The sequence below is a fragment of the Ruditapes philippinarum genome, unplaced genomic scaffold (assembly GCF_026571515.1).
Source record: "Ruditapes philippinarum isolate M1 unplaced genomic scaffold, ASM2657151v2 ctg390_1_1_1_1, whole genome shotgun sequence".
In the NCBI taxonomy this organism is placed as follows: Eukaryota; Metazoa; Mollusca; class Bivalvia; order Venerida; family Veneridae; genus Ruditapes; species Ruditapes philippinarum.
This window is the reverse complement of record NW_026855788.1, coordinates 11,451-83,539: the sequence shown is the minus strand read 5'-3', so window position 1 is coordinate 83,539 and position 72,089 is coordinate 11,451. Positions and strand designations below refer to the sequence as shown.

General features: G+C 33.5%; 3 protein-coding genes across 3 annotated transcripts; 1 reads left to right on the top strand and 2 right to left on the bottom strand.

Annotated features, from left to right (window-relative positions):
- Nucleotides 1-12,391: 12,391 nt before the first annotated feature.
- Nucleotides 12,392-18,298, bottom strand: LOC132744391 (uncharacterized). The gene is made up of 6 exons (XM_060733107.1): nt 17,993-18,298; nt 17,033-17,190; nt 15,541-15,672; nt 14,480-14,587; nt 13,794-13,937; nt 12,392-12,744 (listed from the first exon to the last, which is right to left on the bottom strand). Exons 1-6 carry the CDS (start codon nt 18,268-18,270, stop codon nt 12,392-12,394), a joined length of 1,173 nt encoding a protein of 390 aa, XP_060589090.1. The 5' UTR covers nt 18,271-18,298.
- Nucleotides 18,299-19,522: 1,224 nt separating this feature from the next.
- LOC132744383 (HAUS augmin-like complex subunit 6) lies at nt 19,523-37,420 on the bottom strand. Its single transcript, XM_060733100.1, has 16 exons — nt 37,294-37,420; nt 36,054-36,246; nt 35,469-35,564; nt 34,784-34,865; nt 34,173-34,302; nt 33,279-33,450; nt 32,489-32,596; nt 31,157-31,244; nt 30,769-30,942; nt 30,157-30,259; nt 28,827-28,917; nt 27,976-28,087; nt 23,519-23,624; nt 23,117-23,222; nt 20,802-20,893; nt 19,523-19,971 (listed from the first exon to the last, which is right to left on the bottom strand). The coding sequence occupies exons 2-16, from the start codon at nt 36,197-36,199 to the stop codon at nt 19,523-19,525; spliced, it is 2,055 nt and encodes a 684-aa protein (XP_060589083.1). The 5' UTR covers nt 36,200-36,246; nt 37,294-37,420.
- LOC132744384 (uncharacterized) lies at nt 37,366-41,265 on the top strand. The gene is made up of 3 exons (XM_060733101.1): nt 37,366-37,469; nt 37,852-38,495; nt 40,060-41,265. The coding sequence occupies exons 2-3, from the start codon at nt 37,896-37,898 to the stop codon at nt 41,017-41,019; spliced, it is 1,560 nt and encodes a 519-aa protein (XP_060589084.1). The 5' UTR covers nt 37,366-37,469; nt 37,852-37,895; the 3' UTR covers nt 41,020-41,265.
- Nucleotides 41,266-72,089: the final 30,824 nt, after the last annotated feature.

Genomic DNA, 72,089 nt, shown 5'->3' with positions numbered 1-72,089 from the left:
CGCTACCCTTTCATAGGGAAACAAAGTAAATTTGATAAAGGGAATTTACTTTTTTCATTTGCAATTTTTGGAAAAAAAAAAATGCAAACCTTTTTAGTTTGCTTTGATACATAGGGAAAAGTAAACCCAATTTTTCAAAAATTTTAGGACGAACACAATTTTTTGGGAAATTCAGGGAAAGGGGAAAAAAAAAGTTGTAAAAAAATGATTTGATTTACGAATACAGAAAAAAACCAAACCACAGAAAAAAGGGCTATACGCCTTTTACATGCACCCAATTCAAAAAGGTTTTCCCTATCGCACAAGAGTTTTATTAAGCATTCTGATGAAAATGCTCAAGTTTCTTTTAGGGTCAAACACCACTTCATTTTTTGCGTGTGAAAAAAGAAAATTAGTATGATTAAAAGTTTTTCTTGGGAATGAGCTTATGTAAAAATTTATAATTTAAAAAAAGGGGATACGGTTTTCCATCTATTGAAAAGGCGAAGAAATTTACCAAATGCTAAAACGGTAAAAATATCAAAAGAAGCACAAATTCTTCTAGCCGAATGGGATCAAGATTTCTTCCGAAAATTACCAAGTTTAAAGAATAAAAGTGGAATAGTTATTAAAATTCATTACAAACCAACTGGATCCGTTTCTCGAGAAAAATTATTACAGCATAGACCAAGTGTGTCACGAAATAGAAGTAACACCGCAACAGACCATGAAGATGACAATTCTGACGACAATACTAACAGAAGCAGCACGAACGTTTTGTTTGAAACTGATGATGATGATGATATTGACGATGAATATGATGTTGGTGATAATAATGATGATGATTATGACGACGACGACGATGATGATGATGATAGAGATGATGATGATGATTACGCTGAATGCGATGATGCAGATGTTGATATGAATGATTTTGAAATTGACTCTTCGAATTCGGATAATGACACATACGACGATGATAGCGATTATTATTGACTATCAAAACATCATTGTGGCAAAGATTGATCGATCAAATAGTCTAGAGTAAACATTTCACATGCCCAAAACCCTCAGCCCAAAAAATAAAAAAGATTAGATAAATTATACTTTGGATTGGAAATATAAGTTTTTGGGGGAAGATAAAAAATCAAATTTAAAGGGAAAGTTCCGGGGCCCTTTTTAAAAACTCTAAAAACTACTTTAACTTTAAAGGGTTTGGGAAAGGGCTCGAATTTTTTTTTTGTTTGTTTTTTTGTTTCATTGGGACCCCCTTTTTTTGCAACAGTTTTTTTCGTTTTATATAGGCGGGTTTGACTCCCAACCCCTCGTTTCCCGGAGAGTTTTCACCAGTACTTTGATTTCCTTTCCCCGGTGCTAAAAGTACCCCAAAGGGAAATTCCCGGGATTTGAACCCCCCCAGAGAGGTAAATGGGTTTTTTAAGTTTATCGACTTAACATCGACCACGGAGGCGGGTTTAAATCTGGAACGTGTTTTAAATGTAATAAAAAGAAAACCCCCAAATTTGTGTTTTTTACAAAAATTTATTATTACTTTTTTTTGCATTTGATTTTATTGTTGGTATTAATTAGCAGAAACTTTAAAACATAATTTTTTTTGTTAAAAGTGTTTTTGACATAGTTTTGTTTTTTAGGAGTCTTGACAAGGGGGTTTTTTTTAAACAAAACTGATATGCATGGGGCATAAGATTATTCAACTTAAAGGGGTTTATTTCACAAAGGGGAATTCGTGTGTGATGGATTGCACGATGCCAAAAAGTTTTAATTCGAGGATTTTTCCCTTTAGCAAAAACTAAGACACATTTTAAAGAACAAATATTTTAATTTAAAGCTTTTTAAAATTTTTCCCAAAACTTTATTTAGGTTTTAAACAGCTTTAACATTTCTAAAAATAGTTTTTACGAGTTATTACGAAACTCATGTTTTTCCATTTCTAAACAATGAACATTTTATTCGTTTTTTAGGCATAATGTGTCTTTAAGCATAGACTACATAACAGTTATCATATGAGGAATTTGATCGGGAACTTGCTTTTGACTTGTGTGTATTTTGCTAGAGCCAGAGTAGCTAAAGAGACTTTAGCGAACATGTTTTATTGTACTGCTAGACCTGTTTACTGTTGCACAACGTCAAAATAAAAGCGACATCTATATTTATGGAGGCCAGAAATAGAGCCAGAGTGTCGTTGTAGCAACAGACGTGTGTCCACAATCTTATGCTAACGTATTCTGGAGTTCCTTCCCCTTCAATCACTTTCCTTGGGAACTTATTGAACTCGTTGAATAAAATGATATTAAACTCGCCATAGACTTTCATATTATAACTTTATTCAACTTGTTCAATAAATTCAGTATTAAACCTTCACTCATGCAATATCCTGTATGTATATATAATGCCGATTTTCTACCAGTCGGTTCATATTTGTACGTGTAAATTTTTGAAATAATTTTTCAGAAAGAAATGTTGATGTTTAATTATACTTATATAATTCTTCACAAGCATATTGTTTAGTAACAACAAAACTTTTTCAGAATAAAATTAAAATATATGTATGCCGATTAAATCATGCATTTAGAAACAATGAAATTGTCCTGAATTTTTCTACTATGTTTTGAATTAAAATAAACAAAAAAGCGAGTATTACATTTTGTTTTTCTCATACATGTATTTAACGTTAACGTTTCTAGGGAACTTACATTTTTAACTTTTTCCTTAAGTCATGGTGTCAACTTGTACACAGACCCTAGAGGTAGCCTTTTTTCACCCTACAAACAATGTTTTATGGAATGTACGGAATAAATCGGAGTGCGTATGGACATACAATATTGGATCAACATATTGGCTTTTTCTTTTGATCCCTATGTGGCATTTCCCTCATAAATCAGTGAAAATGCCTTTTAACTAAGATTATGGATGGAAAGACACATACCGGTATAATTATTGAATGTTGGCCTGGACGGACAAACAATTGAAAACATAAGTGCCAAGTAGAGGATCTAAACATTATACATATACCGAAAAGGGAGCTTTTGTCAGCTATCCCATGATGCATAAGGGACTAGTGGGGAGGAGCTTGTAGATGGGATCTTTTCATAAAAGATTTTAAACATTTATTTAATTTATGTAAAGATGTGATTGACAAATACACAATATAGATGATTAAGATTGAGATGTTCAAACATGAAGAAAATTTGAGTTGAACTTCATTGAATTTTAGCGTCCAGTCATGTAACGGGATTCATATGTAACACTCCATTCAGTCAAGTTCATAAGACACTTTCTTTTATACGTTCAATCAAGTACAGGGATTAAAACAACATTTCTTTTAGACGTTCAGTCAAGTGCTGGAATTCAAATGAGCCGCGTCACGACAAAACCAACATAATGGGTTGGCGACCAGCATGGATCCAGACCAGCCTGCGCATCCGCGCAGTCTGATCAGGATCCATGCTGTTCGCTATCAGTTTCTCTACTTGTTATAGGGTTTGTAAGCGAACAGCATGGATCCTGATCAGACTGCACGGATGCGCAGGCTGGTCTGGATCCATGCTGGTCGCAAACCCTTATGTTGGTTTTGTCGTGACGCGGCTCAAATGTTCATGAACGATAGCTGTAGATATCCATTGGGATTCCTGGGATTCCTCCGTGACGCGCATCAAGAATATTGGAGATTTAATACCTTCAGAATGTTACTAATTAATGACGACTGAAGCAAGATTTTATAAACTCTTTCATTGCATTTCGAAGATGAGCTTTGCGGGTAGCATAAATAATTGGGTTTAATGTTTGATTCAAGAATAGAAAAATATAAAACTTTCCTCTCAGTTGAAATGGTTCTGAAAGTTGCAGACCGATCAGACCGACACCAATTGGCCATATGCTGATGTTTAAAGCCGTAAGGAGTAACCCTATTGTTACAAAAATCTGTTTCCTTGTGCGAGTTTGGCGTTGATTAATATTTCCACCCGTACCAGAACTGTTTGGATTTGGCCTTACTTCTGACATTTCAGATTTCGTGGAGAAACTTTCTTTCTTAATTCCCTGCTTTGTTGACTGTTCCTTCACATTTTTAGTTGGCAACTTTTTAAAAGTTGGAATTTCCTGCGCAATTCCGCTGTCGATATTTTCTGAATAAGGCAAAGTAGAAGTTGTCTGTGCTTGAAACGAAACCGTGCTCTTTGCATAAGACAATGTTTCTTTTCGCTCGGAAGGGTGCATTGTCAGGTCACTGATTCTAGAACATGTACTTTTGATTTTTTTTGGATATGGTTGAACTGGCCTGTAACAGGACATGCCTTCAGTTTGCCCTGGTAATAGTAATCGACCGGAATGGAGATATTCCGTTTGACTACCTCCTGGCGGAGTCATTACTTCAAGCTTTTCAATCATTTCAAGTGAAGGTAACTTGTCTGCAGATAACCTTTCAGGCATACCTTTATGATGGTTGGTCGGTACGTTCGGTAAGTTATAGTCAGAACCAAAAGTTTCACGACGGTCTCTGTTATCCTTCGATGGGCCCGCGTCTCGTGAGCCAGTTATATTAGCATCACATCCGGTGACCGTGTTTTTACTGTTGGACGTATTGCATAATGGTTTCACCGTTAATAGATCATTGGTACGTTCTGTATAGGACCGCATTCCGGTAGTACCGCCTCCATGTTGCACTGGATGCACAATTCTAATTTCACGCCAAAATATAAAGAAAGTGGCGATGAAAAGCGTGTTAGTGATAAACCATGGCACCATTGTAATGACAGTGTGAAATATAAGAACTATATTTGGGCTTAATCCAAGAGAAACACTGTGAGACGAACAGGATTGCCCGTGTTCATGTTGATTATTAATCTGTATAGCATATGGCAGTAGTCCCAAAATTAAGGTGGAAATCCAAATAGCTCCACTTCGTTTGTACGGATTTGTACCTGGACCCTGTAAATACCTGATATTAATTGCTGCGCGGTATATGTCTATACTGAATGCTAAAATATGGTTCAGTGAAACGCATTGCAGTGTAACATCAAGATAGTTCTTTAAGTAGCACACCTGAATAGGCCATTGCATTGACTCTGGAATAATTGCAATGGCCATCAAAGTGTTCGCAACTGAAATCACGAGGTCGCTGATGACATTACATTTTTTTTTGCTCCTTTTACCCAAACAGCATTCCTGTTGCGATAAAAACATAACAGAAGACACGCATTCAACACATTTCCCGGAATTGTCACCACAAATATCAAATATCGTAAGCTCGGTATGTAGTGACTTTCGTCTAAATATAAATCAGATACATTCTCTGTTGTATTCATTGTGAATAATTCTTTATATTTTTTTTATGTTTTAGTAATTTCCCTCAATGTAACACGGCGCAATGGACGGAGCACGGACTTTTTATGTTCTTTTGTATCAAATGTCATCGAGGGTAATTACAAAAGTAATCAGTTGACGACCATAAACTACCATGTGAAATATACAATTATTGACTGGTTAGCCATTGAATATGATGTGATATTCACCGGCTGAATGTCTTATTGAGCGAGGCGACAGCTAGTGAGAAATTAAGTCTGTGGGCGTGAGAACTTCGGTCAATATGAATCGGAGGATATATGTATCAAATATAAAGTAACATCAACGTCTGGATATCAACTTGCGCTACTTAGAGGAAATCACGCTTACTTTCATTTATGACCCCTCCCGTCCTCTTGGAAAACAGTAAGATGCAAAACTCTGTCTGAATTATGCATTCATTTTGCATAGTGTTTACTAATAGTTGATACGGATTTATTTTAGGAAGATAAAGGCTTATTAAAGCACTCTCGAATCCGTTCCTGAAACCAACAAGTACTAAGCAACGAGTAAAAGTTTCTTGCTCAAGAAAACAACGGCTTGCCTACGAGTGTGTCCGCTTACTAGCCAGAAGTGTAAACAGCTCGAAATTGTGTGGCCACACCTGGTAAAAAATTTCTAGTTACATGCATGAAGGGCAATTGGTTTGCACATCAACAATAAATGTTCCTAAAAATATATTCAGTAGTCTTACAAGAGAGATACTCCACTGAATTCTTTATCAACCCTTATTAAAACTGGAAGTATGAGAAGTAAAGTACATGAATAATCACCTTTCGTCACGTTCAAAAATATCATTTTTCGTGACGTCTAAAAACACCGGGATATCACATTGTTGTATATCTTTATTTGTCAGTCCTGTGAAGGAACTCATTAACTGTATTGTACTAACTTAGTAAATAACCATCTGACACAGCGAAGTGTGTAGCGAAGAATAATCACAAACGCACAGGCACTCTGGTCTAATCTAATTTAAACGCGGTGACTGGACTGTTGATAGCACAGTACGTGGTACGTGACCAATCTAATTAAAAGATGTACTTGTCACCCTAAAGAAAAGTATTTCAATCACAGAAATCTATTGAATTCTTACCGAATATGTCTAATTTGAATAAAAGAATGAATAAACGATGTATTGGAAGCTGCAGTACCATATTACAGGCCAAGTTAAGTTGGTCTCATCTTACCCCCCCCCCCCCCAAAAAAAAAAAAAAAACAAAAAAACAAAAAAAAACAACAAATAAATAAATTTATTACAATGTTTAAAATTTTTAACATATCTACATTGTGTGAAGTTAAAACATGTTTATTTTATGTTTACAAAGAGACTGTGTAGCAATTATCAGTACATGTATATCTTTAAAATTAGCTCCTATTTCAAGTAGATGTGAAAATGAGTCAGATTGATACGTGACAAAATATTTTCCTAAAGAACCATTTTGCATCTAATTCATGTGTGCATTTCTCTGTGTTTGTTTGTAATGTAAAAAGAAAAAAAAACAGCTTACCATTGAGGAGCAGTTAAATAAACTCATTCAGAGTGTTGCCTCTTGTCTCTTCTGTTGATAGATTATGGATGTTAAACACGAACTACAATTGAAATAAATGATAAACTAAAATTGAATTAATTGATTCAATTGCCATTGTACGAGGGACATATTTTAATTAGTTGCAACGACAGAGCATTTCATAAATAAGTCATACCTGTGAAAAGTGATTAGAACAGCCCTTCAAAATATTCACCATGGACCTCTACACACTTTTCCAGCCTCAGAATCCATTCCAAAAACCATTTTTAAACTGTTCTTTGCGTATTCTGTTTGGTATACATTGGTAGAAAGCGCAAAACTACGGGTTTTGAACCGGCGACCGCGGAAGCAAGATTTGATGTGTGGATTTAACCAAAAGTCACAAGGAGAGAGGTCAGGACTATAAGCGGGATGTAGCGAAACTTCAATTTTCTGCTCCTCTAAATAAGCTCGAACCAAGGCTGACATTGCGCAGGTGTATTTTCACCAAGTTATTTGATCCTGCTCACCCCGGACCTTGTGTTCTTTGTAATGTAGTGACTAACTACAGCAATAAGAACATGGTCACGGTAAATGTTCCAGTGACACTACCCTTTTCAGACACGACACGGGTCACTATTTCATCACTGTCGAAAAAATGGAGCGTACATAACACTTTTAACGCTCCTGCTACGTCGAGCAACAACTGGGCGATCGCTATTTTCACCTTCCCACATTTTGTTACTGAGTTTATAGTGGGGCTCAAAAATTGAAATAAAGCCACGTTTCATCAACTGTGACAATTTCTCTCAGGCGTTTAGGGTCTCTATATTTGTACCTAGTCAATAAGGCAGAGGCTTTTCTAACCAGATCCCTTTTCTGGTCAGAAAAAAAGCAAATGCGGGATCTAAAGTGCACACACTTTCCTTAACTCAAGATGGAAAACACATATGACGCAGTAAGGCCCGATATGTCACTTACCTCCTCCACGGTATGTCTTGCATCTTATGGCTTTGATAATGCTGATGTCTTTTTCAGAGGTAGGAAATTGGCCGCATCCTTAACATTAGTTCTACCTTCCTTAAATATTGACGACCACCTGGCTATTGTACCATATGGAAGGGCATTTTCTCCATAAACTAACTCTAGATCCGTTTTTTTTTTCAAATAGCCCACAAATATTGCAATAAGCTCTTTGCTCCGCATCTCGGCCATGTTTACAACCAGTTTACAAAACCACATGTATTTAAATTACCTGCTAAAAGTTTATTGCACGTGCAAATTGTGCGAACATAGACTTGGTTAGAAATATCAATAATCTTTCCAACGGTATATTATACATGTACTTTTACGTATATTATACTGTATAATACATGTACTTTTACCTGCAAGTCATGGTTAAATTCAGGTGTTGCCACTTATTCAAATATGACCCTCGTATAATTAATTCTTAAAAATGTCATTTTTTACAAATGGTAAACCTTTGTTAAAATATTGGTAACTTTCTATGCCTTTCCATTAAAATGATTTTGATATCTGGTTAAAAAGTTTTACAGGATTTGAAAAGTATAAAAATATGATTCATGACCTACTCTGGAAATCTAGAAAATTGCCAAACCCCCTATTGAATATAATACCCCTTTTTCGAAACTTTAGGACCATTCTCTGGTAAAGAATGGATTCACGCTCACTTTATGAGAAATATAGTGAGGAAGGTGTGGGGAAAATATCTGTTAAAATGATAGGCTTAGAAATTTAAAATTTCACTATTATTAGGGCAAACTAATCATAAGGCAAATATATTCATAGAGCATGCCCAAGTAAAACTTACGGAGAGGTATCCTTCTATAGAGGTTAAATTTTTTATGAAGTCATTCTTTGGGTAAAATTAATACTGTTGCTGTAAAGAGGAAATTGTTCTACATGGGAACCTCTATGCAGAGGTTGAGCTAAGTTCAGAAGGGGAGATAACTTAGCAGGATTGTAAGCAATTTTTTTGGTTTAAACATAATTATTTAACTTAGATTGCGAAACAAGTTATGTCCACTTATATTAATCACTTTCAAGCCCCTTTTCTGGAATATGTCGTATGAAGAAACATGGTTGTGACCCGATTAGGGCTCGTACCCATGATCCCCGTGTTGAGAGGCAGACACCTTAATCACTTGGCCACCACTCCCCTCATAATTATGTGAGGAGGTATATATCCAGAGAGTACAGAAAAACTAGTATAAACTTTATCTGACCTTTTATAAGTATAATTCCATGCAAGAATGTGAGCGTTGAAAAAAAGAAAAAGAAACTATAGATACATCAATGTACAACTGTCACAGTTTTCTAGGTTTATTATTAAATTTTCATTATAGATAAGAGAAACAAAAATCATACATATTGGCAATTGCACCATATATCTTATTTCACTTTTACATATGTTTTAGTACCAAAGATACAAGAATGAAGTCAAAGAGAAAATAATTTAAGTCAATTAAATAGCAACCAAATATACCCATGCAACCAGTGCAGACCAAGATCAGCCGGCACATCTGTGAAGTCTAATCATGGTCTGCACTGTTCACTATTCAGTCAGTACATACTTTGAAATATTCACCAAAAATGATGAATGGTTTCGTCCAAATTGACATATGAACAATTCCTTTTAGGTATTTGATAGGATTAGGATTCATAATTCCTGAAAATGGAGAAAATTAAATTCTTGATAAAAAATATAAGTCTTAACCATGTTATAAAAGTGTTTGGTTAATATATTATCATTATCAGACCTGTCAAATTTAAATGAATGTAATATACATTGTTCAGTGGAAGTGTGTAGGCCACAAAATCCTGGTCTATATCATGAATGCAATACACTATGTTCAGTGTTTAGGCACAAAAAATACATGTACTTATTATAGGTAGGTAGGTAAGAATTTCTTTTTTTCCTCAGAAATTTTTCTTTTACATGATTTAATATATGCGTATATACTGTTAGGAAAACATTTTGAAAATGCGGAAAAGCAAGTCAGAGACTTCTAGGGTCAGCTGTTAAAAGAAGAAATATTTGAAGAGGGATGTTAAACTTAACTTACTTTTGGCCTTGCCATCGGTACATACAAAACTAAATGTTGAATTTACTGAAAAATAACTAAAAACATGACTAACTATTGTATACAATTCATACTGTCTAAAACAAGAGGGCCATGATGGCCCTAGATAGCTCACCTGATTTATCAAACTCATCCAAACAATTACCTAGACAAGCATTCTGACCAAGTCTCATGACAGGTGAGTCAAAAATGTGACCACTACAGTGTTAACAAGGATTATCCATATTTGAGCAGTGCGACCTAGTTTTTTACCCAGCGTGACACATATTCAAACTTGACCTAGAAATCATCAAAACAAAACTTTTAGACCAATTTCAAGGATACTTGGATCAAAACAGTAGCAACTAGAGTGTTAACAAGATTTTTCTATTTTTAGCTCCGGTGACCTAGTTCCACATGCGATTTCGAACTAATCCAAGCAATTACCTATACAAGCATCCTGACCAAGTTTGATGATAATTGAGTCGAAAATGTGACCACTAGAATGTTAACAAGGTTTTTCCATATTTGGGCGGGGTGACCTAGTTTTTTTTCATCCAAGATGACCAATGTTCGAACTTGACTTAGAAAATCATCAAAACAAACTTTCAGACCAATTAACAGAATATTTGGATCACAACAGTAGCCACTAGAGTTTAACAAGGTTTTTCTATTTTTAGCTCCTGTGACCTAGTTTTTCATCCGAGATGACCCATGTTCGAACTCATCCGAGCTATCACCTAGACAAGCATCTTGATCAAGTTTGATGATGATTGATGCAAAAATGTGACCACTAGAGTGTTAACAAACGTTTTTCTATTTTTAGCTCCGGTGACCTACTTTTTCATCCGAGATGACCCATGTTCACACTCATCCGAGCTATCAACTAGATAAGCATCCTGACCAAGTTTTGATGATGATTGATGCAAAAATGTGACCGCTAGAGTGTTAACAAGGTTTTTCTATTTTTAGCTCCGGTGACCTACTTTTTCATCCGAGATGACCCATGTTCGAACTCATCCGAGCTATCACCTAGACAAGCATCTTGACCAAGTTTGATGATGATTGATGCAAAAATGTGACCGCTATAGTGTTAACAAGGTTTTTTCTATTTTTAGCTCCGGTGACCTACTTTTTCATCCGAAGATGATGACCCATGTTCGAACTCATCCGAAGCTATCAACTAGATAAGCATCCTGACCAAGTTTGATGATGATTGATGCAAAAATGTGACCGCTAGAGTTGTTAACAAGGTTTTTCTATTTTTAGCTCCGGTGACCTACTTTTTCATCCGAGATGACCCATGTTCAAACTCATCCGAGCTATCACCTAGACAAGCATCCTGACCAAGTTTTGATGATGATTGAGGCCAAAAATGTGACCTCTAGAGTGTTAACAAGGTTTTTCTATTTTTAGCTCTTGTGAACCTAGTTTCTCATCCGAGATGACCCATGTTCGAACTCATCCGAGCTATCAACTAGATAAGCATCCTGACCAAGTTTGATGATGATTGAGGCAAAAATGTGACCGCTAGAGTGTTAACAACTAAATGTGAACGGACGACGGAAGGACGGACGACGGACAATCATCGATCCTAAAAGCTCACCCTGAGCATGCTCAGGTGAGCTAAAAATCACAAGTTATGTAAAAGCTATGTCTACATTTTATTTAATAAAAAATTATAATAAATAAATCACAAAATTTTAGTAAATATCTTCTGCAAACTCTGAAGTTTTTCTAGCTAGCAAAAAACTCTGATTTAAGGACAACACATTACTTTTAGGATAAGAGAACAAAAGTGGCCTTAATCTCTGACAAATATGTAAAATGTTAAACTTGAAAAAAAAAAGAATTTTTGTTGAAAGATATAGAAAGTGTCATGCTATACTGTTACCAATACAAGGTTTGTGGAGATCAAGCCACTGCTTGATGAGAAGAAGATTTTGAGGTTTTCATTTCCCTTCCGGTGGGTCAATTTGTTACATTTATGTAACTTTTGAAGAGGTCTACAAGATCATAGAGCACTGCAGTTTCTGAGAAGAAGATTATTTTGAATGATTTAGTCTATTAATAGCTCATGTGAACTTCTTGTTTTACATGTTCAATGTTCACTACACTTGAACCATTTTTACAGCTGAAAAGAGGGTTTCTGTTTCAACTATCACATAACAACAAGCCAAAAACAATACAACAGAATGATGGGGGAAAAATTTTTAACATTTTTTTTAAAAATTTTTTGTTAAAAAAACAAAATTTGGGCGTATTTTTAGTTTAAAACCCAAAATTTTTATCAACGTAAAAAGCATGTTAAAAAATCTGTTTTCCCCAATTTTGCTAGGGGTTTAAAAAACCCAAACAAAAAGGGGCCTCAAATTTTTGATTTTTTGTTTTAACTGTTGGGGAAAAATTAGGCAAAATCCCTACTGCCTTTCTCTCTCCGAGTGATTTTAAAACAAAAATTTAAACCTTTTCTTGGGGGGGTGTCCTTTTCCCCCTTTTAACATCAACCAGAGCTCTTCGCTTTGGTAACTCAGGGGTCTTACTGGTAAAAAAGTCATCTATCATATCATCATCGTCGTCGAGATTAACTCCCTCTTTTTGTAATACATTATCATTGGCTGTAAGAATGTCATCTATATCATCATCGATATCTCCGTCTAAGTCAGGTATTTCTATATCATCCAAATTCTCCGTCAGGTCCCATGAGATATCTGTCTGTTTCAATGTGTTGCCCTGGTAACCAGGAGAATTAACTTGACTGCCTCCCTGGTTACCAGTGTCTGTCAAGTCAGGTAACTCTAGATCAGATGTATCTGAGAAAAAAAAATAAACAATCAGAAAATAGTAATTTGTCCTTTTTTTTTTATAAAATGCTTTGTAGTTTTTGCTTAAAATGAAGAATTCATGAAAAAAATCAAGAAAATATAATTTATTACTTTCTTGATAACTAACAAAAGCTGACGATTCCATGGACTTTCCAAATTTGAAAAAAAAACACATTTTTTTCCTTCTTTCTTGAATATAAAAATTGGTTTGACAGAGGGAATATGTGATGCTCAGGTCAAAGTATGCAATGATTGCTAATATAAGCCCAAACAGTGCCATGACCATGCTCCTTTATTCTAACAAGATAAAATTAAATCCAGCTTCTTCAAAATTGAAGATATTTGAGTCCATTTTCAGTTACCATGCCAACTTTCCAGCAGTCATTTGAGCCGCGTCATGACAAAACCAACATAATGGGTTTGCGACCAGCATGGATCCAGACCAGCCTGCGCATCCGCGGGGTCTGATTAGGATCCATGCTGTTCGCTTACAAACCCTATTACAAGTAGAGAAACTGATAGCGAATAGCATGGATCCATGCTGGTCGCAAACCCATTATGTTGGTTTTGTCATGACACGGCTCATTTATCAGTGATTATTTTCATTTTTAAAGCTATAAAAAGATCACCTTATTTATGTGTTTAGTACCACATTATCATTATGAAAACCTGGATTTAAACTTACATACCCTAAAGTTTATGACTTGTGGCTGTTTTAAGTTATAACATCATTCTTTAAGTTATTCAACAACTTTCCAGGTTTTACTGCTAGAATATGGTTCTAAACACCTTTATTGTGATTTTATTTCAAACATATTATATAAGGAGGTGGTAATGAAGAACAATGGCCTTCTGCAAGGTAGATATACAGCTTTTCTGATAATGGAACAATATATCCCAAATAGGATTTGAACCCAAAGCGATTTTGAGTAATTGGATGTAAATCTGTAACCCTAACCACTAAGCTTAACCCCACTCCACCTCACCTCCCACCAATTCCAGTACAATTGAATTTTTTTTTATTAAATTTTACTTACACACAGGTTCTTCCTTTACTTCTTTTGGGGGAGGTGTGTCTTCAATTGCCTTTTTGAACATTTTTCTGATTTCCTCACTCAGTGGGCTACGCTCCATGACCAGTGACCGTGACAAAAAATCTTTTGTGACAGGAGTTTTTGTGACTGTAAAAATAAATAATTTTATATTTAATATTATAAAGTTCAATACAAATAAGAGTCTAGAGAAGTCAATACTACAGTGATCTTTGTAAACAAAACAAGTAATTTCAAATTACATTGCAACCTCTGCAAAAATGGCCCTCCGTACATCAATTACTTTTTATAACAACAGTATTTCAATATTTTTTTCTGAAGTAAGACAATAAATTTAACCTCTCCAGAGCATACCCTTGCAGCCACAACCAACATCTTTGTCTCTGAAAGGGTGTAGCTCTGCCAAGGTTGTACAGTATTTGATATGCATTTTTACTATCTTTGTATGTCGAGTACAACTCATTTCATATCCAAAATATACACATGTATCTCCTCATGTACACCATACTGTTGTAAATGATAATGCAACCCATTTAACAGATTGACTTATCTTAAAAATTGCTTGAAGATACAAAAAGGCTTGAAAAAAAGAGGCAAAAACAACAACAAAATCATCCAAAATATTAATTAGTCTCTGTTTAACTTGCATAAATGACATGATCTCAGCATACCTGGTGAGGGTTTTCCCTGTAGTGACATAGATAGGAAGCCAGGTGATTGGTTCTCTATGCTGGTGAATTGCTGATTCATGGGTAAACTATATGACAGTTTATCTTCACCTAAAATAAATCATGACATTCTTTATATTTGTACTTGTTTTCTTATTGAGGTTTTATACATAGAAATCTAGATAAACAAAATGTGTTGTTTTACATATGAGCCGGGTCACGACAAAACCAACATAATGCATTTGCGACCAGCATGGATCCAGACCAGCCTGCGCATCCGCGCAGTCTGATCAGGATCCATGCTGTTCGCTTACCAACCCTATTACAAGTAGCAAAACTGATAGCGAACAGCATGGATCCTGATCAGACTGCGCGGCTGGGCAGGCTGGTCTGGATCCATGCTGGTCGCAAACGCATTATGTTGGTTTTGTTGTGACTCGGCTCATATGTATGCTGCAACTGATTTGAAAATTTTAGGAATTGACATAAGGTCACACTACCATACATGAGTTAAGTGAAATGGACAAGAACCGGATTTTCGGCTTTTTTCTTCATAAGATTAGTTTCTTTTTTTTCCTTATACATAAGGGGTGTGGAATTTTGGAATTTTTCCACTTTCCCACAGACAAGTAAGACTGAAATTTCTACTTGTCCACAACTAAAGTTCACAATTAAGTACACTTAGAATTCCTGCATTTTGCTTTTCTTGTCCGCGAAGAACTGCTTCGTGAAAATCTACTTGTCTAACAGCAAAACGTCCCGAGTCGGACATAGTAATTCTGCATCCCTGCATTACTGGTAAGATTTTATTGTTCTTATTATTCAAGTGATTTTGAAACAAATTTTGTTATTTTTTAATTAGTTTTATTGATTGAACATGCTGACATGTACCGATATGTGGCTGGAGTAATTCTACCTTACGTCAACAATCTTATCTCAAGTTAAGTATTTTACAATACAAATCTGTTAATGTCCCAGTTAGAGAAAAGACACCCGAACTTGACCGTCTTTTCTTGGTGCCAGTGCAGTTCTTATTTAACAGTATAAAGAAGAATAGCCCAAACCTCTGCTTGGTGTTTGAAAGCTTCTATCTATAATGATTGCCTCCCTTGGTGAGTTCTCCAGTGATGGGAATCTTTCTTCATCTATAAACATGTCCGGACTGTCAGGAGAAGATAACTCTTTCGGTGTTCTCTCTACATAACAATATAAAGATCATAAAATATATGAATAATATATGTTTTAGATTGCCCTCTGTAGAACGCCACTATTGAAAGAGAAATGGTTTTGGTGTCTGTGAGGAGGTTTTTCTTGTAGAGTTCTAAAATTCATGATATATATTGTAGTAAATAGGTTGCACAATATTTACTTAATTTTGACTTGACAGACAGTATGAATACAAGGCTATGGTCTATGCAACTAGCTCTAAAAGGCATTAAAAAAAAGATAAGAAAGTCAGACAGACATTGCAAAGGTCATACATGTATGGTGAGGTTGCCCCTCCATACATTATTTCGAGTACAAGCAGCCACATGTGTAGAAGCACCTATGTTCTGAAAGTTTGGTGGATTATTTCGTTACAGTCGCTGGTGGGATCAGAACCAAAAGCAGTAAGGGGCAGGTGGTTTGAAGTAATGACAATTATTTAAACAATTATATGGAACAATTGGCAAGAAATTTTTATAAAACCTGATTTTCCATCAATACGACACATTTGAAACTTCAAAAATGCCCATTCACAAAGGCATATTTACAGTGACCTCGACCTTTGGTATAATGACCTTAAGAAGTGTAGGGGTTATCTAATGTCCATGAGCAATGCCCCTATCAAGTGTTGTTTTTTTTATTCAGGTAAGGCCTCTATACTGTTGCTTTGACTAATGACCTTTTAATCAATAGGGTCATCTTCTGACAATGGAAAATATCAATAAGTTAAAGCTTACTATTTCTGAGTTCTCATTTATACAGGATGTTATAATGGCCTTGACCTTTGACCAAAGGACTTAAAAATCAGTACGGGTCATTGACTTGTCCTGAACAACCCTCACACCAAATCTAAGGGCTGTATTCATTATTTACCAAGCTTTTAGTGGTCAAGGCATCAATATGACTCATCTTCTATTCAGAATTAAACCCCAAACTAATAATCTTAGGACTTAGGACTGCCAAAATATTGGTTAGACAAGCTACATTGAGCATGATCACTGGCCTTTAAACCAATGGTGGTCTCCTAAATGGAAATTTCCATACAATGTTGCACAAACTTAGGCTAAATTCTTTTTAAGCTATCAATCAGACAAGAGTAATAGGACATACAGATGTACAGACACAAAAACAGATCACAGTATTTGCTCCATTATCTATTATCTCTGGGGGCAGAAAAAGCCCATAAAGAGCCAATGCTCTGCATAATTCCATGACCTTTGATTACAGAAATGCATTTAATTCCCTCATATTTTAAGAGGCTCATTTCATTACGGTTTTATCTGGTTTCTTCAATGAATACAATAAGATATCAACACTCATTTAAAACATCTACAAAATGTATGCACATACCCGAGACCTGCCGTGGTGAACTATGTAGTAAACTTTTATCTATGACAATAGGTTGTTCAGTAGATCGTACAGAAGTCTCGGACATATTATCATCATCGTCTACCTCTGGTCCAAGTACATCATCTATCTCAACATCCTCTCCTTCGTTGTCATAACTCCTAAAACATAAAAGTTGTTCGTCACACAAACCACTCAACTATTCATATCAACCGTAAGAAAAGGGGCATAACCCTTTACAAGGTTAACTAGAGAGTTATAAGACCTGAGCACATATTGTTAGATAATCACAGAGAACAAGGCTTGAACAAGCATGTTTAGTTTGAACACTTTCCCTTCAGTAGTTTCGGAGTTACCAACTTGCACACAAAAACTTAACTGAAGTATGATAATGACGCGGACGCCTGAGTTTATAAAGATTTTTTGACAGGTTATATGGCCCACTATATAACAGTTGCAAAAATGTATAGCCTGAGCTGCTATTCCAGTATTCTATTTTTATACAATTGTCTATACATGGCCAATTAACCTGACCAAAAATCTTTACAACTAATTTGTAACATTGCAATTTTTTTTTTATTCCAGAAAAATTGAGAATTACTTTATTGACTGACAGTAGGCATGTATATAGATTATGTTAATGTTACAATCCAATAAATAGCCACATTTCAAATGTGCAGTATTATAAAATACATCATTACAATCATTTATTTCTTTCCATTAAACATGTGCTATGTAATAATCACAATAAGTTGATTATATTTGCCTGTATTCATTATCAAATCAACTGACAGGATGAAAAGTTACTATATAGTAATAGAGACCACTAATTTGTTGGGCAAAGATAAAAAAAAAAATCAAGATAAGGAAAATTAAACACATGAAGAAAATCTGAAACTTCCATAATAGTTAAAAAAACTGAAAAATAGAAATATTTTTGAGCTGGCTGAACAGAAAACAAACCTGTTTGGTGTCATATGAGATGGATATTGGACGGTATCTTCCTCTAAATCAATGAAACCATCTTGTGTGACCTGTCTTATACCCTCTTCAATCATTCCTTCAACAATATCATCATTCACTTCTTTCACATCCTCTGTCCACCTTGACCTATCTTCTCTACCATCTCTCCTTGTCTCTACAGGGTTACCATCCAGGTCAGTTTCAGCTTCAACAGTTCTCCCTTGACCGTCGTCTCCAGTGTCAGTTTTATCTCCTGTTATGTCATCTATAATTCCCATACCATCCGAGATATTACACAGATCTATCTCAGGTACACAAAACTTTTTGAAATGAGGTTATATGGCCCAGTTTATATTGACTACTATATAACAGTTGCAAAATGTAACCTAGCCTGAGCTGCTATTCCAGTATTTATACAATTGTCTATACATGGCCAATTAACCTGACCAAAAATCTTTACAACTAATTTGTAACATTGCAATTTTTTTTTTATTCCAGAAAAAACATGAGAATTACTTTTCATTGACTGACAGTAGGCATTGTATATAGATTATGTTAATGTTACAATCCAAAAATAGCCACATTTTCAAATGTGCAGTAAAAAATACATATTGATCATGATTTCTGTCCAAAACATGTTATTTAAGATCCAATAGTTGATTAAATTCCTGTAATTCATATAAATCAACTACAGATGAAATTACTAATAAGAATAGAGACCTAATTGTTGGGCAACAGAATCTATCAGATTGATTAACAACATGTTGAAAATTTAACCGTTAATAGAAAAAACTGATATAATGATTTGAAGCTGGACAAAAACATTAACTGTTGTATGTGGTATGAGGGATTATTGACGATCATCTCTAAATCAAGAGAAACCATCTTGTGACTTCTTATACCTCTCTCATCCATACAACTATCATCACACTTCTTTAAATTCTCACTTTTGATACTTCTCTCACACTGCCCTTGCCTACAGAGGTATCCTCCACATCAGTTTCTGTTCAACGTTCTGCCTTGACGTCGTTCCATTGTCAGTTTACTCCTTTAGATCTATAATTCCCTACATCGATTACCAGACATCCAGCCCTTTATTTAAATTCTTCTGCATTATTTTCAATTATGTTAGTATAAAGTATTTTTGGAAACTGGAATCTTCTTCATGTCGGCACGTTTCCCTATGTTAAGCTTAAAAAAAAAAAAAAAAAATTCCGTTTAAAATTACAATTTATTTCATTTGTTGTTGGTTTGAAGTCCAATGTTGCAGTCATATACTGTGTAAGACCCCCGGCCCCTTCATTCACTTAAAAGCCTAGCCATCAATCATAAATTTACCTACAATAAAGAATACAGCCGACCTTTGTTTCTCTACATTTGGAAATTTCCCTAAGATAAGTTATTTAAGATGAAAGATGGAAACGTTATTAATTGCTAGTGGTGAAACTTGTCAAGAAAAAAAACCCTAACCCCCTTTTTGTAAATATTTTAAAAATCAGCTGACATGTACCAGATAGTTATAAGATTATTTTAGAAACATCTGATTATACCTGAATTAAATGGAGACAAAATTTTCCCTTCACCCATGATTTCTTCCACAAGAAGATCAGATGGTGTTTTTCTGCCTGTTTCACTCGGAAGCTGATGCACATTGTCATTTGTAAAGTTACCGCCTCTACTAGCAGAAGACACCGATTTCAATGACCTGTTTGAAGCAGACGACTTATTTGACCTGTCTGTAAGTGTACGGCATGATGATGCATTCGATCTATCTGAGCGTGCAGACAATGGCCGTGATGAAGAGGAACCAGTCTGTACTTCCTGTCCGTCTGCTTCCAGTCGCAGACTGTCTCCAAGCTGTAAATTTTCCATCATTGTTCTTGGACTGGTCACTTTAGTGAAAGACTGTTCCCTACTTGTGTTCTGTTTTTCAGAACTTCTGCTTGATTTGGGCGTAGATTTGACTGAAGCTTTACTGCCTGCAATATAAATCATTAAACATTACTAACCACCTAATTTATGTTTGTTTGATTGAGTTTTAAGTCACATCAAGACAGTATTGGTCATATTGCTATGTTCCAGCTTTACTGGTGGAGGAAAACCTTTGTTGCCCTTCCGTGCATTATTTCAGGCACAAACGGGCACCTGAGTAGAACCACGGACATTCCTTAAGCTAGCAGGATTACTTCCTCACATGGAAGAATACAAGGACCCTTTGGGGATTCGAACCCACAGCTTTGCGGGGCAAGTGGTTTGAAGTCAATTACCTTAACCACTCAGCTACGGACACCCGTCTAATTTATGTGAACTGGCATAACATTTTTCAGAATGTAACAACTGGCTGACAATTTTTAAACACATTTACTTCTGACCTGTATTTTTTCTAAAATACCTGTATATTTGAACTTTAAATATAAATTAAAATTACTGTATGACAACTTAGTACTCATACACAATTTACCATTCAAGGGTCTATAACTCCATCAAAATTCATGCAATGTGGTATCTGAACTTCTTCTTAATCAGATATATTATTCAAACAAAAATTATAAACAACAATAGAAATCATCAGGAAATATATGTTGAACATGAAATTTTGTTATCCAAAAGATCAGTTCTCATATTCGACAAATAGTTTTTGAAATACACATTTGACTCAGTATCAAGCAGATCCCTCTTATGTACAATAGATTAAGACTGGACAGGAAGTTGCTAACAGACAAACAGACAGAGCAGTCGCAAAAATAATGTCCTTGCAGACAAATAAAAATATGGAAAATCATTTTTGTATGATGCATTAATAACTTACTAGCAGTACTTCTTGCAGAAGTGGGTCTTGATGACTGGCGTGAACTGGTTTGTGACCTTGATGGTCTGGGAATAGATGACATATCCTCTGGCCTTAAACAAATAACAAAAATATATAAAATAAATAACTATAACAGACTGTTTAAGACAACAGGACAACTGGTAATTTTGATCTGCAATCATTCATACATAAATTTTTTCCATCTGTTAACTAAGGCATAAGAAAATACAGATTTTACCATCAAGGATAACAAAGAATAGCTCTATAATCACAAGGCTTCAAATGATTTATTTCTCTTATGAATTTTGAAGTACTGGCAATTGTTTTGGAATTCTTTTTACTATCATTATTTACTCCTGATCAATGTTCCTAGATACTTTTACTGCTAATTTATTGTGAAATTATAGAACTACAGTCTACGCCACTTATAACGAGATCAGTTTTAACGAGGTACGGCTTACAACGTACATTCTACTGTGTCCAGGCCTTTTTCCTTCTATTTTCCTTTCATTTTTTATCGTTTATAACGAGATCGGTTTTAGCGAGATATCGGTTACAACGTACATAATTTCGCCGTCCCATGTGTATTTTTCAGAATTTTAACGAGGTCACTTCATTTGCACATCGTCTGCATTAGTTTGTCACCTTGAGAAAAACAATGATGACCAAAAATCATATAAATGTCAATTAAGGAAGAAATTATTGACGCGTGACGAGATAATAGGTCGAGCAATTAGCGATTTGTGTCAGCGCTACGGGATAAATTGTCCTTAAGGTGACGAAAATGTCATAACAAAACAATTTCATTGAGTGATAAGCACAAAGGAAGCGGCTAATTTCTTGCGGTGTTATTCGGTGTTTGTGAGAAATGCACAGCGTGACTTTTGAAAACGAATTTTAAAATGTACATATTAATGAAAAAACACACGGGTTAGATGTAAGTTGTGTTTTCATGTTTTGTTTAAATTCTATGATAGCTAGATATATTTATATACATGTATATTTAAATCAAACAAAAACTTCTGATTGCAAAGAGTTACCTCCCATTATGTATTCTTCAAAAAGGATGCACGCGAAAGCGAAAGTAGAAATAAATGACGATTTCTCAATTTGTTCTGTCCCGGTTATTACGAGGAATCACCCAAAGTCCTGACGATCTCGTTGTATCCGGAGTGCACTGTATTTGTTTATCTTGCTCACCTATTTATAAATCTTGTTACCTTTTTTATATATTCTGGTGATCTATTTTTAAACCTTGTTTCTATCAATATATTCTGATAATCTATATATATAGATCTTGTCACTATTTATATATCCTGTATAATACAGATGTTATTCAACAAGAGCTGTCGGTAGGACAGCAACGCTCGACTATTCTTAGTGCTTGATAGTAAAAAAAAATGCTTGATACAGTTACCTCCTCCTGTTTACAGGTTGGGGTCATGATGGTGAACAAGTGTGCAAAGTTTCAAAGCCATATGTCAATGGACTTTGAAAATATTTGAACTATTACAAAAACTTTAACGTAAATTCTAAGTCAAAAAAGGGGCATGATTTTGTCAAAATGCTTGATAGAGTTACCTCCTCCTGTCTACAGGTTGGGGTCATGATGATGAACAAGTGTGCAAAGTTTCAAAGCCATATGTCAATGGACTTTGAAAATATTTGAACTATTACAAAAACTTTAACGTAAATTCTAAGTCAAAAAAGGGGCATGATTTTGTCAAAATGCTTGATAGAGTTACCTCCTCCTGTCTACAGGTTGGGGTCATAATGATGAACAAGTGTGCAAAGTTTCAAAGCCATTATAATAATGTCAATGGACTTTGAAAATATTTGAACTATTACAAAAACTTTAACGTAAATTCTAAGTCGAAAAAGGGGCATGATTTTGTCAAAATGCTTGATAGAGTTACCTCCTCCTGTCTACAGGTTGGGGTCATGATGATGAACAAGTGTGCAAAGTTTCAAAGCCATATGTCAATGGACTTTGAAAATATTTGAACTATTACAAAAACTTTAACGTAAATTCTAAGTCGAAAAAGGGGCATGATTTTGTCAAAATGCTTGATAGAGTTACCTCCTCCTGTCTACAGGTTGGGGTCATGATGGTGAACAAGTGTGCAAAGTTTCAAAGCCATATGTCAATGGACTTTGAAAATATTTGAACTATTACAAAAACTTTAACATAAGTGGTTACGCCCACGCAGACGCCGACACTGACGCCGACGCTCGGGTGACTACAATAGCTCTTCTTATTCTTATCGAATAGTCGAGCTAAAAAGCATAATTATAATGTTTGATGCTGGATATACCTTTGTTTAAGTAAATCTGGTTGTTTGAAGAGTTGGTCAGGTCCTCGTCTCACAGAATCCCTCATCTGTTCTGTAATCTGATTGGCTGCCTCAGGTGTATTAGTTACTATAGATACAAAATATACCCTCTGATTCACTCTGTTGCTAACATTTCGGCTTTAAGGAGAACATAATAAAATCTGTTCTTGCCGTAAGCCTTTCCTATACATTTGACCTTTTTTTAAATTTCTAATCAATATCCGATTATTTCAGCACATCTTATCTCTTTTTGCAGATCTCACCTTTTCTTTCACATAAAAAATAAAGATTCTTTAACATCACAAAAGAATTTTCTAATTACATGTTTTTGGCTAGATATTACAACATTTCTGTGACTAACAATGTGGTAAATAATCAACTTACCACTACTTGGTGATTTAGGAACTCCTATACCCCCTGCTGGTGTTGTGCCCCTCCCTGGGGAGAAACTTGGCTGCGGTGAGGGTCCAACCAATCCAAGGCCGAGAGACTGAAAATGTCAGTCATTTTAATTAATTTTCTGACTTAAAAAAGAGTTCACAGCTAAGCAGCTTCCAGACTAAGCATTATAACCAGTTTTTGGAAATGAAATAATCTTTTAGGAACAGTGTTCTCTCCAATCATTTACAGTATACAATGATTTTTTTCAGCATTGTAAGAAGAGTGGCAAGTCGATTTTGGAATGGAAAAATTGCACTCCAATTCTTAGTACTACCATATTAGTGTTACTTTATAATTATTTTAAAAATTCAAGTAATACTATTACTAATTACCTTTATTTCTAGTAAAAATGAATGACAATTTTCTGCTTAAATAAAAAGAATTGCAAAAAATACAGTCTTTAAATTTCAAATATTATTTGCATGTATTTTTTTTTAAAGGGAACTGTTTGCCAAAAGGATGGAAAATAACCATAGAATGTCGCCAAATTTTGGTAAAACAACATATAAATCTTATCCTCGATGGCTTTATACTTTTTGTATGAGTGGTTAAGGTAAGACAACTTAAATCACTTGTCCCTCATCACAGTGAGTTTGAATTCTGTGAGCAAGCTATCCTGTAAGCTTTTTGAAGGTTGGTGGTTCTACTCAGGCACCCATTCTAGCGGTTAACCCTGAAATAATGCATAAAGGGGCACCTGAAGTATTTCTCCATCAGCAAAGCTTGAAAGTTGCCATATGACCTTTCCATTGTCTGTGTGACTTAAATCCAACAAACCAAAACAAATTGTACTGGTGGTATATGCCTAATACTATCACTACCCACAATAGTAAATGATTCATCTGAAACTTTGTAGGGGCCTGAGGTAAGGTTTGGTTTAAACAAATTTATCTAAGCTCGATTGGGAAACAAGTTCTTGCAACTTATATTAATCACTTTTGAGTCCGCTTCCTGGAACCAACCAATACTAGTGTCATACGAAGAATCATGGTCGTGAACTGATTAGGGCTGGAACCAATGATCCCTGGATTGAGAGGCAGACACCTTAACAACTAGGCCACTGCTCCCCTATATAAGGTTTGAACTACTGGGATTAACCAACAACTGGTCTTATTATGTGTATAAATGAGGGACACTGAAATAATACAGCATTGTTTTCCACAAGTGTTTGCATTACTATGCCTGAATGGCTAATTATTTGACAGACTTGGTTTATAAGCTGATCGTAACACATTTTTGGTCATATCTCTGCAGTTCGTCCACCTAACCAGCTTTTCTGGATAACTAACCAGTAATTACCAGTTTCTCTACAAGTGACATAATACTAATCATACATGATTTCTAAATTAGCGGTGAGAGACAAAAGACTATTAGACTCCATGTCTATCTGAGATCCACAGTCACAGAGAAATTTTTTGCTTAACCTGAAGTTTAAACCATTCACCCTTGGCTCACAAATCCGATACTCTCCCTATAAAGCTAAGCTAGTATATGCCCAAATAGCTAGTATCAATTTAACCTTAAAGTGTGGTTTTGTAGATTACCGTAGATAAAAAGAAACACCTAGCACCAATATTGTTCTAGACTATCTAAAACAATACAAACTATCATAATTCTGTCTTAAAAGTATACTGAGTTACTACACTATTGCTTAAACTCTTACATTCGCTATACTTGTATAATGGAGTTTGCCCTAATTTTGAATTAGGAACAGTCTGTTGTCCCAAATTAAATTCTTGGATTCCACCAATATATGTTTACTCAAAGGTAGTTTTAAAACTATTGCAGGACAGCAAGAAACGAGGAACAATTAAGTTTTTGCTTTAACACAACTTTATTAAAAGTAAATCTTTTATGTGCATGAAACAGTTACAAAAATTTTTTTGCATTTCTAAACAATGAACAATTGCAAAAAAATAAGAAATTATGAACACATTTTAAAATAAAGCACAATTTTTGTAGTTAACATTATTTAACAAATATATGAACACATATTTTTTTTTCTGAACACATATTGGTGGAATCCTCAAATCACTTTAAAACTGATGTTTTTTAATGTAACATTTTAAACAGTGTAACTCTATGGTACAAGTATTGCATGGGTAAATGTTAAAAAGATCACAAATCTGAAAACCCTGAATTTAGTATTATTTCAATTGATTTTATACAGAAAAAGGGAGCTTACATATATAAAAAAAAACCAAACCCTGAACTTCAGACAAATGCCTGAAAACTTGTACCCATGATATTGTCAAGTGCAAAAATAAAGTAACTCAAGTTACTAAATGGCACTTATTTTCTGCATTAATGACTTCATATTTGAAAAACCCATTTTAAATTAATAAACCCATTTTAAATTAGTAAGTGCGTAGAAATTTGGATACACAAATACAATTTAGTAATTCCAGCAATATTTTAACTTTACATATTAACAATTAAAGCATTAAAACAAAATTCAAGCAATTTTTTTCTGGGACTTTTGCTATTGAGATATGGTAGTTTTGCTATTGAGATATGACTAAATTTATTCAATAAATATCTTCTTTTTAACAGGATCAAAAATCCTCAAGAATGTAAAAAAGCATCTTGTCAAGCATAAAATTCACCAACAAAAGAATACTGGTGCCAGGAAAATTGTCAATTTGTGCCAATATAAACAATAAAGGGCTATAATTTTGCCAAAAATTATCAAACCAACAGAAAATGCTGGTGAAAATGTGTCAAATAAACCCAGACAAGTCAAAGGAAAATAGTTATTCTTAAGGAAAACAGAATCTTACACGTTTTAACGTCCCTTTGGGACTTCTGTAAAATTTAAAATCAGATTCTACTACAGTTTTAACAGATTTTAGATCACTGTTCACAAACTTTTCACAACTGCTATATGACCTTGAAACTTTTTCCACAACTGATTTATCATTAGAATTAGAGGTTTTAATCATATCAAACTTTTCACTTGTGAGAGCATATGCACTATTAGGACCATCTTGAGACAAAGTTTCGGTACAGAAAGTTATGACATCATCATCGGCACTTTTTGTTTCAACATACTTATAAACTTTCCATTTACATTCCCCTGAAGTGCATGGCGATGAATCTTCAATATTAGAATCTTCCGAGAACGACATATCCTTAAGTGGGGAGAATTTTTTACAAAGTCTTGGACTAAGTGGTGAATTTAGAAGTTGCAGGCTATCATTAAAGTTATCAGTTTCAAGTGCTTCTTGAGTCATGTCCTTTAAGGGGAGACAACTCTGAAGGGAACATATTTGTCTTCCTGACATATTTAAAACGCCACCTTGAGGCACTTCCTCTTCAATATGCATATCTTTTAAAGGTCTGAAAGATTTACATTGTAGAGAAACCTGTTTAGACTTTGGTAAAGGAGCGAAATTTACCGCCTCTGTCAACACATCAGTTTCTTTATTACTACTACAGGCATATACATCTAAAGTGGGCTTTGCAGCAGAATCTAAGAGTTCATCAAACACTGTACCGTGATCTGGTAAACTCGATACTTCTGAATTCTTGAAGGACATGTAACCTGAGCTCATTGACTGACCAGCTAGTGATAAATCTGTGCAAGGACCTTCTACAACACTAGAATGACTCAAGAATTCACCAGTTAAAGAATCCGGATGAAGATTTTCTGACCTGAGCATTTGTTCAAACTCATGCACCTTTTCTATAGTAACCTTTTCATTGTTTAACCTCGAAGACATAGTCGACATACCTGAAGAGAATAGCTTTGAACTACAAAGATCGGAAAAAGCCTCAACATTACAAGATTGTTCACCATTATATTTAGTCTGACCAGGAGTAGAGAAAGATGACACATCAGGACTTCTAGCACTAGAAACCATAGCAACCGCAGTTTGACCACATACACACTGCGGTCCGCATTCTGCGCAAATACTACTATCCCCGTCAACAATGGGATGTTCTTGTAAGACTTTTAATTTATCAACTGCTACCGAGTCACAATTAGCATTAGTTTCAATGTCAAGAGGACTACTAAGGGACCTATTCCAACAACCTGACTTTTCATTAACCTTATTTTGTGATTTTCTAACACGAGTTTTTTCTACTTCAGCTGTGTTACACTGTTTAGTATTCTTATCCTTTTCTTTGACAGCCTTTTGTTTAAACAGTAAATTCTTTCTTTCTTCTGCATTATTACCATTTGCCTTTGAATTACTTTTTTCCTTAATATCAGTTCTATATTTAGATGAAAGATTTTCAGGATTTTTGTTAACATTTCTGCCAAGCTCTGGTATATAGCTAGTCCTATTTTGAGCACTAGTACAGTCTAGCTTACAAGCGGATAATTGCCGAGGAGTTCGATTAGTCTTATTACAGGCATTCATTTTGTCACACTCAACACGGTGGGATGCACTTACTGTAGTTCTGATAGATTCGGGTGACTTGTCCTGGAATAAGGCATGGTCTAACTTGGTGCGTAGTTTCTCTATTGAAGATTTCAACACTGGTATACGTTCTGACATCTGCTGTCTGTGAAATAAAATAAATAATGAGACTGTTTAAAGGAGCTCAACTGTGGTCAAAAAGCCTGAAAACTTTGACATTCTTACATAGATCAAGCAAAATGGAAAAATCTGCAAAGGATTAATAATCAAAGATACTCAGACTTAAATTTTCTTATTAATGTTTTGTGTGTGCCCAATTTGAATGAAAAGCTTTGCAATGCTTTACATTTTTAGGTTACTTTGCTCCATAAAAATGCTCGTTCTGGGAAGGGGTGAGGGACTGATCTGAACATTTCCACGCAAGTAATTGGTTCAGACCTTCATTGAATTATACAAAAATCTTGGAAAATTATTTCCAGTTTTGTCAAGTCAAAATAACCTCATTGTAATCCCTTTAAACAGCAAATTATTTTTTTGTTTTTAGGCATATTATTGTCATAGTTGAGACAGACACAAGGTTCTCTCTTTTCTTTTGCATTATTTTTGGCATACTCCAAAGCCTGTGTAAAATCTGAATCATGTTCTAAATGAATAGGGTTGGTCACATATAAACACCATGGCTTCACTAAAGAAATACCTCTGATATTAACCTGTATATAAACTGGTAGTACAACCAATTTTATTGTAGAGCAAATGATAATAAAACTGATTAAATCCTCAAATTGGTCTGATGAATACAGACAATAGTGTATCTTTTAGATATTCATAATTTAAGGATAAATACCTAAGTATCTTTAAGATAGTCATAATTTGAGGGCACATACCTTAGTGTTTGTGCATTCTGTGCATAGTTTTGTTGTACATGTACTTGTGATGTCAATTTTTGAATTTCCTCTTCAAATTTTGGCACGCCCACTGTAACAAATATTACAATTAATCAGAAAAGTATCCTCCCTTTTTACCACTTACAAACTTGTCTTACTTTTGTTTGTATCATAGTTGAAGACCTTTCTATTGAAAATGTGTAGGTGTTAAATCAGCAGAAAAGGCTTAAGAACTTTCCATTTAACATATTCAATCAGAATCATATCATTTCCAGCATTATTTGTGAATTAAGACCTCAGATACATTCCCACAAATTATTTCCGAAATCAGCATCCGAACTGAGTAGAAACATCAACTTTTTGTATGCTAGCTGAATAGTTACTTCAAATGAAACAATTCAACATCCAGTATCCAAAGTCCATGCCAGTATTTAAACTAGAACTATCACTAAATGTGATTAATACCCCCACAAGACTGCTTCAGAAATGAGGATGTTACTAGCAACAGAATACCTTGTAAAAGAATCGAAATATAGTTATGGTTGTGGGCAATTAAAGATAGTTGTGGTTCTTGTATGTTGCATTTCCTTTCAATGTAGTTGGCCATTGATGAAGTTTTATTGAATTACTCTGTAATAAGTCCAGAAAGACAAAGAAAAGGAACAAAGGGCAATAACTCTATAAATACTGAAGATAGAGTTATAGTTCTTGTGCACTGCACTTCCTCTTATTGTGCTTGACCATTGTATGAAGTTGTTTTGAATTCCAACCAGTACGTTTTAAGTTATGCTCCGGACAAGGAAAAGTATCAAAGGGCAGTAACTCTGTATTTTGTCAAAATGGAGTTATGGCTCTTGTGCACTGCACTTCCTTTTAATGTCCTTGACAACTGTATGAAGTTGTACTGAATTCCAAACAGTAGTTTTCAAGTTATGCTCTGGACAAGGAAAAGTAACAAAGGGCAATAACTCTGTAATTAGTCAAGATGGAGTTATGGTTCTTGTGCACTGCACTTCCTCTCAATGTGCTTGACCATTGTATGAAGTTATATTGAATTTCAACCATTAGTCTTCAAGTTATGCTCCGGACAAGGAAAATGCAACGGACGTCTGGACCGCCCGACCGACCACAGGGTGACTCCTATATACCCCCCCAATTACGTTTTTGGGGGTATAAAAAAAGCCAGTGCACAAGCAAGACCACTTAGCTATGTAGAACCCTATTTTATAGAACTAGCTTCACAAGCTATCTACTTATCAAATATCAAAACATACACAAAAACAACAAACTTCAAGATATTAAGCAGACTAAAACAAACAAACAGGTATACCTTCTTTGATTTTCTCCAAGTACAGGTGTAAACAGAGATTCCAAAGTTGCAGAACACTGACTAGGTTTAACTTCCCTCCTTGGTAGGTGTTATCAACATTTCTCTGTAATTGTAAATATTTCCTATATCACACACTAAGTAAGCAAAGCAAGATTCTTTATATTTTTCAAGCAAAACCTAATGCCTTTGTAATGGGAAAATATAGTGCAGCAAGATTTTAACTTTGGGATACAATAAAATAAACATTAATTCTTAACAGTGTTTAAAAGTGAATTTAACTAGGAATGTTTCTTATGAACACAGATGTCCCCATAATCCACTATTTTGTCAATCTATGGATAGGAATAATGGACAAGGGCAAATCTGTATGCCTCCCTCCTTAGCAGTGGGGGCATAAAAGGGGTGGTTTCATTTAAGGCATATACACATATGCATTACAGTAGGATCTATGCAAATACCATAATTGATGAAGCTGGTTGGGAAAAAAAAAGCATGTTAATTTTTGACAGCCATCAAGATTCAAATAGAAATTTTCAAGATTTAACATGACTAAGCCAAATATATTATTTTTTGAACAGCCAAAAAAAACCATCAAACTTTTATTCCACTTACTCTTCTGATTTCCTCGCCACATTCTCTCAGCAACATATCAGGAACTTTAACACTGATATCAGCTGCATCCAACTTGAACTTGTTGATTGTTCTCTCCACTATAGACTCTACAACTTCACGTTCCGCTGCCTCATTTCGATCAAAATCCTCCAACAGTTTCCACATATCTCTAACCTGTGTAAATATTATTAATAATTCAATTATCACGAGATTATTTTATCAGATTTACAAACATATTTTGTCCCTCATAAAGAAATAAACGAAAATTTATCTTATCTTTGAAAATAAAATATTTTGTTGTATTACATCACTTAAAGATCAATTGCCAAAAAAACACATGCACATGTTTGTATCAACAAAAAAAAATAATTAAAAAGTAAAATCATACCTGTTGGATTCTTTGAGCACGTTTTATTGTTCTTGGGTCAAACTGTGGGTCAAAATGATCACTATGGCTGCTTGGTCTCTTCCCTGGGCTGAACAAATAAACAACAAATTCTTTATTAAGATGATATTCAGTTAAGTTCATAATTTTGGGCAAGGACTTCTAAAAACCTATATGCAAGTCTTGTAAAAAAATTTGTACAGGATTTAAACTCTTAATGAGTTTCATCTTGACTTTGCTGCCTTTTAAAATAGCTAGTATTAGCTTTCACTCCTGATTCGAAGCACTCAAAGCAAGGCCTTTTCCATCTAAAAATGTTGAAAAACAACCGTATACATTGCTTTCAAGTTTATTCATAATAATCAGTTTGGAATTTTTTTTTTTTGAAATTGGAATGGGGTCTTATATTGGTAATTGAAAATGCCCTAAGTGGTGGACTACTGCATTGGACTTGGATTGGAACACTTAAATTCATTTTATTGTGTTTATTTTTAGCATAATTATACGAAAGTTCACAAAAAATCCTGAGACTTGGTTTGTTTTGTAGATGCTTTTCATTAAATCTGAAAAACCTCCCATGTTCAACACTTTGAGGGTCATCTTCACTAAATATTACGTTAAAGCAGCACGCCTCCAGATTCATGTTATTTTTCATGAAAATTTTCAAAATGTATTAAAAAGTAATATATTGTGAGGTGAACACATTAAGTACTTTAAGTATTGCAATCGGCACTTGCAATCCACCAAAAATTACCAAAAAATGGTCAATATATGCAAAAGCAGCCCTTACTGCGTTAGTAACGCAGTAGAAATATGGTGATAAAAAACTGCAGAATCAGTATTAAACCGCACATAACATGTTAAAATTAACTTAGATCTTAAATGTTTTTACCTTTCTTAAAATTTTTGTATACTTTTCTCAATTTTCTTGAAATATTTTGGCTCATCTGGAGGTGTGCAGCTTTAAAGATTATATTAAAATTCCTTTCAGCAGTCTATCATCTTCATACAAGTCTGTTTCAATATTGGTGTTAAACATTTATTTCCTGAGAAGCACTATAATAAAATGATTCACATAAATCCCCTGTTTACTTTGTGCTTATATTAATTTTATTTTTTGATTATGTATATTCCTACTGAATAATGACCCCAGAAAATTAGTGCCAATTTTGTCAAGGGAGCTAAATATTGTAAGAATTGGGAAATAACTTTCTACCAGTATAAGCATATAAAACATGTTAAGGGAGCTAAATATTGTAAAAATTTGGATATAACTTTCTACTGGTATAAATGTGCGGCATATTTCATTAAAGCTTAAGAAAGTTCAGTACTGACCTCCCTCTAGCCAGAGATGCTTCTACAGATTTTTGCTCCTCTTCTCTTACTTTATATTCAAGTTCTCTAATTTCCTTGTTCAATTTCCTGTATTCCTTTACATAGTCACTGTAAGAGCAACATTTAAAACATTATGGTCAATAAAAAATCAACATTTCTTATTTCTCTTTACATGATAATTTTGTTAATATGGATATTCATTACATACCAAAAAGTTTTCTTTTGAAAATACCGTTATAGTCAATGATTAAAGTACTCTTTACAGATCAATTTCTATGTATTTCATACTTAATATACTGCTTTCCTTGTAAGTGTACGTTCTATGTAACATTGCTATAGCGACAAACTACTTTTAATTTATAAATTGCATTTGTACTCCTTTTTTAGTCCTGGAAACAATATGGGAAAATCCCCAGTTTTTAATGCATCCAGTAGTAGTGTTTTGCCAATCCATTCCAAATTGTATTAGTCTTGGCCAGTCATTTTTTTTTAAACAATTTGACAGGTTTTTTTTATAACCTTTTACGGTTAACACATGTAACACTTATTCATCACAAAGGTAGTAAAGACCTAGTGATTAAAGTGTTTTTGCCTCTCAACCTGGGATTCTTGGGTATGAACCATACTGGGGTCCTGACCATGGTTTGTAATATGACATTAGCACTGATTATTTCTAGAAAGCAGACTCGAGAGAGAGATTCAAATAAGTTACAAGCATTCTTCAAAATCAATTTTAGATAAATAATGTTTATATTTATCAAAATTGTAAAAACATTTGCGAAAAACTTACTCAGATGTATCTCTCCATGACTTACTGGCCTTCACGTTGAGTTGAGCTACAGAGAAATAGTTGGTTCTATGTCGGACTGATGAGCAAGTCAGGTCTTTTATTATCACCTCAGCAAGTTGCAGATTCTGCGGTGTTAAAACTGGATACTTCAACCTTTCACTCATTTTTGAACCTTCAATAACAGAAAACAAACAAACTTGTGATGTTAAATTCTTTTGTCTAGGTTCTTGCCTGTTCCAAACTAATTTAATCAGGAGGCATCAAAAGTGTATCGAAGAACTTACTTTAAGACTAAAAGTTTCAGTGAGGCATGTTCACAACCACAATTCATTCATACTAGAGAGTTTAAATTTGAATTCTTTGTCTTTACAAAACATAAGCAAGCAATTTTATTTCAGATATGTTCATCTCACTGTCAAGATAGAATTTTTTTTCACACTTCACATTAAGGACATGAAAATGGGATGTGTCAATCTAGGGACTGACATACTTGACCCATGTTTTTCAAAATAAGAAAATATATTTATGTAACCAAAACTGTAAAAATTGAGAAAAGTCAACAAATTGATCAAAATATTCACTTCTTTAAAAAAAATAAATTAAAAAAATTGAGTTATTTGGGGAATACCCTTAACAATTATTGGAAATTTCAGCACTAATCTAGGAACATCCAAAAGATTTTTTTGTTCCATTGAGGAAAGATCTGTATTCAGCATATATGTTATGCAAACAACCCCTCACACCCCCTTCCCCCACCCCCACAAAAAACAACAATGCAGAAATAGGCAAAAAAGCCAATGAAGCTTTAAAAGTTTCAAAATGACTTTAAAATTGCTGTGGTAACTTAAAGCCAAACCAAATAAACACATTTTAAATTTCAAGCCACATATTTACCTAATTCTGTTTCCAACACTTTCTGTAGAACATATCCAGAGAAGTGGAATAAAAGTTGGTAAAATTTTTCTCCCCCAGGCGACATGAATAGAGATGCATTAATACGTGGTAAATGACTATCTGGTTCCTCCTGTAAAATATACAAAGTTTTATGAACGTGTTCTATGACAAAATAACTTTCTATGTCAATAAAATATAAAAATCTTTTAATTTTCAATCACTGATTTAATACCATTACAGGTGGGAATATCCAGCCCGAGGGTAACTATTTAAGGCAGTGATGACTCTCCCAGTTAAAAGCTAACATCCCACTATACATAAAAGAACACTGTTCACTCAAACTCGGACGGCCCATGCAACAATTTTTCTTTAAAATACATGTAGCTAATTCTATTAATTCTTTTTAAACTTTCTATGATTCAGAAATCCCTTAAACTTTTAATGTACTGTTCCAAATTCAAAGGTGGTCATGTCCATTACATTATAACATTTAGTACAATATAGTAGGTTAAGGGTTAAATTTTCTTATGTATATTACAAGTAGCTAAAATTCTAACTAAGAAATCAATACATAATTCTATTTCAATGAAGTAAGATAACATAAAATATACCTGGGAAATGTTTGTTAGCCAATTGGAACAAGTTTTTCTAAATCCTTGCTCTCTCTTCTTGTCTAAAATAGGCCAACAATCTCTGTAATGTCAAAATAATATGTTAATAGCACAAAAGTGCCACTCAATCTGTTGGCTTACACTGGTAAATACATTTAATGGTGTCTTTCCCTTCCCACCCGCCCCATGAAATTTCATAAAAATCATGCCATTTCACACTAGAATTCAACTTACATCACCTGTTTACCACCTTCCCTTTTAACAAAAAATCTGTGACTGGCAGCGTGGCCGAGTGGTTGATGGACCAGACTAGTAACCTGAGGATTACTGGTAGCATGTGTTTGAACCCAGTCAGGGGCAAGTTGTTTCTTTGAGCAAGAAACTATACATTCATTGCTTAATACTGGTTGGTTCCAGACATGGATTTAAAAGTGTTTCAATACCCATATAGCTTTCAACAAAATTGAACTAAATTAAATTTGTTAAAACCAAAAATACTGTGCCCCTTCCCTCTATCTGTGAAAAAAACCCTAGTTTTTTCACAGGGTTTGCTTTTAGTTATGTACGAAAATGCAAATTTGTATATGGCTGGAAAATGTTTCATAAAATCTGCATAATCCCTCATACAAAAGTACGATAAACAGCCATATTTCTTGACAAAAAATTCTACAGTTCCAAATCTTACCTAAAATTTTCTTTACACAATGTTGGATTCAGTCTTTGAAACAGAAAATGGAGGACAATCTCTGCTCCTCGTTTATTTGGCAAATCAAACATGGTCCTGAAATATTATATTTACCATTAAGCAATTAGATAAAATACTTCAGTCTATTTCATGAAAACAAGTTTGACAATAGTGTTTAACAGGTACAGATATCATAAGTATGAGTCTGAAGTTGAAAAAGATATATGTCGTTTAAAAAATCACAAACTTTAAAACACAAGAAAAATAATTCTTTTTTACAATCGTGGTGGCCGCATAGCCTTGTGGATAATGTGTCACACTAGTCATCTAAAAATTGCTGGCCACGTGGGTTCAAACCCTGTCTGACAGGGGCAAGTGGTTGTTTCCTAGTGCAAGAAACTTTAAACTCATTGCTTAGTACTGGTTGATTCTTGAAATGGATTCGAAAGTGTTTCAATAATCTTATAGCCTCTAAACACAATCAAACTAAAATAAATTTGTATAAACAAAACTAATTGTGAATTAAGAAACTGTCTAAGATTTTGTATGATTCAAGCTGACATTTTGTTTTACAAGTTTCCTTACCTGTTGAAAGGTATATGGTTAGTAGCCTCCATAGCTGGTGCATCAAAACCAAGCAACTGCAGATTATTGAAGAACAGCTGCTTCATATCCAGGGTGCCGTTGTCAATGTCCATGCTTATACTTGTGTTTTGTGACTGTATTCTCATAACAATTCCAGTTTGATATTAGCCAAAGTTCATACTATAACGTAAACCTGTTGTATAAATAAATTAATATATTTTTCACTTTTTTTAACAAAATATAAATCTAGACAAAACCTTAATGTTAACAATTTCCTTAAACTTAAAGGTGTATTCAGCCTCAGAAATGCAATCATTTTTATTTTTAAAAGCTTTTTCTTTGTATCATCCTTTTATAGTTTCTAAAAAGTTAGTCAATGACCATTTACCATTATAAGGTTTTGCTTACATTTTGCTACCTTTATCACAAGAAGTGGCCCTTAGTCTTACTGCTAGCCAAAAGTTCTAGCCATATGCGAGTCATGTATGACTAGCCTATAGGCTCTGTTAACAGTTAAGGATAGCTGTAATGTATTTTTAAATTAAATATTTATTATAAATCTATATAAAATAGATAATTTTATTATTTCACATTCAACTTATTTTCTTCAGGTGATACATTACTCTTGTGTTTTTCTAAACCTTAAAACAACATTATAAAACACATATTTGCCCTTTCTTTCTACAGTAAGAAAAAGCATTGCTTAGAGCTGTTATTAAAACATGGCTCCACTATACTCAGACTTGCTAGTCAAACAAAATAAAATTCAAAATTTTACAGAACTTTGGATCCTTACTTAGTTGTCAGATTGGTCGATATAGGAAACGTTAAGTACATCAATAATTCAGAGTCTATCCATCTTCCACTAATGTCAAACCCCTTGCGGGGACGTAGAGATGACTGCGCATCAAAATCGCAAGAAAGTTAAAGAGTTGTTTCAAAAAAGGATAAAAGAATATTAAAAACAGTGACGAGTCCATGCTAATTCAGTAATTGTTAGACGCAGAACAAAATATGCCAAGATTACATATGTCATGTCAATGACACACAAGGGAAGTGTAAGAAAGTCATTTCAGATGAATTAATATCACAAAATATAAACATTATCCGCTAAAACCTACATATCCGAAAATATGGACAAATAGTACTGTATTCAATACTTTTACGAACAAAGAAAAAAATAACATGATTAAAACTAGTTCTGTGAAAAGATTTTGATGCAAACAACAATTATACTTACGGCTGAATAACTGACTGTGTTTAGTGCGGATATTGCACATATTTATTAGAATTTTGCATTTTGAATTTGTTCTGACAAGTTGAATAACGCCGCCAACGGTGCAGGGTAAAGACTGTCTCGTGCAAATCGTTCACGGAAGTAGATCGTCACTAATGACACAAATTTTAGACAAACAGGTATTTTATCCTTAATTCTGCAAAAACTTAATAAATTGAACCTGTCATACTGAGTGATAATGAAAATAAAAGTTGTCATGATAACTAAAATGTAGATGTTGCATGTCTTTTCTCTTATGAATAACCTTTATAAGAAAATTAAAAAATTCACATGAAATTGTTCAGCTGAGAAGCCTCAAAAGGCTTAATCTGATAATTGCCCCAGAGAGAGAAGAGGGAAAATTCTATGAAGATTTGAAAATCATGAAAATGTTTGAAATGTTCATTTTTCCTTATTTATTAAAAAAGAAATATTCTGTTTTTATGTGAAAAAAAACTGCTAATTAAATAATGACAAATTAACATGTATATTGATTCAATTATAATTCTCTTTTCATTTTAGAATTTGAATAAACTCACAAGATGGACAATTTAACATAAGGCAATATGGCAGAACGCACATATGGCGGGGCTAGGAAAATATCCATAAATAGTCGTCCAAGATCTGGGTCAAAATCACAGCGGCCAGCAAGACGTAGACATACCCCTACAAGCAATGCAGTTATCTTTCCAGACCAGCCTAAACATCGTTCAACAACAAACTTTTCTTTGTTCTCAAATAATCTTGTTGCTAAAAAACCACCTACAACTCAAGCTGCGAAACTAGCACAGGTTTCCGCACGGAATCAACAGCTTGTTAGTCATGCACCAAGAGCCAGAGCTCAGGCCCGGGCCATTAGATCACCAACTCCTGTAGAAGAACCCACGTCACTGGTAACTGATAGCTCCCATCCAGTACGTTCTTTGGGACGTTCCAGACCAGCTAAGACCGATGTTCTGGTGGTTACAGAAGGACCGGTTGTAACAGATCTGAGTCAATATGACACAGACAATACTTGCCCAAGATCGCAATGTCACTCATCTACGAGTTTTTATAGTGAGACAGGAAGTAAAAATGATGTGTTCCAATTCCAATATCTTCCAGATGACTGTAAGCTGAAAGTGTTTTCATTTCTGTCCATTCATGACAAGGGAAGATGTGCTCAGGTTTGTGTGGCAGGTTTTAGATTTGTGTTTTTTTTCTTTCTTTGTGATCATGTGTGGTTAATGGACTCATTCCAAATGGCTAAAATACCTTTTTTTCTCCCAAAATGTTGACTGTTCTTAAAAGGATGAAAAGAGAGACTGGATTATGATTTATTTGAGCCACGTACACGACAAAACAAAGGCTGGTCTGGATCCATGCTGGTCGCAAACCCATTATGTTGGTTTTGTCGTGACGCGGCTCATTTTAGTTTTTATGCTAGTGTGTATTTTAAAGTTAATTATAGTAATTCCATGATTAAATTTCATGTTCACATTACTTATGTCACAGGGTGAGAAAAATATGCAGTCTGACCAGGACTCGAACCAAGGACCTAAGAATACCGTACCACAGCTCTACCTACTGAGCTATCCGGCTGCTTACACATCCTTTTCAGTGGCGTAGCTACTATTAGGCCATGTAGGCACGGGCCTACAAGTTGGTCAAGATATTGACATTTTCAAAAGTCCCAAAAATACAATAAAAGCAGGCTAGGTGGGGTTGGTTGTGGGTTCAAGCCGTATAGTCGTGTGCATGATTTACCATCCTCAGTAAAGTTTGCATCTAATCAAATTCATAGTTTTAAAGTATTGTTTTGATAATTTTCCTTAAACATACTTTGGAACGCGCATTTTGCTCTTTTTAATCTGAACTTGTTTTTGGTCTCTGGGAGCTAAGCCCCAAGACCCCCTTTTAAGTGCCTACAAGTTGAAGAAAGCTGGTTAGCCCCTGCTTTCCCCTAAATAGTGAACATTCTGAACCATGACACTTGCTATAAGAAGTTATAAAGCTTCTTTGTATATTGGTGTCATTTCTGTAAATTTAATTTGAAAAAAACTGGTGGATGTATTTTTATATGAATATGATAGTTAACTGGACATATGATAGTTAATTGACCATATGATAGTTAACCAGTCATATGATAGTTAACCAGTCATATGATAGTTAACCAGTCATATGATAGTTAACCAGTCACATGCTAGTTAACTAGTTATATGATGGTTAACCAGTCATCAGTCATATGATAGTTAACTGGCCATAATTTATGATAATTAACTTGTCATACGATAAAGATCCAGTCACATGATAATCATTCATATGATAGTTAAACTGTCATATGATAGTAAACCAGTCTTAATATGATTATTTGACTATTTAGCTTTTCATTACATAAACAGTTCTTATAGATATAATATAAATGAAAGGCTTTATATTTTTCCTTTGACATGATAGCTTTTGAAATTTTTCCCTTATTTTAAACAAAAGTGTTTTCATCATTGTAGAATATTTCAATAAAAATGTATAAGATATTGGTATACATTGATGTTTGTAACTGCATGTCAGTGCATAATTTGAATTCTACCATCAAAAAAGTATTTAAAGTCGGGCTTTTATTAGTGGTGCTTTTATTTTGACTCGGATAGTATCTCAACATATCAATCTAATACTTTCTTCTCCAAATGGTTTTAGTTCTTTTAAGTGTTTGTACTAAGTTTGTTGTTAAACTTTAACTGACCAATATTTCAGGTTTGCCTATACTGGAATTCATTGATGAAGACATCAAATGTTTGGTCGCATGTTGCGTTCAGTGACTTCCCATTCTGGTGTATAACGACAGATGAGCATAACTGTATCGGTAATTGCTATATACGATACAGAGTGCGTGTAAAACAGTTTTTATCCTACCTCAAGGACCTGCGACCAAAGTTACACAGTCTTGAATTCAAATTCGATATAGGTGAAAAAGCAGACGGATTTCTTCAACCGCTAGAAAATCTGATCGACAAAGCGAACACAAAAGAATTGAAGTATGCAAGCATGAATTGGAAAGAAACTCCAATGCGTCCATTTTGGACTGACTCTGCACGAGAAACTAGGTGCGATGAGGTCATGCAAAAGCATCGCCTTCGTCAAAGGCATTTTGTCTCGTTTTTTGATATGTTCACATTGCAGTGTCCTAAAGTCGAAACCTTAGTTGTTCCATTTGATTGGTCGGACAAAAGTGTTGATTGTTTACTGCGACTCCAAGGTCTACGTAGTCTTGTATTAGAGAAATACTTTGTCTTTCAAAAACTTTGCCAAGATCTCATTGACAGGTTGCTCATTGGATTACCATGCCTTCAGCAGCTTATGTTGGAAGTTTGGACACCTAGTGGGCATGGTCTCGTCTTTTTTGGGCTTGTGTCAAAATCGATTGAGTACTTAGATATCTCCCAAAGTCGTGGATTTTATCTGAATACTGTACACTTACCGAAACTGAAAACATTTCGAGTGGCGAGACATCCTTGGAATGGCCCTCTAGTGTTAGCAGATAGAGTAAATGTGCCTTGTATATATGATGTGTTAGCGGAAGGTAGTCCCAAGTTAGAGAAGATAAATGAACATTATCTCAAGCCCACGTGGAGGGATGGAATTTATCAGACTTTAGAGGAAGTGCTCAAAAGTGTATGTTCTTGTAAGAGACATAAATCAGGCTGGGCAATGTAGGCATTATTATATTTGGGGGGAAAATTGTTGCCAAAACATTTTTTCAGTATTATGGATTTATAAGAGACAGTTTGCTTCATTATTAAGATTTAGGTAGTTTAAGTTAAGACTTTGAAGTGCTGTATATTTTTTAGGGATACATTGAAATGTAGGTGGGGGTTTGTTCTTGACCTGTAGATGACCTCTAATGATTTTGAGGTCAGTAGGTCAAAGGTCAAATAATTTATCTGTAATCCTGATATTTTGTTTGGGTAACAAGGTGTTTCATCAACATCTGTATAAGATAGTCTTTGAAAAACAAGGAAAATTGTACTGTTTTGTATTTGGACATGTTTTATTATATAAGATAATCCTTGAAAAGGAAAACAACTACAGTTCAACCTTTGTAGAGCAAAACCCTTTGGGTGTCAAAACATTTTGGTTGTTTTTGCAGGGTTTTTATGTTTATCTGAGGTAACAGATGTGCCAAAGAAAACAACACATTTGTCTAAAGGATAAGTGGGATATTTTAATCTACTGGCTGAAATAAGAACTTTTTCAGTTGATGATATGGATTGCAAATTTGTTAATATGTAAACCCTGTGGTGAGAGATGTTTCTGTATAATGTTTAAATATATCATTGTGAAGTCTTACTTTTGAAAAAATGATACTGTTGTTGTAATGAGGTGGTTGTTCTACAGAGGGTCACTATGTAGAGATTGTACTGTACACTGACTTGTACTGTTTTAGCGTAAGTCATTGTAATAAAGTAAGTGTTGTTATTGTTTTTTTTGTGTTTTAAGACTACATGTAATTGTTATTATTTTGTATATTAAAGCTGCATGCCTCGAGATAAACCAGAATATGTCTAGGAAATTAATCTTGAGAAAAATGTACTAAGATTTTAAGAAAAGTAAAATATTCACAATTCAAAAAATAATATATAGTATTACATTTTATTTGCAATTAATAACTGATTTTTCTGTATTTATCACCATATTTCTGCTGCGTTACTAATGCAGTAAGGCCCTTTTTTAAATAATTTTCATAGATCTTAAGTGCTGTTTGTAATGTAAAATTTACTTTCTTTGTTCATTTTCTGATATTTTACTTTTAAATACATTTTCAAAATTTTCACCAAAATTAACATGAATCTGGAGGCATGTGGCTTTAATGATTAAATGCTTATTAGACAAGTGCAATTTTTATGAATCTTTGCCTTTTTAACATATTTTTGTTATGTTTATTTTACATTTTTGAAGGAAGTTAAAAACAAATTTTTAAGGATTTATATTTTATATGTTCTTTATTTTTTTATTGTTCAATTTTTACTTTAATATCAATTATTAATCATTGATTTAACAAAAAAATCCCAGAGACACATGGGCTGAGGATTAAACCTCTGATCACCATCCTGAGCAACTACATGACTGTACACGTCATTGAAAAAACAACAAATTTTCACAAACTGAAATACGATTCTTTACCAGATTAGTTTGAATAAGTTTTGAATAGTTGGTTGAATCATACTAAAGTAGCTACAATGGATGAATGCCATTCAAAATTTTCAGCTCTTTAGGGTTGATCATTTAATGCCACATACAATAGCAATAGAATATTTCATACTGATCACTTATAATGTATATTTTTGTTTGTTTATAAGTAGAGACACTCTTGGTAAAACATTGTACTTTTTGTGACTGTATTTTTTTTTTTATAATTTCTACAGTATATGGAAGGGTTGACTTCGAAACTGTTGTATGTCCTTCTTCATTTCACATAAGTTACTGTAGTTTTAAAGTCAACCCTTCATATTTAGGCAGTTAAAGCTTTGCTTCCTTTAAAAAACTACATGAGCCGTGTCACGACAAAACCAACATATTGGGTTTGCGACCAGCATGGATCCAGACCAGCCTGCGCATTCACGCAGTCTGATCAGGATCCATGCTGTTCACTATCAGTTTCTCTACTTGTTATAGGGTTTGCAAGCGAACAGCATGGATCCTGATCAGACTGCGCGGATGCACAGGCTGGTCTGGATCCATGCTGGTCGCAAACCCATTAGTTGGTTTTGTCGTGACGCGGCTCATATTATCTTCAAGGCCATGGAAGGCAATATTCTCATAAAAGCTACCATGTGATCACATGTCATAATAAAAGATACTGTGACTCTTACCTAGAGGCCCATTCAGCCCCAGAAATACTTTTAGTTTTATTTCTTGAAAGTTTTTTTAACTGTGGTATTTCCACAAAGTTACTCATTGGCCATTAACATTTCTTCTGTTGCTTTTTGGCTCTAAATTGTTGTTATTTAGTTTCTTCTTGTATGAGGATGTCAAACACTACTTTATTCACATTTTGCCACTTTAATGACAAATAATTTCACATTTCGATCAACTGCCTTAACAGTTAACAGATCACCTGACATACTCTAAAACTATTATTTAAATATTATAAAACCCATGTTTGCCATTTTCTAAAACAGTAAATATTTATTTATTAGTAAGGCATAATGTGCCTTTAAACAAAAAGAAAAAAAATCAATTCATAATATTCAGTTTTTAGTATCTAAACTTTCTAAAGCTCTAACCAAGTGTATGTTAGTTTAAAATACATGTATAATACTTTATTTACCTTGCTTGTTTTTTAAGTGAATTATATAATATTGTTGAAAAACGTATCTATGGTGTAGGTAATTGCAATAATTAAATATATCGCCACCTTAGTGCAGTAAAGGGTTAAATCCTTCTAAATTTAGTAGGAGTTAACCCTTTACCTCATATATACGCGAAACAACGCACTTTCGACCCCCCCCCCTTTTTTAGGCCTGAAATAGTGAAAAAATGTCCTATTTGGGCCCCAAACACATGTTTTCGTTTGAGAAATGTTGCTTAAAAAAGTGAGCACTTTTTCGAGTCCCCCTCATCGCCAAGAAAATTTTGGACTTGTGTGAGGCTGAAAATGACCCCAGGTCGATCATAAGGTAACGTGTAACAAACATGAAAAGCCTTTGACTCTATCTCAATCCCTTGAGAAGTTGCAGCACTTTAAAAATAAATTTTGATGGAAAAAATCGAGGCAAAATAGTGATTTTTGGCAATTTTGAGATGTCCCCTCGTTGCCATGGTAACAGGAAATTTAAGACTGAGCATGTCCTTACAAAGGCAATGGTCCAGTCAACATTTGTGCCAAGTTTGATTAGTATTGAAGCATTTTTCATAGTTTCATAGCAGTTTGAACTTGTAACAGGAGGCTTTTCACTGAAAACGGCCATTTTTCACAATATGCTCATGTGGGAAAGGGTTAACCAGTTACTGCACTAAGGTGACGAATTATGTTCCTATACACATACAATGCACAGTTTTATCCCAGGGATAGTCATTGCTCACTATGTGCAAGCTAGTCAATTAGTATTAGTAATTGTAGAATGATTTGTTTTGTATTTTTTAGCTTATCTGAGCATGAAGTGCTGGGATGTGAGCTTTTGTGATAGCATGGTAGCCATCTTGCAAAGTCTGTTATGTTTTATTACCAACAATATCTTCAAACAAAATCTCTTGAATCATATGGTTTTCACATAATTATACCCCCACAAACGCACAAACGAAGTTTAGGGGGGGTATATAGGAGTCAGCTTGTCGGTCGGTCGGTTGGTCGGTCGGTCGGTCGGTCCGTCGGTCGGTCCACATCATGGTTTCCGGACGATAACTAGAGTTTGGAATGAGGTATTGTAATCAAACTTGGTATATAGCAACCTTATGTGGAAACTCCGGTTGGTATTGCATTTGGACCCCCTGGGGTCAAGGTCAAGGTCACCGTTACTAAAAATAGAAAAATGGTTTCCGGACAATAACTAGAGTTAGGAATGAGATATTGTTATCAAACTTTGCGTATAGCAAGCTTATATGAAGACCTGGGTTGGTATTGCATTTAGGCCCCCTGGGGTCAAGGTCAAGGTCATGGTTACTAAAAAATAGAAAAATGGTTTCCGGACAATAACTTAAGTTAGGAATGAGATATTGTAATCAAACTTGGTGTATAGCAAGCTTATATGAAGACCTGGGTTGGTATTGTATTTGGATCCCCTGGGGTCAAGGTCAAGGTCACCGTTACTAAAAATAGAAAAATGGTTTCCGGACAATAACTAGAGTTAGGAATGAGATATTGTTATCAAACTTGGTGTATAGCAAGCTTATATGAAGACCTGGGTTGGTATTGCATTTGGACCCCCTGGGGTCAAGGTCAAGGTCACCCTTACTAAAAATAGAAAAATGGTTTCTGGACAATAACTTGAGTTAGGAATGAGATATTGTAATCAAACTTGGTGTATAGCAAGCTTATATGAAGACCTGGGTTGGTATTGTTTTTGGACCCCCTGGGGTCAAGGTCAAGGTCACCGTTACTAAAAATAGAAAAATGGTTTACGGACAATAACTAGAGTTAGGAATGAGATATTTTTATTAAACTTGGTGTATAGCAAGCTTATATGAAGACCTGGGTTGGTATTGCATTTGGACCCCCTGGGGTCAAGGTCAAGGTCATCATTCCTTAAAATAGAAAAATGGTTTCCGGACAATAACTAGAGTTAGGAATGAGATATTGTAATCAAACTTTGTGAAAAGCAAGCTTATTTGGAGACCCCAGTTGGGATTACAATTAATTGAAATATATCTTTGTACACAGTTGATAGTTTGTGTTGAATTTTTTCTTCAGACTACTTATTTTTCAAAAAGTTGCTGGTGGGGGTATTAATCACCTTCAGTGATAGGTCTAGTTTTGTTTAGTTTGATAGTGTATAAAGCTATAAGCTTATAATCCACTCTTGTGTTTGTTCCAGGCACCAAATGGTATTTAGCAATTTGTTTAAAGTTTCTTGCTCATGAAACAATCGTCTGCCCCTGATGGGCTTTGAACCCATGCAGCTAGCCATCTTGCTTCTGTTTCATGATAGATTTTGACCGGCAGTAATGATCCTTAGGTAGACCTCTGCAGAAGTTATATGCAAATATGTAAATGAATACAGTCTGATGCATAAGTAGGTCACAGGATCTTCTATACATCTTTTCAGAACTACAATTCCAGAAACTACAATAGACATTTGACATGTAGCATCATAGTTTAAATATTTTTGCATAAAGTATTATCAATTTCACATAGATCATGCCTGTTTTGTCAAAAATTTTGCACCCAGTGTGACCCAATGACCTACTTCTGCATCAAAATTTTTTGACCTTTATATACCTCAGGTGAGTGATATAGAGCCGTTATGGCCCTCTTGTTGTTACTACTGACTATATTTCATTGTGTCCAATCTTTTGTACTGTTCTTGGGAAGTTTACTTGAATGCTTAATACTTCTACCATACTGAATGGGATTTTGATGAAAACATAGCCTTTTCTTCTAGTTTCTTTTACAGATTTATTGTCCATTTAAGTTTTATAAAATTAAATAGCAATAACTTTTTTGTGGGATAAATGCCAATTTTTGTGACGTTTCTGGTTTAAAATCAAGCACTTTTTGGGATTTATGTCAATTATTCACAATGACCCTTGTTGAATATAACTTAATAAGTCAATTAAAACAAAATATATATATATATGCTAAAATTAAAATGTGCTTGTTTGGCTGTCACTTTTTGCTAAATTAAATTGTTCTTGTCCAGATGTTAAATTGCTATAAATATGCTTGTAATTGAGTCACATTGCTAAAATTACAATATGTTTGTCCTGAAGTCACATGGCTTAAATTTAAATGTTCTTAAATGGCTGTCACATAGCTAGAATTAAGATGTCACATGGCTAATTTTGGGTATGTTTGCCTTGCATTGCCTTTGCTGCCGCTAGCAATAGAGCAACCTTTCATTTCTTTCTGTTTTATGGATATTATGAATGAGCAATATTTTTGGGATTTTTTCTTTGAAAGGCTGGTCCTTCTTGTCTGTTTTTGTCATTTGTGTTCTTTGACTTCTTTTCATTCAAGTTTGTATAGCAATTTTGATTATTTTGCCATGGCATTTTTTGTGGCATTAAATTGAGTTTGTTGTTCACTCCACATGTCAGAATTATAATGTATGTGTATTAGGCAATGATTCATAGCAGGGTCTTTCAAATCGAATTCTATTTGAAAGACCCCAAGTTCATAGCAAATAAACTGACAAGTTTTTTCAAACATTTATATTTTAATTTGTTAGAGATGTTCATAGAAGTAAGATGACGTGTAAAAACAAGCATTTCTGTGATTTGGTATAGGAGAATATCATTAAAATGGCTTTTAAAATGGCATAGATGTATGATGAATGTTTGTAAATTTTCAAAAAGATTACAAAATAAAATTTTAATATAAGAATATTATTAATTGGTTTTTAAAATGGCATGCATAGATGTATGCTGAATATTTTTAGCTTTTCAGGAAGATAAAATAAGACATAAATTTAGGGGTATTCAGCCACTGTGCTGTGTGTTTCGGCTTTTTATATCTTTAATTTAAGTGACAGACTGATGGCCATAAGTAAATATCACTTTCTGATTTAAGAAACATCAACACCATATTGCATTGCGTGGAAATGAATTGGTATATGTGGAAAGAACAGCATTTTTATGACCTAGTAAGTTATAAACAAAGTTTGTTTGTTTTCAGTTTGTGGTCATGAAATAGCCACTGCATGAAGTTTAAAAATAAATTGTAAAATTATTGACATGGCATCAGTCAAACTTTAATATCATTAGATGCTTTTATACTGAGAGTCAACTTAGTTTATATGTCACATATAACATTGATTTAGATGTTTTATTTTAGATTATTTTAGTTGCTATATAGATGTACTGATTTTTGTAGGAGTTTGTACTTTTTGTAACTGTTTTGATCATTGATTGTTACATGGCATTAAAGCTTATATTTCTTGATTATGGTGTCAATTCTTTGTGAACGTTAAGTTCTCAATCAGATGGTAAAGTGGTACATCGGAGGAAGAGTTGTGTAGGGGTAGTGGAAATGGAAATTTAATCCAGATGTCATATTTTATTTCTGTTTCGAAACTGATTGCGGTGAAAATTACATTTTGCATGCAATTTGAATAAAAGAAAAGAAAAAAAGAAAAAACAAAACAACAATAATTAATTTATCAGCAGATACATATAGGTAACGCACATTCTTGATACTTATCTTGCTCTCAGACTTAATATGATCACTGGCAATAAGTAATGGTATATATAATTCAATATTGAAATAAATGTTGCCTTTGTTTCCAATTTATAACAATACAGTTTAAATGAAAAACAACAAAATCCTTATCATCCTGTCCAATACGAGCAAATACGCAAATTCTATGTAGGCAGATTTGTGCCACGTATTTTTGCTTCGTGTGGCGCCAGACGAAAACACATGAAAAAAAAAAAGAAACAAAAAGAACAAAAAAAAAAACAACAACGAAAATACGACAAATCGATTACATAAATGATATTCAAGTTTGTTATTATAAATACATGATTAATTTTCATCAAGTGGTGTAAAATAAATAGTTCATGAGTAGTGGTTGTTAAGTTCGTTGGCAATCGTTGCTGAATTTAATGCAATTTATGAGAGCCTCGGAACAAGAGTACTACATACTGTCAGAGACATAGATATCAATCTATCTACGTCTCTGATACTATCATCATGTATATGGTAGACAACAAAGTTCAACAAAAGCAATTTAATCCTCTTTTAGTTAAATGTTTCCTGCATGGAGTTTTTTCTTTGTTTTTTGTTTAAATGAACGAAGAAGTATCAAATATGAATAACACTGTCCGTGCTAAATTAAATATCTATATCTATAACATAGCTGTCAATTCATGTAGATTTTCAACGTTTCCAAAGAGAACACGCGGTCACCAACACGTTCTGGAAAAAGATGTACCGGTATTTAAACCTGCATGTCTAGGTCGTACTATTGCGTTCCGTGGACTAGGAAGAATATTATTGTGAGAAGTTGTTCAAGAAATAAATTATCAAGCCAAAAAGTCAAAAAGTTCAACCAAATGACAATAAGTTTATCTAACAGTCAACAAGTTCATCGAGTTCAGTCAAAAATAAACAAGTCCAGCCAAACATCAACAAATCCAGTCAAATGTCAAAATGTCAAATTTTGAGTTTAATACTTCAAATTGCAGGTTTTTTTTTTAATTTCACATTCCTAGTGCTTCTGTATCTCTTCTTTATTTAAATGTTTAATTTTATTATACTACCCGGTATTTGTTTTTAGTTCGATTGTTTCATAAGCTATCATCTGCTAATGCGTTCCTGAAACACAATGAGTGTAAAGTTTCGAAACATTTCCATGAATTTCAATAGAATGTAGTTCTGTGAGACGATGGTAACCCTATAGCCACAAATGGTATTCTAGATGGTTTATTGGGTGTCACAAAGGTAGTCTGTAATCTTTTCCTTCAATCGAATTATCCTAAAACCCAATTTGTACCCTTATCTAATGTAAAATATTGCTAGTGTAAAACGGATTAATTAGATATATGAACAATTGATATAGAAACCTTGCACCTTACTGCGATGTTAGACCAAATGTGAATGTCTGTTATGAAATCTGCGGTTTGTTTCTACGTATAAAAAATAATACATATGTACTTCTATATTTTAATGACTGGCAGTCTACCTCAACTAGGATCACCAGTTCTATGATTATAAAACATATTTAGTTAAAATGTTAGAACATCCTCTTGTAAGAAACTATAATGCCCAGGAGCTTGATAGTTTACGTAATGCATAACGGAATCGGAACCATGCAGTACAGTTTTGTATGTGGTATTGAACTTTGACATGTGACCCTAAAATGAACTTTTGAATCAAACAAAGTTATACATGAACAAAGTTATACGCGACAAAATTGACGATGACGATGATGATGATAACAACAATAATGAGGAAGATGATAATGAAGACAATAGTGATGACAAAGTTGATGATCCAATGGATGTGATGTAATTGACATATAAGTAAGGCATATAATTATAACTATCTTTTAAGCTTTATGGACTATTATTAACACGAAAAGGGAGCGGTGGCCTTGTGGTTAAGGTGTCTGCCTCACAACCAAGTGATCATGGGCTCGAGCCATTATCGGGTCACGATCATGTTTCTTCTTTACACCAGTACTGGTTGGTTCGTAGAAGCGAACCCGAAAGGGGTTAATATAAGTTGCTAGAACTAGAGCTTAAATAACTAACACGACAGGCATTTCTGAAAAATAATAAAGCTATTTAAATGTATGTGTATAAATAATATGTATTAAAGAAAGCTGTAGACCTTACCATTTAGTGTTTAGCTCGGGATGTATTCGGAGTGTACCTAATTCGATATAACAGGGCACTAAGTACAGCATGCAACAGGGCACTAAGTGCAACCTCTTCATAACCTTCATAACCTTAATTACACAAAAGATCTTATATAAACACGAATTTTCGCATGTAGCATCGACATGATATAATAACAATGACCAATACCTACGTCATTTACCTAAAACTAATTAACAGTTCAGGGCAAGAATTTGTTTTATAAGCACTCCCAGCTGGCTAAAGGACATTTTTCAAGCAATCTTTCCGTATTTTATAACATACTTTTGTAAGTTCTTTGCAAATCATAAGCATATATATATATATATATATATATATATATATATATATATATATATATATATATATATATATATATATATATATATATATATATATATATATATATATATATATATATATATATATATATATATATTACATCAGAAGACACTTATACATTATGCCTCAAAAATGCTTTCATTTTTATTTCTCAATAACCTTTTGTTTTTGGTATGTTGTTACAGTTTCCTAAAAAAATATTCATTTGCCATATAGCTTAAATATTTTTTGTTGGCAATGGGTATATAAACATAGTGATTTGATTGATTGATTGATTGATTTGATTGATTTTTCTTTAAACCGGGCGGTCAAGGATAACCTACGAAAGTGCAAGCACTTATTTCCAGTAGGGTCCTAACCTCAGCATACTCTAGAGACAGCTATGAGATATAAGGGAGTCCGAGAACCAGTCCCTAGCTCTTATCGAATAGATCCCTTGGTTCTTTTACATGCCCAGTGTATAGCACTGATACATGCCAGGATTACCTGGGTTATTACCAGTAAACCTCAAGGTAGATGGGAAACACTGAAAGTGTCTCTGAAAAATTCCAAGTGTGTTACCCAGGATCGAACCCGGAACCTCAGGAGAGAAAGTGGTCTAACCAACTGAGCTATCGCGCCACCATAATGTGAATGAGTATTTTGTATGGAAGTCAAAATAATACTTTATTTACATTTTGCTACCTTTACGACAGATTACTGCATATTTAGCACAACTTTCTTCAGTTGTTATTCATTAAATATGCTCTTAATCCATTATTAAACCATTATTAAACATGTGTTTGACATTTCTAAAGAATTGAAAAAATATAGATTTCTGAGTCATAATGTGCCTTTAAGACAAACATAAGCTACAGTTATGAAAAAAAAATCTTACATATTATCTTCTGTAATTTAAACTTATTTAGACCTAAAATATTTCTAAATCAAATCAACTTTGAAAAAAATCGCTACATTTAATAAATACATTTGTACATATTCTAAATGTCTTTTATTTTGGCTAAGGCAAAGTCAATCTTATTTACTGAAATAAAAAAAAATGAAAATACATTAACCGAAAACCTACTGCATTAAGAATGTTGGCTCTATATTTCAATGTATGTCGGCAAATGTTCATGTACATAACAGAAAGTAAGAAACTTAACTCTTTTCCCTTTTGAAAACCTTATTGCACGATTTACTTCCCCTTCCGCAACATATCTTTTGTGTCCTTTTTGATACATTTTATTTCCTTTTAAGTTTGATATAATACTCAATTTGGTACAACAAATTATACCTTTTTGTGTGCATTATTGTGTTCCTTCTAAGTGATTTTCTTCAAATATTTTACTACATATATGTTACCTAAATTTGTATATAATGTATGATATTAAATACACACACAAGAGGAATGTGACATTTTCCATTTAAATTTAAGAAAAACAATTTTTTTCTGAGACAATGCGCAAAATAGTTCATATTTATCTATTACATTTTTAACAATATTCTTGTCTATCATTTCACAAAATTTAATTACGAATTATGACATTAATATATATATATTTAACTGGAGACATGCTTCTAAATTTAGTATTTGTTCCCATAAAATATAATTGTATTTCGTTCAGATGAACATATATCATATATGCTTACGTACACAGCAATTAGTCTAATGGATTTAAAATTATACAATAACTCTTTAAATTGAAATCAATATCTCCATTTAATATTAACTTGTCACGAAACTATGGTGGCTGATTTGTGCCATGTCGTACTTTTCGCGAAAAAAGCGAAAAACACGAAAACGACAAAGCCAACATTTTGTCGTATTATCGTGTTTTCGCCTCACGCCCCGCGCAGCGAAAGTACAACAAGATGTTGACTGTCGTATTTTCTTGTTTCCGCGGAGCGAAAATACGACGTGGCACAAATCAGCCACCATACGAAACAGCACATCTTTTGTTTTCAATTTTGCTATTTTTAGGTGCCTTTTGATCTTTTGATTGTCAAAAATTATCATTTCCAGAAAGCTCCTTTAATAATGCAGGGATTTGGCGATCCTCTAAAGTTTTCAGAACACCACGCCGAATACCAAATAATTTCCAAAGTTCGTCGGATAGGTACAAACAATTGCGAATCTTTTGATTCTAGAAAACATCTTCTAAATTCAAGGCTTAAAATTGGTTACAATAAATATGGCCTGAAAAAAAAACATAATTAAAACAAGGTTTCAAGGTTTCAAAATTTATTGGCTATCGACATGTAAAATGTCTTTGGCCATATTTACAATAAACATATAAAGGCAAAGACAGACATATTGTATAATATATACAAAAGCATACAAACATCATACAAAGTATCAAAAAATTAATATTTCAAACATTTAAGAAACAGTAATATTTTTCAGGGTATTGTTTCTTAACGTAAAAACATCTTTAATCTTTAAACAATTCTCAAAGTTTGTGCGTTATCCTTGATAGAAAAAAAGGAACATTTTTTTGGCTCATCTGGAGGTATGCAGCATTAACCGGCGTAGTGGCGCGCTGGGGTAACAATTCACTGTTACATAAGTAAGTTAACATTTTTGTAATATTTGTATTTATTTTGATACCATATACATGTATACGCTACTAGACGCTTCCGTGAGAAATGTCATAATATGAGCCGCGTCACGACAAAACCAACATAATGGGTTTACGGCCAGCATGGATCCTGACCAGCCTGCGCATCCGCGCAGTCTGATCAGGATCCATGCTGTTCGCTTACTAACCCTATTACAAGTAGGGAAACTGATAGCGAACAACATGGATCCTGATCAGACTGCGCGGATGCGCAGGCTGGTCTGGATCCATGCTGTTCGCAAACCCATTATGTTGGTTTTGTCATGACACGGCTCGTATACTTTTTTTAATAACGATGAAAAATCTGCCTGTCAATGTAATCATGTCTAAATGAATTGCATAACAACGATAGAATGATATTGTGTTTATTTTGCAACTTGTTTTAGATGATAAAGGCAGAGGGCATATGATAAAAAGAAAAGAAGTGTTATGCGGAGTCTACAATACATAACCAGTCTTTCAAAATGTCCCCGTTGGAAATTGCATTATTAAATTTCTTTTTCAAATGTTTAACTTCAATAATTTCAAGGCATGTTTTTTGACAGCTTACAAGTTATTTTCGTTTTTTTATAACGTGCAGAGTAGTTTAATTCCATAAAAATAATAAAATTAGCAAAAGCATTTTGATAATGGCAGTCATCTTATGAGCAATAAAAAGAATAAGACCCCCACACACCCTAGCACTGGTTTAAGTGGTATGGTATTCAATCCTCAACATTTGAACTTATTATCCCGAACGTCCAGAAAAAAAATCAATTTAAACAACACTGAGAAAAGTTCGGGGCAACTTTTTACTTCTGCATCAAAACAAATGCAAACATCTTTATTTTTTCAAAAGTTTTTCAGTTTTGATGTCCTGTTTTTGTTTCCTTTGCAATACACCTGAGCCATCCTTTGCGCTTTCATAATTAGTAATTCAGTGTGTTTTATATGGATGTACCTTTGTCGTAATATATTTCAAATTCACTGCTAGTTTTTGTCTGAGTAAATATGAGGATAATTATTAAAGTACAGAAAACAATTTCCATGATTGTTTAACACTGTCTGTGTAGTCCTTAATAGCATATCATACCATAATCGGCTTTGTCACATACGTGACACATGTCATTAATTCGTACTCATTCCTCAAACACGTGTGGCAATTACTACGTGCGAATATGTTTTTAAAATACATTATATCATAAAAAAGTCACATAATAACGATAATATTACAATATGAGCAACATGTTTTCAATGGTGCCGGAAAATGAGCTGGTGACGTGAAGCACAAAATGAATTTCAAAAGTATCCATTTATAAGTCCCATAAACAACAATAATAACGTTAAAGATAATAAAAAATAATATGATAAACAATAAATAATAATAAAAAACGAATTTGAGAGTTATTGTCCTTCTGTGCTTTTAAATTTCTGCTTTTCTTTCTTTTCGGCCGTAAGCTACTTGTTTCAAATTGACTTCCGGTTAATTTACGAACTATTCGCCATTCTTTTCCCGGTATTTACCGGACAAGTAAATGTACTTTCATTTCCTACGTCTATCTGAGCAAATAAAATGACTGGAATGAGTTCTCATTCTTGGCATTACATTGCCATTTCGAAACATCATTCTTCTAACAACTGAGAAATCTGTACATGTAATATGTTTGCTAAGTCCATACTTAAGCTTTGACAATAATCCTGTTTTAATGAAACACAGTAATGTATTTGCTAAGCAAAGAATCGAGCGAATGAACGAACGGGCGAATGAAAAAATACAGATCAGATAAAGAAAGTAACACAATACATATAAACAATTAAAAAGGTATTAATATACATCACTTTAATATTTACTACATACTTTGTAATACTGAAGGTTTGTAACGTCGCTTTTCATTGGATAATCGTGAGGTTTATATAGTTCTTTATAATACTGCACGTTTGTAACGTCGCTTTTCATTGGATAATCGTGACGTTTATATAGTTTTATATACACGGCTGCTGTCGATTCATGTTTTTCTCTAAAAATGATGCTTGCTGTATTATAAATTCGTTATAAAGATTGTTGACAGGTTATATTCCTGACAAGTTATATGGCCGATAATTTTCTATATGTATGTTTTTTATTTGAAAATATATATTGTATAATTAAAATATTTATTTATAGATCTACTGAAAAATATTTATTCGATAATTTGAATCATGGGATAGAACACTTAGCATACTAAGCCCCGCCTATAAAGTAGGCACGAATGTCTGATGAAGCGTTATAATCCTGATTAAAACAAGTGGAAATGATCAGCGTCCCTTGTAAATAGTGCATATGCTTAATCCTCCTTATAAATTTATATGTATATGTAAAAATGGAAGTAGATTTTAAAGTCTTCAGGACATGCAGTCGTGTAAAAATGGTTTTTCATATACCTAATAATTTAACCACGATATGAACCTATGTGAGGATATCATGTAAGATGGATTAACATAAATTGCACGGAACGTAAATCGGAATACATCCCCTATATGAAACAAAAATACCAACAAGAAACATAAAACTAAAAATGTTATGCCGTTAATGCAATGTGCATGTAAAGCGACCCGGCGCACGGTGTAACTTTAAAATTTGAAGTTAACGACGTCGCAAGCGTAGTGTCTATAACAGAGCAGCTCTTTACTCATTTACGAAGTAGGCCAATACGTGTTTCACGTCTTTTTAATTGCGGCTGATCCACTGCCTGTATATATATATAAATGTACAAATCGGTATCATACTGTATTGTAATAGACTGTATGATGATAAATGAGCTCTTGTAATGACGCAAACTTCCGTTCTTTCCTTCTGTAACTTGATTGCTGGAAAATCGCACATGTAATAAACTATTATATGTCTTATATTAATATAATTTTGCTGCATGATAATGTATCATACATACGAGAAAATAAAAGAATAATACAACTAAGAACAAAATTGTCATTATTTAAAAAAATATAACGCATAACCACTTATGAAAGGTACTGTTAAATTGTAAAAAAAAAAGAATCACGATATGACTATAACGAAGAATAGTAAAATGATTTATCCAATTGTAAACCAAGAACATAATAATCACACTGGCCATAGCTTTCGCAGAAGCGGTGGGTCCATCGAAGCCGCGGTGGAGCCAACATATGTACTTTTCCAACTTATTACACGCACACGGTTCAATTCATTGCCATTTGTGCAATCACTTCTGTACAGTTTGAGGAGGGGACGCCACTTTGCCTAATTTTAGTTAAAACACGTAAACATGTGTGCAAAACTACCCCTAAATACTCCAACATTACATGGTATGTATGATAAATGCACAAAACAACCATATATTGGAATTTTTGAAAATTGTTATTGCCTTTTTTTATAGAAGAATTGACAAAAATTGTTTACAACACAGACGGCGGTCGATTTGATTGCAAGGCAGTGCGTTTGTCCCGTTATATGAGGGTATACTTGTCATAACTCATTTTTCAATAGAGTACAACACTTTTCTTACTTTGACATCAGAGAAACGTGTTTCTTTAGTTTAATTAAAATAATATGATTATTTATGCAAATAGATGTTTGAGTTGTGCTTCCATTTTCCTAGCATTGTAATTCCTTTGGTAGAATAGTTTACGTTCATCCTGGGACTTAAAGAGACCCTGAGTTCGAGGTTTAACAACACACATATAAAAGAAATTTCCGTAAAGATTAACAGAACCTGCTTCTTAAATATGAAAAACAATCTCAGTTTTGAATGTCACTGTGTTATATTACTATACTGAGGACCAAATAATTGTTCTAAATTAAAAAAAATGCGTCATGTTAAGTTAAACCCTCTCAATAGACATTAATGGTATCGGGACCACCGCACTGCGTTGCAATCGAATCCACTGCCATCTGCGTTGTAATCAATTTTTCTCAATTCTTCTATAAAAAGGCAATAACAATTTTCAAATATTCCAAATTATGGTTGTTTTGGTGCAAGTATTATACATTTGATGTATTGCTCGTGCATTAAGGGGCCCTTTTGCACACAAATAATGTTTTGACTAGTGATAAACTTTAAATTAATATATATTTCTCGACACATTAAAATAATAAATTACAACAAAATTATTTGATAATATTGTTTACAAATAATGTTCTGACTAGTGATAAACTTTAATTTCATTACTGGACACATAAAAAATAGTTTGCAACAAAATCGTATAACACTGTCATGTTTTTGTCTACCGTTTCGTAGTACCTTTCTAACATTTTGTGTAATAGAGTCTTCAATGGTATTAGTTTTTCCTATTGGCGGTAAATCTTGCACCGTTTCTAATAGCAACATTTCAAGATCTGGTTCTTTACAACTACCGATAACTAAAGTCCGTCTCAACACACTGTCTGAAATAATGTAAAAAATATGATTGATAATGTACGAAGGCCCGCAAGTGACATTACACATTTGTTTGGTTGTTGTTGTTGTCATGTGTAATTTATTTCGTTTAAACGAACTATTAATTTCTTTATTTTATACAATTTGTCGTTTGAATTTCATATAATAGTGAACGAAAAGGAAATCAACGCAAGCACAACAAAAGCAAATGCATACAATGTAACTTTAGGGGCTCCGTAGTTCACATGTTTTCTTTCGTATTATGGTGAAATTCGAAGAATAAGAGTTTGTCAATAAGAATTCAACCCAGTATCTAATATAGAAGTATAATTTTATAAAGTTAAGGGAATGGCTATCGATAAGTACTCACTTGGAAATACTTCCACCCTGAAACGTTTGTACCATAGTCTTGTGGTTAGATGCGTAGTATGAACATTGGTAAGTTTGTCCAGAATGGCTTGATAGTTTCTGTCAATCTCCACACAGTGATCTCCCCTTATTTCTTCATCAAAAAATGCCAAGGGAGGTAATCACTGTGAGGAGTTTGAGTTTCTGTTTGTCTGATGTAAGGTCCAGACAGCGTCGGGCCTTCCGGAAAAATAGTGCAACGTGATGTTGATATAGTCTCCACCATTCTCTGCTCCTGTACATTGTAATTATGAAAATATATTTCTTTTCATAAAGGCACATTGTGCCACAGAAACAAATGATTTTTTTTCTTCTTTGGAAAGTGCAAACATGAATTTTGTTACGTTTAAATGAACATGAATTTTGTTACGTTTAAATGATGTTTTTATGTTAGATGCTTGTTACCTCAATAAATAGCATTAAATATGAAATAATTTGTCTTAAAGGTACCAAAATATAAACAAAGTAGTATTTTGACTTCCATACATATTAATAAATCACTACAAATGCGCTAATTGCTAAAAAGGCGACAGATGAAAAATATGATTCAGGTCATTGGCCAACTTTTTAGAAACTATAAAAGTACACCAACAATAAAAAGAAGAGGTTTTGAGAAGTAAAAAATAAAAATATTTCTGAGGCATAAAGGGCCTTTAATGTCGGTATCGTTTCGTTTATGCGATTCATTTAAGGTATTAATGATTTTCAACAAAACAAAAATAATAATTATGACAATATTGTTTAAATCACTTACAAGAATAGAGGATAATTTATAGTTGTATGAGCACTATACTGAGTAAGTTGAACGCGTTGTATAAAATAACATTACGTCAGTTTCGATATCGCCAAAAAAGGTAGGTACCCTCGAAGCGGGTAATGATTATTATGATCCAAACTGCAATAAATGACTGATATTATCAAGCGTGATAATTGGTCTCGGATACTGAGTCTAATGGTCATTAAATTTGTCTTTGACTGCATGTCCAGAAATCATGTGGGATCAGTAGTCAGTCACTTATGGAGACACTGGTAATTACCGGTTAGTTATCCAGGAAAGTCGGTATTTGGTTTCAGCCAAAAGGGCCCTTTTCCGACACAGGGCATACAATGCTTAGCAGTCGTCTTATTTGTTTTAATTAGTGATGCTTATTTAAATATAAACTGATTCTGGAATGGTGGCTATATTTTAACCCCTCAGGCAATGACTGTCGAATTACAATACATTTAAAACGTTCAACTTTACAGCTATACTAAGGTGTTAAAATTCGATTGTATAACCAATTGTTGGCCATTAATGTGCTAATGTATATAGGACTTTTCAAAATAGTTATAAATCAGAGCGGGCGCTGTGGTCCAGTGGTAACACTGTCTGACTACGAATCTAGGGATTGCGAGTTCGATCCCCCGCTACTCCAATAAAATTACTAACAATCTTTGGGTTAAAAACACACGTATACATCACACATACATCACACCACACAAACACACATCACACCACACAAACACACACACACATACATCACACCACACATACACCAAACAAACACACACACACATCACACCACACAAACACACATCACACATACATCACACCACACAAACACACACACATCACACCACACAAACACCACACACACACACACATCACACATACATCACACCACACAATCACACACACACATACATCACACCACACATACACCAAACAAACACACATACATCACACCACACAAACACACATCACACATACATCACACCACACAAACACACATGCACCACACACACACACACACACACACACACACACACATCACACCACACAAACACACATACATCACACCACACAAACACACATACATCACACCAAACAAACACACACACCACACATAACATACATATACCACAGATACACACACATACCACAGATACAGAAACCAAAAATACACACACCATACACACACATCACCACACACACATCACACCACACAAACACACACGCACACCACACATACACCACACACACATGACACCAAACAAACGCACACACACCACACATACATATACCACAGATACGCACACATACCACAGATAAAGATACACACATACAAACAGACACACATACATCACAAATACACCACACACATCACACCACACAAATACACATACACCGCACACACATCAGTCACCACACATACATCACACACATACACCACGCACCACACGTACATAATTTACCACAGACACACCACAGATCCACACCACACATCACACAAATACACACACATATCACTGTAACATGAGTCAAAACCACTCTCATAGAAAATGATATACGAAGCATTACAAATTTAGCACAAATCAAGCCAAGGACACTTATCACACAGTGGACATTACTTACTTAGCACAAATCACACACAGAACATTACTGACTTAGCACATGTCACAAAGAGAACATTATTGACTTAGCACAAATCACACAGAAAATTATTGACTAGCACAAATCACACAGACGATATTACACACCTAGCAATAATCAATATACTCACTAAACCGCTAATCACATCGTGAAAACTACTCACTTAGCACAGAAATAAATTTACAGAGAAATATATATGTATATAACATAAACTGGCTTTATGAAATAGACAAATAAAGAGACATGTTGGATTGATCAAGAAATGAGGTATGTGTTTGAACACTGTATGTATGATGCCGCATCATTCGTCATTCATTTGTTTCTCCAGTGGTATCACATCAAAATGTCCAAAAAGAAAAAAAACATAATTATTTTGTCCACTGTAGGATAAGTACCTGTCTGTTTAAAGTTCCGAACAAATTTGTTAATTTGTCAAAATAAACAGGGTATGAAATGACAAAAAGAAATTTACATTCACATACCGGTTGTTCAATCGCAACTTTTCGGCCCTTTCCGTCAGTTTGAAAATTCTTCAATTGACAGCCCCAGTCCGGTTTATTTTTGATAATCCCTCGTATGTCCTGAAGACTTTAAAAACTTTTCTCCATTTTTAGAGATACATATATATTAATAAGGATTAAGCAGATACACTATTTACAAGTAACATTCACAGGGACACTGATCATTTCCGCTACTCTATAGTCTATCAGGATGATAACGCTTTATCAGAAATTCGTGCTTACTTTATAGGCGGAGCTTAATATGCTAAGTGTTCTATCCCATGATTCAAATTATCGAATAAATATTTTTCAGTTCTGTATCCAATAAATATTTTAAATTATACAATATATATTTTCAAATATAGAACATATATATAGAAAATTATCGCACACAAATATTTTTTTGATGAACAAATATTTTTAGTAGGATAGGATAAATATTATGGTATAGTATATAAAAATTAGAGTTATACAATATAAATATTGGATATAGACCATAAATTAAATTTATTGAATATTGCAACGTTTAACATGCCATACACGGCAGAGGATAACAGTCTTTAAGTTCACATTGTTACATCACGTTTTGGCCCGTTGGAATAAACAAACGGCCCCACATGCAAACCGGATGGTGGGATTTTAGTTTTTCTGTTCCGAATTCAGTTTTGTTTAATCCCTCTCAGTTGAATTCTAGATTTACATTATCATACACGATTGAATAACATACTAGCTTACATAGGACGCATATGTAATATTCTCAATGTAATAAAGTCAGTGTGAAATCGACCATGCCTTATTGCAAGTTAGCACTAATAATTGCTACATCTGTCAGCTTAAATAATCTCCACACAGATATATACATGTATCGAATATTTCTGCGAGCTTTTATGAGGAACTTTTGGCATTGAATAGTTCTGCGAGCTTTTGAGGGGAACTTTTGGCACTAGAAATTTGGTATTTACATAGTATATCAATATTTCAAAATAATAACATTCCAAAATCTTTGTGTGTTTGCTAAAACTTTTTCGCAAGATCTTACAATTGTTAGTATAAACAATTTGCTAACCAGATTATTAACATGAAATATGACTATGGGAACTTTCTGAACACTATAATCAGTCTATTTTGTTTCTTGTCAAAGTGATCATCATTAACTCTTCATTTCGTCCAGGAATGTCTGGTTATTAAAAGTCTCACTCATTATAAGGGGGATAATCATGTCATCATCTCCTATATAATGACGTTTTTTGGCGTTTTCCTTAGACAGATTTGTCGTTAATCATTAACAATTGACATAAAAAAATTGACATATAAGATTGACATATAAGATATGACATAAAGGATATGGCATTTATAGGAATGTTTTTAAAGTGCTTTTTTGGGTGTATATGACATTAAGATATATGGCATTTGAAGGAATGATTGTTAGTGCACTTTTTGGGCGGTGATTTCATTCAGCTACGGTATTTGCTTGTCACATAAGAGTACATTTTATACATATAAAAAATAAAATAAAAATAAGCCGTGCCACGACAAAACCTACGATATTTGCTTGTCACATAAGAGTACATTTTATGCATATAAAAAATAAAATAAAAATAAGCCGTGTCACATTATTAAATAAAACCGTATAAATTGATTGAACTTAATAGGTAATCTCTTCTAAATTTTAAACAATATGCAATGATGAACAAAGCAGCTCTTGAATTCAGCTGAACTATTAACGTATGTTTCATCATCCATACGACATAAATACGACGTGAATACCGTAATAAATACGACGACGTGTATTAATCATAAAATGTTTAATTTCCCACATGTATTTCCGATGCATTTGCACTCCACTCAAACACCCGGATAATACTTTGATAATAATATGAACACATAGTTGGAAAATTATTGTCGAATATTAGAGAAGTTTTACTGTTTAGATAATGTTCAAAAGTGTAACATTTATCATATTGAACTTGGATGGCTTGCAATTTTACATGTAAATTTTGTTGTGATTAATTCCGAGGGTCACCAATCTACTAACACGCAAAACAAAACAGGACCCGAACGATGGCTGTGCTATATTTTATTAATTTGTTGCAGCCTAGCATAAACTCATAAACACAGGTCATAAAAGACAAGTAATTTTAAATAAAACAACAAAAAACGATATTTGATATCTGAGACAAAGCTAAATATATATTGTGAGCATGCTTACTACACCAATTTGTAAGGTATAAATAGAAAAAACAAGTAATATATATATTTCCTGACCTCATGCATTACATAGTTTCATTATCTATACATTTTTCATTAATTATGAATACCACTTAAATCCGTTTTAGATATTAATTGGTGGAGCACTTCTTTAATTCCACCAAAACTTTACTTACGAAATACTCATTTCCAATTAATATTAGATATGATCGATTATTTATTATACAAAACACTAAAATACGATTGAATTTAAAAAAAGACCTTCTTTTCGGCAGGAAGTGTCATTCCTTCATTATTTCCACTTATTTTTTCATAAGGAAAAAATAACTTCATGAAAACAATATTTACATAATAATGTTATTGTAAATGAGTTGATATATAGGATACTAAGCACGCATTTCGTTTTCGACCACAACGTGTGCCACTATAAGTAACTTTAAATGATATAAATTGTTCATCATAGTATATGTTTTTCATTAACAAACGTCGATGAGTTATGGAAAAGCATTAACGACGTGAAACTAACGCAAAACAGTTCAAAGTCCTTATGAAATTGCATCAATCTATATATTTGCTATCTTTGAATTGTACAGTATTTTTTTCTATAATAAGTAAATTATTGAAGAAAATATGGAAGAAAAAAAAATTGGTAAGTATATTTTGTTAAAATAATTTCGTACCAGAACATTTACATTTGAGCCGCGTCACGACACAACCAACATAGTGGGTTTGCGACCAGCATGGATCCAGACCAGCCTGCGCATCCGCGCAGTCTGATCAGGATCCATGCTGTTCGCTATCAGTTTCTCTACTTGTTATAGGGTTTGTAAGCGAACAGCATGGATCCTGATCAGACTGCGCGGATGCGCAGGCTGGTCTGGATCCATGCTGGTCGCAAACGCATTACGTTGGTTTTGTCGTGACGCGGCTCATTTGTTTACGTATACTTTCCATGTACACTTATATCAAATTACATTCTATGCTAAAAATCTTACAGTCAAACACATTAGATTACGAAATACAACGATATTGTATTTTAACTGCTTTCAAAATTTTATAAAGTATTTCATCTGATATAGCTTTACTATACTATACATTTCAAATGTAATTAGAAAAAGCAATTACATGTATAAGGTTATTGGTAAAGCAATAAGGGTTGTCTAATCACATACATGTGCTATGCAAATATACATTAAATATCAATATACTTAATGATCTTTTAGTCAACGAGAGTCTCTCTCATATTACAGGATACAATAAGAAAAGATTTTAAGACGATTATAAAATGTTTTGTCAATAATATCCGTATCATAGTTAATGTGAGTGAAATCAGCTGGTCTACACGTCTTTTCGCCGTCTTCATGTCTTTTCGTCTAATTATAGACTTATGATGGCAACTCCAATCAGTCAATTATAGCAGCACATTTATTGATGGTTTTCGATATTCAAAAGTAGTATTTATCTTTGTTGAAATTCATAAACTTTTATTAAAGATGAAAAAGAACAAGAAACAGAGCCAAAATTGGTACACTTAATCTGAATATTTCTGAATATTGGGTTGTACACACAAGCACCATTTTACGACAAAAGTTCAGACACATTCCGACTGACATTAATTGTCTCAAAGTTTTACCAACCTTTAAGTGTAAATGACTGTACATAATCATTTTACCTAACTTAAGTGTTAAAACGAATAATAACAATTCATTAATCCCATGACCTAGGACCTCTTACCATTTGCCGTAACACTTTAGGGACATTTGTCAATGGCTGTTAACCCTGTTCCGAAGATTGTTCGTCATAGCACCTTTATGGCAAAACAAGCCAAGAGTTTTTATTTGTTCTTCAATTTCGTTTAGGTTAGTCGTTATAAAATTTCTTTGCATTTGTAACTCCAAACCATGAAGTTTTCAAGTAAACGTCGTAAACGTCTTGAGTATTTGATTTTTGATTAACGAATTTTACACGGAAGAGTTTAATAGAAATAGATTATGAAAATTAACCCAATTTTATTTTCCTCGTCTGTCTAATTCTACGGAAGCCCCGGAGGGTGACAATGAAGTTAAAGATCGTAAATTTTTTTGTCAAGGGCACTTCTAAATTTTAATGACAAAATTTATTGTAAACAGATCAACATTTTAAAAGCCTACATCCATAAAAAAACACAATTGCTTGGACAAGAGTAATAAATTATAAATAATAAGTTATAATTAAATTTAAAGATATAAATAATATGGACAAAATGAAGTAATTGATAATACTAATAAGTAATAATACTCATCTAAGAGATTCTGAATAATTCCTTATGAAGGAATTTTTTTTTTTTAAAAGTTTCATGTAGAATTAAGTCTAAACTTTTTATTTCATAAGAGAATGTCTGAAATTTAATAATATGAGCCGCATAACGACAAACCAACGTAATGCGTTTGCGACCAGCATGGATCCATACCAGCCTGCGCATCCGCGCAGTCTGATCAGGATCCATGCTGTTCGCCTACCAACCCTATTACAAGTAGAGAAACTGATAGCGAACAGCATGGATCCTGATCAGACTGCGCGGATGCGCAGGCTGGTCTGGATCCATAAGGGTCGCAAACGCATTACGTTGGTTTTGTCGTGACGCGGCTCATATGAGCTTATAAAATATGAAAACAAAGATCTACCAAAAATTAGGAAGAATGGAATTTAATGAACGCATCCACGAACAAAACCCAGCAACACAGGACCACTGCCAAGAAGACCAACATTTCACCAAAGAATAACAGGAAACGACACAGAAATTTTCATCAGTTTATAGCAATATAAAAATGTAACATATATTTTGCTAAATGTTGGTAAAAAGAATGTACGTTTGTAAAAAGTAAACATCAGTTTATAATCTTATTTTGAGTATTGTATTGTCATTAGCGTGCAATAAAATGTATGCATGATTTGTATGGTAAAAAGAGCATATACTGTACATTCTATTTGTTATTTAACCTTATTACGTATATTAACTAGAAAAAACTAAAACATAGAACATGTCATCAAAACCTATTAATACTGCTCTTGTTATCAACAAAAATAACATATTGATTCGTCCCTTGTAAGCTTTGAAAACGGTATTGCTTATTTATTATCTTTGAACGTATCTTAAAATATTTGTCTTGGTTTCAGGCAAGGCTGAAACATTAGATACTTGTTATAGAATGTTACATATCTTCCAGGAAGAAAATAAACGCTATTTAATGTTCTTATTAAGAAACATTAGATATCGATTGCCCTATTTGCAATCATTATTTCTAAAGCATTATTTTTGTCAATGGTACAGTATAATCACATTTCTTGGAAAAGAAAATGTCAGATGCCGTTCTCATGAATACGTATAAAGTACAAAATATCGTGTTTATTTCAAACATTGTTTATGAACCTCAATATTTCATGCCAAGATAGTTCTCTGTTAACTTTAAGGATTTTGCTGGCTGGTGCTGTGTATTTGCTATTTTTTATAAAAAAAAAAAAAAAAAAAAAAAAAAAAAAAAAAAAAAAAAAAAAAAAAACCGAACACTTTTGTTACGTAACCATTGACATTGACTCTTTCTACAGTATACATTTTGTTAACAAAATTATATTTGCTTTGTTTATGCTGTGCAATTATTGTATGTATTTATGCATATTTATTCATGTTTGTGCCGTTTAAAATTTTATTGAAGTTTTGAACCTTTTAAATTATGCAACCTTCTGATCACTGACCATAATCGATACATTCTCTACCCTTATTTATTCATCATTAGCATTGTCATTTGATTTGTCTAAAAGATAGCACAAATCTTATCCATATATTATGATGTATTCGAGAAAGATGTAATTTGTAATGAAAGAATGTATAATAAAAAGTAAATGATTATTCTACTGATATTTTCAACTTGTCACAGAAGAATAAATATATGACATATATAATGACAAACAGTAAGAGTTTAATTAAGGAATAAATAATGCAAGACCAAATGTAATATGAATTAAGTAAGGCAAAGTCTTAAAGCAATTATTTTCAGGCAAAATTTAATAAAAACATTTAATAAAATAAGATTTATCCGCGCAGTCTGATCAGGAATCCATGCTGTTCGCTTACAAACCCTATAACAGTAGTGAAACTGATAGCGAACAGCATGAATCCTGAACAGACTGCGCGGATGCGCAAGCTGGTCTGGATCCATGATGGTTGCAAACCCATTATGTTGGTTTTGTCATGGCGCAGCTCAAATATGTTTGGTTTATTTAATCAATTTGACACCAATTAAATTGTTTAAATTGCAATACTTGCTTATTTTATATAATTGTGAAGAATAAATCAAGTAAGTGGGATATAAGGACAAAGACAAGAGATGTTAATTATTTTTTTGAAATTAGTAACAAGATAAAGGATCGCGACGTTTCAGTGTCTCCAACTAATAAATATAACATTTTAAGTTTGTTATTGTTATCTGGACATAATGAAATTACACATTTTGCTAGAATTTTTATTTGCGATGATAAGCAGATAATTTATTCTATTTTTTTTCTATCTTTAAGACACTCATTTCCTGCTAAAATATGAGAAATTCTTCATTCTTTCCATAAAAATCAAAAATCAAGTTGTCTGTCAGATAAATGAAAATCAGTCTATCTTTACATCGGGAAGATTGTCTGCATTATCACATTATTATAACACTTTGCATCAATTCTATCTCTATCTCAAAGGATGAATAAAGTGACGTGGAATACAATATAACATTGACAAGTTTTACCACATAAAGGCAGACATCATTCATCAAAGTCGTGCTTATTTTACAGTCTGTTTGAATCGGTTTTTCGAGACAATTGAACAATTGTTATATAACAGTATTTTATATTATTTAGTGCGACACAAGCTATTTATATTTAGTGCATTCGGGACAAGTACACTGACTGTACAATTTATTCTGAATTATTTCAATAATTTTATCAGACTCGTACAAGGGGGTGAAATGTGCATGACTTTGTGGCTGAAAAGGCAGTAAAAGATATCAAAATATTGCAAAAATGCAAAACATTTGAAATAAATGGAATAAATGATAAAAATATATCAATAATATAAAGAATTTTAAGCTTGCAATTTTCATGATCCTACTTCGATCAAACAATTTATCATGCTTTATTTGTGAAGAGTGCCTTTTAGATAGCCTTAAAGAAAACAAAACTCTGCAAATGATATTTGCATCTCAGTGTTATGATGATTGAAAACCAATAAAACCTGTGGTAAAAAGGACATGATAGAGGTTGTTTTTATTATCGTCATGAACAGACACAATAGAACAAAGCCTGCAATTTTGAATTTCTTCAAAGGATTCTTCATTTCCAGAATATTTAGCAACTCCTCTGGAAACAATTAATAAATAACCATCTTTTGCATACAGTTTATCAATTGCCGACGTTTCGATGTGTTAAACCACTGTTCATAAAGGATTGTGCTGATACTTTTATAAAACACATATAGATCTACATTATAACTTCTATTCAAGAAACCTTTTTGTACATGGTTCTTATTTTAAAATAATTTTATCCTTGTTTTACAGACAACTTGGCATTGATACGTCTCACCGCTCATCAGGGATCTTGGATTCCTTAAAGTGAGGAAGTTATCTAACTCGATTACATAATAATGTTGGTTCTTTTTAGGAACCCGCTTATTCATGAGTAGTACACGAATGACCATTTGAGTTGTTACTCTGTAATAAACCAGGAAAAGTCACTAATTGATCAGAAATGACATGTGAACGGATAGCGTTGCTGAAATATCGTTGCTGAAATATCTACACAAGCTCACAATATTTGTTGAACATCTAATATTTTGTTAAAATTTAAACCTATTGCCATGTTGTGTTACGCAAACAGATAAAAGTAATGTCATATTAAGTAAAATAACTTATTACTATTCAATAAGTTTTTTTTTTTAGAATGACATGGCAAACTGCTTTTTAGTGTGGGAATAATAACTGCTACTGAAACTATTTGTTTTTAAATATAATGACGAAGACAACTATTGAATATATTACAAAACTATCAAGATCTGTAAAAAAGTTGAATATTTTTTGATCCTCATTAATAGACAAAAACTGTTTTATTCTTTAAAGTACAAATTTGCAGCAAATAGTAAAATATGTACCTTTTTTAAATGACTTTGCCAAATATCGACATGAGAAAAGAGCGATTGGCTTTTAAATGCAATATATCTCTATAATGATATTAAATCGCATTTCGACATCCTCTTTATTCATTTAGTTTGATAAAAGAGTTAAAGAATAATTATGTATTTTGTTCCAGATGTCGCTTTAGACCTGATCAGATGCTAAGTGATGCATTTGAGAATTTGTAAAGCTGTGTAGATATATATATATGCAAGCATATGTAATATATAATATACATACATACACACACGCATACACACACACTCATACATACATAATACAAAGACCCCGCCTCCGTGGAACGAGGGGTGAGAGCTCGGTGACTTCTAAACCCAGTTACCTCTTCTGGCGTGGAGATGCTTTGGCCAGTAGTTTTTAGCACCGGAGGAAGGTAAGTCAGTTTGGTTTGTAATATTCCAGGAACGAACGGTTAGGAAACTACCTGCCAATGAACTGAAAAAAGGCGTAAAATGAACAAAAACAAAAAAAACATACAAGACATTACAATACATACACCTTGAATGTAATGCCTAATGAGCGAGCAGTATTCCTTATATAAGCATCTCAAAAGAACCACCGGTATTCTGTAAGCCATGTAAGCAGTGGTGCATTTTCTTTATTCATTGGCTTATAACTTCAACATCTGTTGTTGCCAATATTATACATGCTGAACGAATGCTTTTATTAATATGGCAGTTGGTCATTTGTCTGAATGCTGCATTTCAATAAAAGTAGCAATGTGAACATAAAATATAACAAAAAACCTACTTTGCTAAAAAGACCGGCAAAATGTGACCATTGAGATTATTATAGAATGTCTACATAAAAGAATTACTTGTAAACATGTAAGCATGACCAGCGATCAATTTAACATTCACTACTTCACATATATCCCAGAAAAAGTGATTGTATCACTTTATCTTGTTTAGCTATGGTTATGAATCATAGCGTTTAAAAGAATTAATGAGGACCAAAGAAAGATACAAAATAAATAAATAGAAAATGACTTGTTAAAAATGTTTTTTTGGGGGGAAGGGGTTGGGGGCTCGGGTTTTTGAAACAAAATTCTTGTCACTTATGTTAACTGTTATCTATCTACCAGAGTACTGTGTTTTTACTGGAAAAACATGGTTTGTGTCCCGAGAAGGGCTTGAACCGACGATCTCTGTTTTGACATGTAGATACTTTCATCACTTTGTCTTTTATGAAAAATGAATTCTAAAGAAATATGCGGAACATTTCTACAGGTTTCGTCGTATCGTGTATATTTGAAATGATTTTCCCTGCGTTTAATGTCAAATTTCAATTATAAATTATGACAATATTAATGGAAACAACAGATATTAGCTGGAGCCATATTTTGCAATTAATATATTTATTTCAGAAGTATTTGATGCATATTGTATAACAGGAACGTTTCAAATTTTGAGAAAGGCATTTTACCTCTGGCATAAAAGTAATTCTAACATTTCAATAATCAATAGTTCTCAATATAAAAACGGAGGTGTAAACAAATTAGCGTATCAAAACATTATTTGCATTTAATTACAATAAATTTTTTAATGATACCTTTTTATCGTTTTTGGCTTTTATTTTGTTTGTTTTCCTTGTAAATTTGAAGATGACCATTCGAACTAAGGCAAATACGCATACAATTACATAAAAATAAAGATACAAATAAACACAATACAAAGTTATAGTAAGTAAAATAACTCAATTTTATATAATTTTATGTTCATTATATTGAAAAGAGGACATATTTTATGCCTTAGCGTTATATAAAGGATCACCCCTACTTAAAAACTTTTTTCTATCCTGGATTACGGTGAGATTTTCGATATTGATCGAAAAACTTTAGTTCAATTTCTATGATTCCACTAACCTTTAAAGAAGGAAAATTATCTAACAAACACAAATCAAATAGTACAGCATTGGGACAGTTCGTGAACAAACCATGTTGATAAGAAACGATATGTTAGAGGCAATTACAATCTTACACAGTATCCCGGTACAGACAGTAATATTTGGCACAAGGATTTTTCAGGCGGTAACGAGGCTCTCCAAAGTTTTCACTAAATTAATAGCACGAGCTGGTATATTTCCTGTCACGCTGCGAACGACAAATCGGCTCTTTTGAATTAATTGAGATACACATTTTACTTTGTTTTAAGCAGATATTTCTAATTGGAAGCCGTAATAGTTAGTGACAACTTGAGTCTTACCCGTATATACATAAATCTTGGATACATGTAAATTATACTCATTTTTATATTGAGGCAAATTTTCCCAAAGCACTTACCGGATATTAGTAAAATAATACATTTATGCCAGTGAGATAATTATCCCATATAAGTTTTATTGTTCATAAAAAATTGTCCCGAGGAGTTCTTAATAACTTTTTATCCGATAGCATTAAGTGTCAAAGGAACGGACCTATATCATCAAGATATGCCTTATAATAAAGAGACAATTTAAGAATCATTTTTGCGTATTTGTTAGGTAATAATTTAGAAAGAATTTATCGTTATTAAATATGATTGAAAAACAGTAGAATATCTTACTACCAAAAATGTTTGGCATTAATATTAATACACTTTAGTAAGCTTTAACCAAAAATATTTTCAAATTTTTTGAATATTTTAAAAACTGTAAACCTTTATATTGCTATTGTCATATTTAGTGCCATTTCAAACCGACCTCACGTTGTATAAAAGACCGTGGCGTTTGTTCATGGTTTTCATTAC

Excerpts from the sequence above, each read along its gene's own strand:
- LOC132744384 (XM_060733101.1), top strand. The coding sequence starts at position 37,896 with ATGGCAGAACGCACATATGGCGGGGCTAGGAAAATATCCATAAATAGT. Across the intron at positions 38,496-40,059 it reads ACAAGGGAAGATGTGCTCAG|GTTTGCCTATACTGGAATTC; the intron begins GTTTGTGTGGCA and ends CCAATATTTCAG.
- LOC132744383 (XM_060733100.1), bottom strand. The coding sequence starts at position 36,199 with ATGAGAATACAGTCACAAAACACAAGTATAAGCATGGACATTGACAAC. Across the intron at positions 34,303-34,783 it reads GGCTAACAAACATTTCCCAG|GAGGAACCAGATAGTCATTT; the intron begins GTATATTTTATG and ends TATATTTTACAG. Across the intron at positions 28,088-28,826 it reads CAGAATGCACAAACACTAAG|ACAGCAGATGTCAGAACGTA; the intron begins GTATGTGCCCTC and ends TTTATTTCACAG.
- LOC132744391 (XM_060733107.1), bottom strand. The coding sequence starts at position 18,270 with ATGGGAATTATAGATGACATAACAGGAGATAAAACTGACACTGGAGAC. Across the intron at positions 14,588-15,540 it reads CTTTCAAACACCAAGCAGAG|GTGAAGATAAACTGTCATAT; the intron begins GTTTGGGCTATT and ends GATTTATTTTAG. Across the intron at positions 13,938-14,479 it reads ACAGGGAAAACCCTCACCAG|TCACAAAAACTCCTGTCACA; the intron begins GTATGCTGAGAT and ends TTATTTTTACAG.